Genomic DNA, 72,089 nt, shown 5'->3' with positions numbered 1-72,089 from the left:
CCAGCACTGTCAGTGCTCCCCCACACAGCCAGCACTGTCAGTGCCCCCCCACACAACCAGCACTGTCCGTGCTCCCACCACACAACCAGCATTGTCAGTGCTCCCCCCATAGAGCCAGCACTGTCAGTGCTCCCCCCACACAGCCAGCACTGTCAGTGCTTCCACCACACAGACAGCACTGTCAGTGCTCCCCCACACAGCCAGCACTGTCAGTGATCCCAACACACAGCCAGCACTGTCAGTGCTCCCACCACACAGCCAGCACTGTCACTGCTCCCTCCACACAGCCAGCACTGTCAGTGCTCCCCCCACACAGCCAGCACTGTCAGAGATCCCCCCACACAGCCAGCACTGTCAGTGCTCCCACCACACAGCCAGCACTGTCAGTGATCCCACCACACAGCCAGCACTGTCAGTGATCCCACCACACAGCCAGCACTGTCAGTGCTCCCACCACACAGCCAGCACTGTCAGTGCTCCCGCCATAAGGCCAGCACTGTCAGTGCTCCCGCCACAAGGCCAGCACAGTCAGTGCTCCCCCCACAGCCAGCACGGCCAGTGCCCCCCTCACAGCCAGCACTGTCAGTGCTCCCCCACACAGCCAGCACTGTCAGTGCTCCCCCACACAGCCAGCACTGTCAGTGCTCCCCACACAGCCAGCACTGTCAGTGCTCCCACCACACAGCCAGCACTGTCAGTGCTCCCACCACAGAGACAGCACTGTCAGTGCTCCCACCACACAGCCAGCGCTGTCAGTGCTCCCACCACACAGCCAGCGCTGTCAGTGCTCCCACCACAGAGCCAGCACTGTCAGTGCTCCCCCACACAGCCAGCACTGTCAGTGCTCCCACCTCACAGCCAGCGCTGTCAGTGCTCCCACCACACAGCCAGCACTGTCAGTGCTCCCACCACAGAGCCAGCACTGTCAATGCACCCAACACACAGCCAGCACTGTCAGTGCTCCCCCCACACAGCCAGCACTGTCAGTGCTCCAACCACACAGCCAGCACTGTCAGTGCTCCCCCCACACAGACAGCACTGTCAGTGCTCCCCCACACAGCCAGCACTGTCAGTGCTCCCCATCACAGCCAGCACTGTCAGTGCTCCCTAGACACAGCCAGCACTGTCAGTGCCCCCCACACAGCCAGCACTGGCAGTGCTCCCACCACACTGCCAGCACTGTCAGTGCTCCCCCACACAGCCAGCACTGTCAGTGCTCCCCACACAGCCAGCACTGTCAGTGCTCCCCCACGCAGCCAGCACTGTCAGTGCTCCCCACACAGCCAGCACTGTCAGTGCTCCCCACACAGCCAGCACTGTCAATGCTCCCCCCACACAGCAAGAACTGTCAGTGCTCCCACCACACAGCCAGCACTGTCAGTGCTCCCACCACACATCCAGCACTGTCAGTGCTCCCACCACACAGCTAGCACTGTCAGTGCTCCTCCCACACAGTCAGCACTGTCAGTGCTCCCCCAAACACAGCCAGCACTGTCAGTGCTCCCACCACACAGCCAGCACTGTCTTTGCTCCCCCACACAGCCAGCACTGTCAGTGCTCCCCCACACAGCCAGCTCTGGAAGTGCTCCCCCCACACAGCCAACACTGTCAGTGCTCCCACCACACAGCCAGCACTGTCAGTGCTCCCACCACACAACCAGCACTGTCAATGCTCCCCCCACACAGCCAGCACTGGCATTGCTCCCCCACACAGCCAGCACTGGCAGTGCTCCCACAAACAGCCAGCACTGTCAGTGCTCCCCCCACACAGCCAGCACTGTCAGTGCTCTCCTCACACTGCCAGCAGTGTCAGTGCTCCCCCCAAACAGCCAGCACTGTCATTGCTCCCACCACACAGCCGGCACTGTCAGTGCTCCCCCCACACAGCCAGCACCGTCTGTGCTCCCACCACACAGCCAGCACTGTCAGTGCTCCCCACACAGCCAGCACTGTCAGTGCTCCCCCCACACAGCAAGCACTGTCAGTGCTCCCCCACACAGCCAGCACTGTCTGTGCTCCCCCACACAGCCAGCACTGTCAGTGCTCCCCCCACACAGCAAGCACTGTCAATGCTCCCCCCACACAGCCAGCACTGGCATTGCTCCCCCCACACAGCTAGCACTGTCAGTGCTCCCACCACACAGCCAGCACTGTCAGTGCTCCCACCACACAGCCAGCACTGTCAGTGCTCCCCCCACACAGCCAGCACTGCCAGTGCTCCTCCCACACAGCTAGCACTGTCAGTGCTCCCACCACACAGCCAGCACTGTCAGTGCTCCCACCACACAACCAGCACTGTCAATGCTCCCCCCACACAGCCAGCACTGGCATTGCTCCCCCCACACAGCTAGCACTGTCAGTGCTCCCACCACACAGCCAGCACTGTCAGTGCTCCCACCACACAGCCAGCACTGTCAGTGCTCCCCCACACAGCCAGCACTGTCAGTGCTCCTCCCACACAGCTAGCACTGTCAGTGCTCCCAGCACACAGCCAGCACTGTCAGTGCTCCCACCACACAGCCAGCACTGTCAGTGCTCCCCCCACACAGCCAGCACTGTCAGTGCTCTCCCCACACTGCCAGCAGTGTCAGTGCTCCCCCCACACAGCCAGCACTGTCAGTGCTCTCCTCACACTGCCAGCAGTGTCAGTGCTCCCCCCACACAGCCAGCACTGTCATTGCTCCCACCACACAGCCGGCACTGTCAGTGCTCCCCCCACACAGCCAGCACCGTCTGTGCTCCCACCACACAGCCAGCACTGTCAGTGCTCCCCACACAGCCAGCACTGTCAGTGCTCCCCCCACACAGCAAGCACTGTCAGTGCCCCCCACACAGCCAGCACTGGCAGTGCTCCCACCACACTGCCAGCACTGTCAGTGCTCCCCCACACAGCCAGCACTGTCAGTGCTCCCCACACAGCCAGCACTGTCAGTGCTCCCCCACGCAGCCAGCACTGTCAGTGCTCCCCACACAGCCAGCACTGTCAGTGCTCCCCACACAGCCAGCACTGTCAATGCTCCCCCCACACAGCAAGAACTGTCAGTGCTCCCACCACACAGCCAGCACTGTCAGTGCTCCCACCACACATCCAGCACTGTCAGTGCTCCCACCACACAGCTAGCACTGTCAGTGCTCCTCCCACACAGTCAGCACTGTCAGTGCTCCCCCAAACACAGCCAGCACTGTCAGTGCTCCCACCACACAGCCAGCACTGTCTTTGCTCCCCCACACAGCCAGCACTGTCAGTGCTCCCCCACACAGCCAGCTCTGGAAGTGCTCCCCCCACACAGCCAACACTGTCAGTGCTCCCACCACACAGCCAGCACTGTCAGTGCTCCCACCACACAACCAGCACTGTCAATGCTCCCCCCACACAGCCAGCACTGGCATTGCTCCCCCACACAGCCAGCACTGGCAGTGCTCCCACAAACAGCCAGCACTGTCAGTGCTCCCCCCACACAGCCAGCACTGTCAGTGCTCTCCTCACACTGCCAGCAGTGTCAGTGCTCCCCCCAAACAGCCAGCACTGTCATTGCTCCCACCACACAGCCGGCACTGTCAGTGCTCCCCCCACACAGCCAGCACCGTCTGTGCTCCCACCACACAGCCAGCACTGTCAGTGCTCCCCACACAGCCAGCACTGTCAGTGCTCCCCCCACACAGCAAGCACTGTCAGTGCTCCCCCACACAGCCAGCACTGTCTGTGCTCCCCCACACAGCCAGCACTGTCAGTGCTCCCCCCACACAGCAAGCACTGTCAATGCTCCCCCCACACAGCCAGCACTGGCATTGCTCCCCCCACACAGCTAGCACTGTCAGTGCTCCCACCACACAGCCAGCACTGTCAGTGCTCCCACCACACAGCCAGCACTGTCAGTGCTCCCCCCACACAGCCAGCACTGCCAGTGCTCCTCCCACACAGCTAGCACTGTCAGTGCTCCCACCACACAGCCAGCACTGTCAGTGCTCCCACCACACAACCAGCACTGTCAATGCTCCCCCCACACAGCCAGCACTGGCATTGCTCCCCCCACACAGCTAGCACTGTCAGTGCTCCCACCACACAGCCAGCACTGTCAGTGCTCCCACCACACAGCCAGCACTGTCAGTGCTCCCCCACACAGCCAGCACTGTCAGTGCTCCTCCCACACAGCTAGCACTGTCAGTGCTCCCAGCACACAGCCAGCACTGTCAGTGCTCCCACCACACAGCCAGCACTGTCAGTGCTCCCCCCACACAGCCAGCACTGTCAGTGCTCTCCCCACACTGCCAGCAGTGTCAGTGCTCCCCCCACACAGCCAGCACTGTCAGTGCTCTCCTCACACTGCCAGCAGTGTCAGTGCTCCCCCCACACAGCCAGCACTGTCATTGCTCCCACCACACAGCCGGCACTGTCAGTGCTCCCCCCACACAGCCAGCACCGTCTGTGCTCCCACCACACAGCCAGCACTGTCAGTGCTCCCCACACAGCCAGCACTGTCAGTGCTCCCCCCACACAGCAAGCACTGTCAGTGCTCCCCCCACACAGCCAGCACTGTCTGTGCTCCCCCACACAGCCAGCACTGTCAGTGCTCCCCCACACAGCCAGCACTGTCAGTGCTCCCCCACACAGCCAGCCCTGCCAGTGCTCCCACCACACAGCCAGCACTGTCAGTGCTCCGCCCACACAGCCAGCACTGTCAGTGCTCCCCCACACAGCCTTCACTGTCAGTGCTCCCACCACACAGACAACATTGTCAGTGCTCCCCCCACACAGCCAGCCGTGTCAGTGCTCCCTCCACACAGCCAGCACTGTCAGTGCTCCCATCACACAGGCTGCCGTGTCAGTGCTCCCTCCACACAGCCAGCACTGTCAGTGCTCCCACCACACAGCCAGCACTGTTAGTTCTCCCACCACACAGCCAGCACTGTCAGTGCTCCCCCACACAGCCAGCACTCAGTGCTCCCACCACACAGCCAGCAGTGTCAGTGCTCCCCTACACAGGCAGCACTGTCAGTGTTCCCCCCAATCAGCTAGCACTGTCAGTGCTCCCACCACACAGCCAGCACTGTCAGTGCTCCCACCACACAGCCAGCATGCCAGTGCTCCCACCACACAGCCAGCACTGTCCGTGCTCGCCCCACACAGCCAGCACTGTCAGTGCTCCCTTCACACAGCCAGCACTGTCAGTGCTCCTCCCACACAGCTAGCACTGTCAGTGCTCCCAGCACACAGCCAGCACTGTCATTGCTCCCCCCACACAGCCAGCACTGTCAGTGCTCTCCCCACACTGCCAGCAGTTTCAGTGCTCCCCCCACACAGCCAGCACTGTCAGTGCTCTCCTCACACTGCCAGCAGTGTCAGTGCTCCCCCCACACAGCCAGCACTGTCATTGCTCCCACCACACAGCCGGCACTGTCAGTGCACCCCCCACACAGCCAGGACCGTCTGTGCTCCCACCACACAGCCAGCACTGTCAGTGCTCCCCACACAGCCAGCACTTTCAGTGCTCCCCCCACACAGCAAGCACTTTCAGTGCTCCCCCCACACAGCCAGCACTGTCTGTGCTCCCCCACACAGCCAGCACTGTCAGTGCTCCCCCACACAGCCAGCACTGTCAGTGCTCCCCCACACAGCCAGCACTGTCAGTGCACCCCCACACAGCCAGCACTGTCAGTGCTCCCCACACAGCCTTCACTGTCAGTGCTCCCACCACACAGACAACATTGTCAGTGCTCCCCCCACACAGCCAGCCGTGTCAGTGCTCCCTCCACACAGCCAGCACTGTCAGTGCTCCCCCACACAGCCAGCACTGTCAGTGCTCCCCCACACAAAGCCAGCACTGTGAGTGCTCCCCCCACACAGCCAGCACTGTCAGTGCTCCCACCACACAGCCAGCACGGTCAGTGCTCCCCCCACACAGCCAGCACTGTCAGTGCTCCCCACACAGCCAGCACTGTCAGTGCTCCCCCCACACAGCAAGCACTGTCAGTGCTCCCCCACACAGCCAGCACTGTCTGTGCTCCCCCACACAGCCAGCACTGTCAGTGCTCCCCGAAACAGCCAGCACTGTCAGTGCTCCCCACACAGCCAGCCCTGCCAGTGCTCCCACCACACAGCCAGCACTGTCAGTGCTCCGCCCACACAGCCAGCACTGTCAGTGCTCCCCCACACAGCCTTCGCTGTCAGTGCTCCCACCACACAGCCAGCCGTGTCAGTGCTCCCTCCACACAGCCAGCACTGTAAGTGCTCCCATCACACAGGCTGCCGTGCCAGTGCTCCCTCCACACAGCCAGCACTGTCAGTGCTCCCACCACACAGCCAGCACTGTTAGTTCTCCCACCACACAGCCAGCACTGTCAGTGCTCCCCCACACAGCCAGCACTCAGTGCTCCCACCACACAGCCAGCAGTGTCAGTGCTCCCCTACACAGGCAGCACTGTCAGTACTCCCACCACACAGCCAGCCCTTTCAGTGCTCCCACAACACAGCCAGCACTGACAGTGCTCCCACCACACAGCCAGCACTGTCAGTGCTCCCACATCACAGCCAGCATTGTCAGTGCTCCCACCACACAGCCAGTCCTGTCAGTGCTCCCACCACACAGCCAGCACTGTCATTGCTCCCCCACACAGCCAGCACTGTCAGTGCTCCCCCACACAGCCAGCTCTGTAAGTGCTCCCCCCACACAGCCAACACTGTCAGTGCTCCCACCACACAGCCAGCACTGTCAGTGCTCCCACCACACAACCAGCACTGTCAATGCTCCCCCCACACAGCCAGCACTGGCATTGCTCCCCCACACAGCCAGCACTGGCAGTGCTCCCCACAAACAGCCAGCACTGTCAGTGATCCCCCCACACAGCCAGCACTCTCCGTGCTACCCCCACACAGCCAGCACTGTCAGTGCTTCCACCACACAGCCAGCACTGTCCGCGCTTGCCCCACACAGCCAGCACTGTCAGTGCTCCTCCCACACAGCTAGCACTGTCAGTGCTCCCACCACACAGCCAGCACTGTCAGTGCTCCCACCACACAGCCAGCACTGTCAGTGCTCCCCCCCACACAGCCAGCACTGTCAGTGCTCTCCCCACACTGCCAGTAGTGTCAGTGCTCCCCCCACACAGCCAGCACTGTCAGTGCTCTCCTCATACTGCCAGCAGTGTCAGTGCTCCCCCCCACACAGCCAGCACTGTCATTGCTCCCACCACACAGCCGGCACTATCAGTGCTCCCCCCACACAGGCATTACCGCATGTGCTCCCACCACACAGCCAGCCCTGTCAGTGCTCCCCACACAGCCAGCACTTTCAGTGCTCCCCCCACACAGCAAGCACTGTCAGTGCTCCCCCCACACAGCCAGCACTGTCTGTGCTCCCCCACACAGCCAGCACTGTCAGTGCTCCACCACACAGCCAGCACTGTCATTGCTCCCCCACACAGCCAGCACTGTCAGTGCACCCCCACACAGCCAGCACTGTCAGTGCTCCCACCACACAGACAACATTGTCAGTGCTCCCCCCACACAGCCAGCCGTGTCAGTGCTCCCTCCACACAGCCAGCACTGTCAGTGCTCCCCACACAGCCAGCACTGTCAGTGCTCCCCCCACACAAAGCCAGCACTGTGAGTGCTCCCCCCACACAGCCAGCACTGTCAGTGCTCCCACCACACAGCCAGTACGGTCAGTGCTCCCCCCACACAGCCAGCACTGTCAGTGCTCCCACCACACAGCCAGCACTGTCAGTGCTCCCCCCACACAGCCAGCACTGTCAGTGCTCCCCCCACACAGCCAGCACTGTCAGTGCTCAACCCACACAGACAGCACTACCAGTGCTCCCCCCACACAGCCAGCACTGTCAGTGCTCCCACCACACAGCCAGCACTGTGAGTGCTCCCGCACACACAGCCAGCACTGTCAGTGCTCCCCCCACACAGCCAGCACTGTGACTGCTCCCCCGACACAGCCAACACTGTCAGTGCTCCCCCACACAGCCAGCACTGTCAGTGCTCCCACCACACAGCCAGCACTGTCACTGCTCCCACCACGCAGCCAGCACTGTCACTGCTCCCACCACGCAGCCAGCACTGTCAGTGCTCCCCCACACAGCCAGCACTGTCAGTGCTCCCCCACACAGCCAGCACTGTCAGTGCCCCCCCCACACAACCAGCACTGTCCGTGCTCCCGCCACACAACCAGCATTGTCAGTGCTCCCCCCATAGAGCCAGCACTGTCAGTGCTCCCCCCACACAGCCAGCACTGTCAGTGCTTCCACCACACAGACAGCACTGTCAGTGCTCCCCCACACAGCCAGCACTGTCAGTGATCCCAACACACAGCCAGCACTGCCAGTGCTCCCACCACACAGCCAGCACTGTCACTGCTCCCTCCACACAGCCAGCACTGTCAGTGCTGCCCCCACACAGCCAGCACTCTCAGAGATCCCCCCACACAGCCAGCACTGTCAGTGCTCCCACCACACAGCCAGCACTGTCAGTGATCCCACCACACAGCCAGCACTGTCAGTGATCCCACCACACAGCCAGCACTGTCAGTGCTCCCACCACACAGCCAGCACTGTCAGTGCTCCCGCCATAAGGCCAGCACTGTCAGTGCTCCCGCTACAAGGCCAGCACTGTCAGTGCTCCCCCCACAGCCAGCACGGCCAGTGCCCCCCCCCACAGCCAGCACTGTCAGTGCTCCCCCACACAGCCAGCACTGTCAGTGCTCCCCCACACAGCCAGCACTGTCAGTGCTCCCCACACAGCCAGCACTGTCAGTGCTCCCACCACACAGCCAGCACTGTCAGTGCTCCCACCACAGAGACAGCACTGTCAGTGCTCCCACCACACAGCCAGCGCTGTCAGTGCTCCCACCACACAGCCAGCGCTGTCAGTGCTCCCACCACACAGCCAGCACTGTCAGTGCTCCCCCACACAGCCAGCACTGTCAGTGCTCCCACCTCACAGCCAGCGCTGTCAGTGCTCCCACCACACAGCCAGCACTGTCAGTGCTCCCACCACAGAGCCAGCACTGTCAATGCACCCAACACACAGCCAGCACTGTCAGTGCTCCCCCACACAGCCAGCACTGTCAGTGCTCCAACCACACAGCCAGCATTGTCAGTGCTCCCCCCACACAGACAGCACTGTCAGTGCTCCCCCACACAGCCAGCACTGTCAGTGCTCCCCAACACAGCCAGCACTGTCAGTGCTCCCTAGACACAGCCAGCACTGTCAGTGCCCCCCACACAGCCAGCACTGTCAGTGCTCCCACCACACTGCCAGCACTGTCAGTGCTCCCCCACACAGCCAGCACTGTCAGTGCTCCCCACACAGCCAGCACTGTCAGTGCTCCCCCACACAGCCAGCACTGTCAGTGCTCCCCACACAGCCAGCACTGTCAGTGCTCCCCACACAGCCAGCACTGTCAATGCTCCCCCCACACAGCAAGCACTGTCAGTGCTCCCAACACACAGCCAGCACTGTCAGTGCTCCCACCACACATCCAGCACTGTCAGTGCTCCCACCACACAGCTAGCACTGTCAGTGCTCCTCCCACACAGTCAGCACTGTCAGTTCTCCCCCAAACACAGCCAGCACTGTCAGTGCCCCCACCACACAGCCAGCACTGTCAGTGCTCCTCCCACACAGCCAGCACTGTCAGTGCTTCCACCACACAGCCAGCACTGTCAGTGCTCCTCCCACACAGCCAGCACTGTCAGTGCTCCCACCACACAGCCAGCACTATCAGTGCTCCTCCCACACAGCTAGCACTGTTAGTGCTTCCACCACACAGCCAGCACTGTCAGTGCTCCTCCACACAGCTAGCAGTGTCAGTGCTTCCACCACACAGCCAGCACTGTCAGTGCTCCCACCACACAGCCAGCACTGTCAGTGCTCCCACCACACAGCCAGCGCTGTCAGTGCTCCCACCACACAGCCAGCGCTGACAGTCCTCCCACCACACAGCCAGCACTGTCAGTGCTCCCCCACACAGCCAGCACTGTCAGTGCTCCCACCAAACAGCCAGCGCTGTCAGTGTTCCACCACACAGCCAGCACTGTCAGTGCTCCCACCACACAGCCAGCACTGTCAATGCACCCACCACACAGCCAGCACTGTCAGTGCTCCCCCCACACAGCCAGCACTGTTTTTGCTCCCCCCACACAGCCAGCACTGTCAGTGCTCCCCCCACACAGACAGCACTGTCAGTGCTCCCCCACACAGCCAGCACTGTCAGTGCTCCCCAACACAGCCAGGACTGTCAGTGCTCCCCCACACAGCCAGCACTGTCAGTGCTCCCCACACAGCCAGCACTGTCAGTGCTCCCCACACAGCCAGCTCTGTCAGTGCTCCCACCACACATCCAGTACTGTCAGTGCTCCTCCCACACAGCCAGCACTGTCAGTGCTCCCCCCACACAGCCAGCACTGTCAGTGCTCCCCCCACACAGACAGCACTACCAGTGCTCCCCCCACACAGCCAGCACTGTCAGTGCTCCCACCACACAGCCAGCACTGTGAGTGCTCCCGCACACACAGCCAGCACTGTCAGTGCTCCCCCCACACAGCCAGCACTGTGACTGCTCCCCCGACACAGCCAGCAATGTCAGTGCTCACCCACACAGCCAGCACTGTCAGTGCTCCCACCACACAGCCAGCACTGTCACTGCTCCCACCACGCATCCAGCACTGTCACTGCTCCCACCACGCAGCCAGCACTGAGAGTGCTCCCCCACACAGCCAGCACTGTCAGTGCTCCCCCACACAGCCAGCACTGTCAGTGCCCCCCCACACAACCAGCACTGTCCGTGCTCCCGCCACACAATCAGCATTGTCAGTGCTCCCCCATATAGCCAGCACTGTCAGTGCTCCCCCCACACAGCCAGCACTGTCAGTGCTTCCACCACACAGCCAGCACTGTCAGTGCTCCCCCACACAGCCAGCACTGTCAGTGATCCCAACACACAGCCAGCACTGCCAGTGCTCCCACCACACAGCCAGCACTGTCAGTGCTCCCTCCACACAGCCAGCACTGTCAGTGCTCCCCCCACACAGCCAGCACTGTCAGAGATCCCCCCACACAGCCAGCACTGTCAGTGCTCCCACCACACAGCCAGCACTGTCAGTGATCCCACCACACAGCCAGCACTGTCAGTGATCCCACCACACAGCCAGCACTGTCAGTGCTCCCACCACACAGCCAGCACTGTCAGTGCTCCCGCCATAAGGCCAGCACTGTCAGTGCTCTCGCTACAAGGCCAGCACTGTCAGTGCTCCCCCCATAGCCAGCACGGCCAGTGCCCCCCTCACAGCCAGCACTGTCAGTGCTCCCCCACACAGCCAGCACTGTCAGTGCTCCCCCACACAGCCAGGACTGTCAGTGCTCCCCACACAGCCAGCACTGTCAGTGCTCCCACCACACAGCCAGCACTGTCAGTGCTCCCACCACAGAGACAGCACTGTCAGCGCTCCCCACACAGTCAGCACTGTCAGTGCTCCCACCACACAGCCAGCACTGTCAGTGCTCCCACCACACAGCCAGCACTGTCAGTGCTCCCACCACAGAGCCAGCACTGTCAATGCACCCAACACACAGCCAGCACTGTCAGTGCTCCCCCCACACAGCCAGCACTGTCAGTGCTCCACCCACACAGCCAGCACTGTCAGTGCTCCCCCCACACAGACAGCACTGTCAGTGCCCCCCACACAGCCAGCACTGTCAGCGCTCCCACCACACTGCCAGCACTGTCAGTGCTCCCCCACACAGCCAGCACTGTCAGTGCTCCCCACACAGCCAGCACTGTCAGTGCTCCCCCACACAGCCAGCACTGTCAGTGCTCCCCACACAGCCAGCTCTGTCAGTGCTCCCACCACACAGCCAGCACTGTCAGTGCTCCCCCCACTCAGCCAGCACTGTCAGTGCTCCCCCCACACAGCCAGCACTGTCAGTGCTCCCCCACACAGACAGCGCTACCAGTGCTCCCCCCACACAGCCAGCACTGTCAGTGCTCCCACCACACAGCCAGCACTGTGAGTGCTCCCGCACACACAGCCAGCACTGTCAGTGCTCCCCCCACACAGCCAGCACTGTGACTGCTCCCCCGACACAGCCAGCAATGTCAGTGCTCCCCCACACAGCCAGCACTGTCAGTGCTCCCACCACACAGCCAGCACTGTCACTGCTCCCACCACGCAGCCAGCACTGTCACTGCTCCCACCACGCAGCCAGCACTGACAGTGCTCCCCCACACAGCCAGCACTGTCAGTGCCCCCCCACACAACCAGCACTGTCCGTGCTCCCGCCACACAACCAGCATTGTCAGTGCTCCCCCCATATAGCCAGCACTGTCAGTGCTCCCCCCACACAGCCAGCACTGTCAGTGCTTCCACCACACAGCCAGCACTGTCAGTGCTCCCCCACACAGCCAGCACTGTCAGTGATCCCAACACACAGCCAGCACTGCCAGTGCTCCCACCACACAGCCAGCACTGTCAGTGCTCCCACCACACAGCCAGCACTGTCAGTGCTCCCCCCACACAGCCAGCACTGTCAGAGATCCCCCCACACAGCCAGCACTGTCAGTGCTCCCACCACACAGCCAGCACTGTCAGTAATCCCACCACACAGCCAGCACTGTCAGTGCTCCCACCACACAGCCAGCACTGTCCGTGCTCGCCCCACACAGCCAGCACTGTCAGTGCTCCCTTCACACAGCCAGCACTGTCAGTGCTCCTCCCACACAGCTAGCACTGTCAGTGCTCCCAGCACACAGCCAGCACTGTCATTGCTCCCCCCACACAGCCAGCACTGTCAGTGCTCTCCCCACACTGCCAGCAGTTTCAGTGCTCCCCCCACACAGCCAGCACTGTCAGTGCTCTCCTCACACTGCCAGCAGTGTCAGTGCTCCCCCCACACAGCCAGCACTGTCATTGCTCCCACCACACAGCCGGCACTGTCAGTGCACCCCCCACACAGCCAGGACCGTCTGTGCTCCCACCACACAGCCAGCACTGTCAGTGCTCCCCACACAGCCAGCACTTTCAGTGCTCCCCCCACACAGCAAGCACTTTCAGTGCTCCCCCCACACAGCCAGCACTGTCTGTGCTCCCCCACACAGCCAGCACTGTCAGTGCTCCCCCACACAGCCAGCACTGTCAGTGCTCCCCCACACAGCCAGCACTGTCAGTGCACCCCCACACAGCCAGCACTGTCAGTGCTCCCCCACACAGCCTTCACTGTCAGTGCTCCCACCACACAGACAACATTGTCAGTGCTCCCCCCACACAGCCAGCCGTGTCAGTGCTCCCTCCACACAGCCAGCACTGTCAGTGCTCCCCCACACAGCCAGCACTGTCAGTGCTCCCCCACACAAAGCCAGCACTGTGAGTGCTCCCCCCACACAGCCAGCACTGTCAGTGCTCCCACCACACAGCCAGCACGGTCAGTGCTCCCCCCACACAGCCAGCACTGTCAGTGCTCCCCACACAGCCAGCACTGTCAGTGCTCCCCCCACACAGCAAGCACTGTCAGTGCTCCCCCACACAGCCAGCACTGTCTGTGCTCCCCCACACAGCCAGCACTGTCAGTGCTCCCCGACACAGCCAGCACTGTCAGTGCTCCCCACACAGCCAGCCCTGCCAGTGCTCCCACCACACAGCCAGCACTGTCAGTGCTCCGCCCACACAGCCAGCACTGTCAGTGCTCCCCCACACAGCCTTCGCTGTCAGTGCTCCCACCACACAGCCAGCCGTGTCAGTGCTCCCTCCACACAGCCAGCACTGTAAGTGCTCCCATCACACAGGCTGCCGTGCCAGTGCTCCCTCCACACAGCCAGCACTGTCAGTGCTCCCACCACACAGCCAGCACTGTTAGTTCTCCCACCACACAGCCAGCACTGTCAGTGCTCCCCCACACAGCCAGCACTCAGTGCTCCCACCACACAGCCAGCAGTGTCAGTGCTCCCCTACACAGGCAGCACTGTCAGTACTCCCACCACACAGCCAGCCCTTTCAGTGCTCCCACAACACAGCCAGCACTGACAGTGCTCCCACCACACAGCCAGCACTGTCAGTGCTCCCACATCACAGCCAGCATTGTCAGTGCTCCCACCACACAGCCAGTCCTGTCAGTGCTCCCACCACACAGCCAGCACTGTCATTGCTCCCCCACACAGCCAGCACTGTCAGTGCTCCCCCACACAGCCAGCTCTGTAAGTGCTACCCCCACACAGCCAACACTGTCAGTGCTCCCACCACACAGCCAGCACTGTCAGTGCTCCCACCACACAACCAGCACTGTCAATGCTCCCCCCACACAGCCAGCACTGGCATTGCTCCCCCACACAGCCAGCACTGGCAGTGCTCCCCACAAACAGCCAGCACTGTCAGTGATCCCCCCACACAGCCAGCACTCTCCGTGCTACCCCCACACAGCCAGCACTGTCAGTGCTTCCACCACACAGCCAGCACTGTCCGCGCTTGCCCCACACAGCCAGCACTGTCAGTGCTCCTCCCACACAGCTAGCACTGTCAGTGCTCCCACCACACAGCCAGCACTGTCAGTGCTCCCACCACACAGCCAGCACTGTCAGTGCTCCCCCCACACAGCCAGTCCTGTCAGTGCTCCCACCACACAGCCAGCACTGTCATTGCTCCCCCACACAGCCAGCACTGTCAGTGCTCCCCCACACAGCCAGCTCTGTAAGTGCTCCCCCCACACAGCCAACACTGTCAGTGCTCCCACCACACAGCCAGCACTGTCAGTGCTCCCACCACACAACCAGCACTGTCAATGCTCCCCCCACACAGCCAGCACTGGCATTGCTCCCCCACACAGCCAGCACTGGCAGTGCTCCCCACAAACAGCCAGCACTGTCAGTGATCCCCCCACACAGCCAGCACTCTCCGTGCTACCCCCACACAGCCAGCACTGTCAGTGCTTCCACCACACAGCCAGCACTGTCCGCGCTTGCCCCACACAGCCAGCACTGTCAGTGCTCCTCCCACACAGCTAGCACTGTCAGTGCTCCCACCACACAGCCAGCACTGTCAGTGCTCCCACCACACAGCCAGCACTGTCAGTGCTCCCCCCACACAGCCAGCACTGTCAGTGCTCTCCCCACACTGCCAGTAGTGTCAGTGCTCCCCCCACACAGCCAGCACTGTCAGTGCTCTCCTCATACTGCCAGCAGTGTCAGTGCTCCCCCCCACACAGCCAGCACTGTCATTGCTCCCACCACACAGCCGGCAATGTCAGTGCTCCCCCCACACAGGCATTACCGCATGTGCTCCCACCACACAGCCAGCACTGTCAGTGCACCCCCACACAGCCAGCACTGTGAGTGCTCCCACCACACAGACAACATTGTCAGTGCTCCCCCCACACAGCCAGCCGTGTCAGTGCTCCCTCCACACAGCCAGCACTGTCAGTGCTCCCCACACAGCCAGCACTGTCAGTGCTCCCCCCACACAAAGCCAGCACTGTGAGTGCTCCCCCCACACAGCCAGCACTGTCAGTGCTCCCACCACACAGCCAGCACGGTCAGTGCTCCCCCCACACAGCCAGCACTGTCAGTGCTCCCACCACACAGCCAGCACTGTCAGTGCTCCCCCCACACAGCCAGCACTGTCAGTGCTCCCCCCACACAGCCAGCACTGTCAGTGCTCAACCCACACAGACAGCACTACCAGTGCTCCCCCCACACAGCCAGCACTGTCAGTGCTCCCACCACACAGCCAGCACTGTGAGTGCTCCCGCACACACAGCCAGCACTGTCAGTGCTCCCCCCACACAGCCAGCACTGTGACTGCTCCCCCGACACAGCCAACACTGTCAGTGCTCCCCCACACAGCCAGCACTGTCAGTGCTCCCACCACACAGCCAGCACTGTCACTGCTCCCACCACGCAGCCAGCACTGTCACTGCTCCCACCACGCAGCCAGCACTGTCAGTGCTCCCCCACACAGCCAGCACTGTCAGTGCTCCCCCACACAGCCAGCACTGTCAGTGCCCCCCCCACACAACCAGCACTGTCCGTGCTCCCGCCACACAACCAGCATTGTCAGTGCTCCCCCCATAGAGCCAGCACTGTCAGTGCTCCCCCCACACAGCCAGCACTGTCAGTGCTTCCACCACACAGACAGCACTGTCAGTGCTCCCCCACACAGCCAGCACTGTCAGTGATCCCAACACACAGCCAGCACTGCCAGTGCTCCCACCACACAGCCAGCACTGTCACTGCTCCCTCCACACAGCCAGCACTGTCAGTGCTGCCCCCACACAGCCAGCACTCTCAGAGATCCCCCCACACAGCCAGCACTGTCAGTGCTCCCACCACACAGCCAGCACTGTCAGTGATCCCACCACACAGCCAGCACTGTCAGTGATCCCACCACACAGCCAGCACTGTCAGTGCTCCCACCACACAGCCAGCACTGTCAGTGCTCCCGCCATAAGGCCAGCACTGTCAGTGCTCCCGCTACAAGGCCAGCACTGTCAGTGCTCCCCCCACAGCCAGCACGGCCAGTGCCCCCCCCCACAGCCAGCACTGTCAGTGCTCCCCCACACAGCCAGCACTGTCAGTGCTCCCCCACACAGCCAGCACTATCAGTGCTCCCCACACAGCCAGCACTGTCAGTGCTCCCACCACACAGCCAGCACTGTCAGTGCTCCCACCACAGAGACAGCACTGTCAGTGCTCCCACCACACAGCCAGCGCTGTCAGTGCTCCCACCACACAGCCAGCGCTGTCAGTGCTCCCACCACACAGCCAGCACTGTCAGTGCTCCCCCACACAGCCAGCACTGTCAGTGCTCCCACCACACAGCCAGCGCTGTCAGTGCTCCCACCACACAGCCAGCACTGTCAGTGCTCCCACCACAGAGCCAGCACTGTCAATGCACCCAACACACAGCCAGCACTGTCAGTGCTCCCCCCACACAGCCAGCACTGTCAGTGCTCCAACCACACAGCCAGCATTGTCAGTGCTCCCCCCACACAGACAGCACTGTCAGTGCTCCCCCACACAGCCAGCACTGTCAGTGCTCCCCAACACAGCCAGCACTGTCAGTGCTCCCTAGACACAGCCAGCACTGTCAGTGCCCCCCACACAGCCAGCACTGTCAGTGCTCCCACCACACTGCCAGCACTGTCAGTGCTCCCCCACACAGCCAGCACTGTCAGTGCTCCCCACACAGCCAGCACTGTCAGTGCTCCCCCACACAGCCAGCACTGTCAGTGCTCCCCACACAGCCAGCACTGTCAGTGCTCCCCACACAGCCAGCACTGTCAATGCTCCCCCCACACAGCAAGCACTGTCAGTGCTCCCAACACACAGCCAGCACTGTCAGTGCTCCCACCACACATCCAGCACTGTCAGTGCTCCCACCACACAGCTAGCACTGTCAGTGCTCCTCCCACACAGTCAGCACTGTCAGTTCTCCCCCAAACACAGCCAGCACTGTCAGTGCTCCCACCACACAGCCAGCACTGTCAGTGCTCCTCCCACACAGCCAGCACTGTCAGTGCTTCCACCACACAGCCAGCACTGTCAGTGCTCCTCCCACACAGCCAGCACTGTCAGTGCTCCCACCACACAGCCAGCACTATCAGTGCTCCTCCCACACAGCTAGCACTGTTAGTGCTTCCACCACACAGCCAGCACTGTCAGTGCTCCTCCACACAGCTAGCAGTGTCAGTGCTTCCACCACACAGCCAGCACTGTCAGTGCTCCCACCACACAGCCAGCACTGTCAGTGCTCCCACCACACAGCCAGCGCTGTCAGTGCTCCCACCACACAGCCAGCGCTGACAGTCCTCCCACCACACAGCCAGCACTGTCAGTGCTCCCCCACACAGCCAGCACTGTCAGTGCTCCCACCAAACAGCCAGCGCTGTCAGTGTTCCACCACACAGCCAGCACTGTCAGTGCTCCCACCACACAGCCAGCACTGTCAATGCACCCACCACACAGCCAGCACTGTCAGTGCTCCCCCCACACAGCCAGCACTGTTTTTGCTCCCCCCACACAGCCAGCACTGTCAGTGCTCCCCCCACACAGACAGCACTGTCAGTGCTCCCCCACACAGCCAGCACTGTCAGTGCTCCCCAACACAGCCAGGACTGTCAGTGCTCCCCCACACAGCCAGCACTGTCAGTGCTCCCCACACAGCCAGCACTGTCAGTGCTCCCCACACAGCCAGCTCTGTCAGTGCTCCCACCACACATGCAGTACTGTCAGTGCTCCTCCCACACAGCCAGCACTGTCAGTGCTCCCCCCACACAGCCAGCACTGTCAGTGCTCCCCCCACACAGACAGCACTACCAGTGCTCCCCCCACACAGCCAGCACTGTCAGTGCTCCCACCACACAGCCAGCACTGTGAGTGCTCCCGCACACACAGCCAGCACTGTCAGTGCTCCCCCCACACAGCCAGCACTGTGACTGCTCCCCCGACACAGCCAGCAATGTCAGTGCTCACCCACACAGCCAGCACTGTCAGTGCTCCCACCACACAGCCAGCACTGTCACTGCTCCCACCACGCATCCAGCACTGTCACTGCTCCCACCACGCAGCCAGCACTGAGAGTGCTCCCCCACACAGCCAGCACTGTCAGTGCTCCCCCACACAGCCAGCACTGTCAGTGCCCCCCCACACAACCAGCACTGTCCGTGCTCCCGCCACACAATCAGCATTGTCAGTGCTCCCCCATATAGCCAGCACTGTCAGTGCTCCCCCCACACAGCCAGCACTGTCAGTGCTTCCACCACACAGCCAGCACTGTCAGTGCTCCCCCACACAGCCAGCACTGTCAGTGATCCCAACACACAGCCAGCACTGCCAGTGCTCCCACCACACAGCCAGCACTGTCAGTGCTCCCTCCACACAGCCAGCACTGTCAGTGCTCCCCCCACACAGCCAGCACTGTCAGAGATCCCCCCACACAGCCAGCACTGTCAGTGCTCCCACCACACAGCCAGCACTGTCAGTGATCCCACCACACAGCCAGCACTGTCAGTGATCCCACCACACAGCCAGCACTGTCAGTGCTCCCACCACACAGCCAGCACTGTCAGTGCTCCCGCCATAAGGCCAGCACTGTCAGTGCTCTCGCTACAAGGCCAGCACTGTCAGTGCTCCCCCCATAGCCAGCACGGCCAGTGCCCCCCTCACAGCCAGCACTGTCAGTGCTCCCCCACACAGCCAGCACTGTCAGTGCTCCCCCACACAGCCAGGACTGTCAGTGCTCCCCACACAGCCAGCACTGTCAGTGCTCCCACCACACAGCCAGCACTGTCAGTGCTCCCACCACAGAGACAGCACTGTCAGCGCTCCCCACACAGTCAGCACTGTCAGTGCTCCCACCACACAGCCAGCACTGTCAGTGCTCCCACCACACAGCCAGCACTGTCAGTGCTCCCACCACAGAGCCAGCACTGTCAATGCACCCAACACACAGCCAGCACTGTCAGTGCTCCCCCCACACAGCCAGCACTGTCAGTGCTCCACCCACACAGCCAGCACTGTCAGTGCTCCCCCCACACAGACAGCACTGTCAGTGCCCCCCACACAGCCAGCACTGTCAGCGCTCCCACCACACTGCCAGCACTGTCAGTGCTCCCCCACACAGCCAGCATTTTCAGTGCTCCCCACACAGCCAGCACTGTCAGTGCTCCCCCACACAGCCAGCACTGTCAGTGCTCCCCACACAGCCAGCTCTGTCAGTGCTCCCACCACACAGCCAGCACTGTCAGTGCTCCCCCCACTCAGCCAGCACTGTCAGTGCTCCCCCCACACAGCCAGCACTGTCAGTGCTCCCCCACACAGACAGCGCTACCAGTGCTCCCCCCACACAGCCAGCACTGTCAGTGCTCCCACCACACAGCCAGCACTGTGAGTGCTCCCGCACACACAGCCAGCACTGTCAGTGCTCCCCCCACACAGCCAGCACTGTGACTGCTCCCCCGACACAGCCAGCAATGTCAGTGCTCCCCCACACAGCCAGCACTGTCAGTGCTCCCACCACACAGCCAGCACTGTCACTGCTCCCACCACGCAGCCAGCACTGTCACTGCTCCCACCACGCAGCCAGCACTGACAGTGCTCCCCCACACAGCCAGCACTGTCAGTGCCCCCCCACACAACCAGCACTGTCCGTGCTCCCGCCACACAACCAGCATTGTCAGTGCTCCCCCCATATAGCCAGCACTGTCAGTGCTCCCCCCACACAGCCAGCACTGTCAGTGCTTCCACCACACAGCCAGCACTGTCAGTGCTCCCCCACACAGCCAGCACTGTCAGTGATCCCAACACACAGCCAGCACTGCCAGTGCTCCCACCACACAGCCAGCACTGTCAGTGCTCCCTCCACACAGCCAGCACTGTCAGTGCTCCCCCCACACAGCCAGCACTGTCAGAGATCCCCCCACACAGCCAGCACTGTCAGTGCTCCCACCACACAGCCAGCACTGTCAGTAATCCCACCACACAGCCAGCACTGTCAGTGATCCCACCACACAGCCAGCACTGTCAGTGCTCCCACCACACAGCCAGCACTGTCAGTGCTCCCGCCATAAGGCCAGCACTGTCAGTGCTCCCGCCACAAGGCCAGCACTGTCAGTGCTCCCCCCACAGCCAGCACGGCCAGTGCCCCCCTCACAGCCAGCACTGTCAGTGCTCCCCCACACAGCCAGCACTGTCAGTGCTCCCCCACACAGCCAGCATTGTCAGTGCTCCCCACACAGCCAGCACTGTCAGTGCTCCCATCACACAGCCAGCACTGTCAGTGCTCCCACCACAGAGACAGCACTGTCAGTGCTCCCCACACAGTCAGCACTGTGAGTGCTCCCACCACACAGCCAGCACTGTCAGTGCTCCCACCACACAGCCAGCACTGTCAGTGCTCCCACCACACAGCCAGCGCTGTCAGTGCTCCCACCACACAGCCAGCGCTGTCAGTGCCCCCACCACACAGCCAGCACTGTCAGTGCTCCCCCACACAGCTAGCACTGTCAGTGCCCCCACCACACAGCCAGCGCTGTCAGTGCTCCCACCACACAGCCAGCACTGTCAGTGCTCCCACCACAGAGCCAGCACTGTCAATGCACCCAACACACAGCCAGCACTGTCAGTGCTCCCCGCACACAGCCAGCACTGTCAGTGCTCCACCCACACAGCCAGCACTGTCAGTGCTCCCCCCACACAGACAGCACTGTCAGTGCTCCCCCACACAGCCAGCACTGTCAGTGCTCCCCCAACACAGCCAGCACTGTCAGTGCTCCCTAGACACAGCCAGCACTGTCAGTGCCCCCCACACAGCCAGCACTGTCAGTGCTCCCACCACACTGCCAGCACTGTCAGTGCTCCCCCACACAGCCAGCACTGTCAGTGCTCCCCACACAGCCAGCACTGTCAGTGCTCCCCCACACAGCCAGCACTGTCAGTGCTCCCCACACAGCCAGCACTGTCAGTGCTCCCCACACAGCCAGCACTGTCAATGCTCCCCCCACACAGCCAGCACTGTCAGTGGTCCTCCCACACAGCCAGCACTGTCAGTGCTCCCACCACACAGCCAGCACTATCAGTGCTCCTCCCACACAGCTAGCACTGTTAGTGCTTCCACCACACAGCCAGCACTGTCAGTGCTCCTCCACACAGCTAGCAGTGTCAGTGCTTCCACCACACAGCCAGCACTGTCAGTGCTCCCACCACACAGCCAGCACTGTCAGTGCTCCCACCACACAGCCAGCGCTGTCAGTGCTCCCACCACACAGCCAGCGCTGACAGTGCTCCCACCACACAGCCAGCACTGTCAGTGCTCCCCCACACAGCCAGCACTGTCAGTGCTCCCACCAAACAGCCAGCGCTGTCAGTGTTCCACCACACAGCCAGCACTGTCAGTGCTCCCACCACACAGCCAGCACTGTCAATGCACCCACCACACAGCCAGCACTGTCAGTGCTCCCCCCACACAGCCAGCACTGTTTTTGCTCCCCCCACACAGCCAGCACTGTCAGTGCTCCCCCCACACAGACAGCACTGTCAGTGCTCCCCCACACAGCCAGCACTGTCAGTGCTCCCCAACACAGCCAGGACTGTCAGTGCTCCCCCACACAGCCAGCACTGTCAGTGCTCCCCACACAGCCAGCACTGTCAGTGCTCCCCACACAGCCAGCTCTGTCAGTGCTCCCACCACACATCCAGTACTGTCAGTGCTCCCCCCACACAGCCAGCACTGTCAGTGCTCCCCCCACACAGCCAGCACTGTCAGTGCTCCCCCACACAGACAGCACTACCAGTGCTCCCCCCACACAGCCAGCACTGTCAGTGGTCCCACCACACAGCCAGCACTGTGAGTGCTCCCGCACACACAGCCAGCACTGTCAGTGCTCCCCCCACACAGCCAGCACTGTGACTGCTCCCCCGACACAGCCAGCAATGTCAGTGCTCACCCACACAGCCAGCACTGTCAGTGCTCCCACCACACAGCCAGCACTGTCACTGCTCCCACCACGCATCCAGCACTGTCACTGCTCCCACCACGCAGCCAGCACTGAGAGTGCTCCCCCACACAGCCAGCACTGTCAGTGCTCCCCCACACAGCCAGCACTGTCAGTGCCCCCCCACACAACCAGCACTGTCCGTGCTCCCGCCACACAATCAGCATCGTCAGTGCTCCCCCATATAGCCAGCACTGTCAGTGCTCCCCCCACACAGCCAGCACTGTCAGTGCTTCCACCACACAGCCAGCACTGTCAGTGCTCCCCCACACAGCCAGCACTGTCAGTGATCCCAACACACAGCCAGCACTGCCAGTGCTCCCACCACACAGCCAGCACTGTCAGTGCTCCCTCCACACAGCCAGCACTGTCAGTGCTCCCCCCACACAGCCAGCACTGTCAGAGATCCCCCCACACAGCCAGCACTGTCAGTGCTCCCACCACACAGCCAGCACTGTCAGTGATCCCACCACACAGCCAGCACTGTCAGTGATCCCACCACACAGCCAGCACTGTCAGTGCTCCCACCACACAGCCAGCACTGTCAGTGCTCCCGCCATAAGGCCAGCACTGTCAGTGCTCTCGCTACAAGGCCAGCACTGTCAGTGCTCCCCCCATAGCCAGCACGGCCAGTGCCCCCCTCACAGCCAGCACTGTCAGTGCTCCCCCACACAGCCAGCACTGTCAGTGCTCCCCCACACAGCCAGCACTGTCAGTGCTCCCCACACAGCCAGCACTGTCAGTGCTCCCACCACACAGCCAGCACTGTCAGTGCTCCCACCACAGAGACAGCACTGTCAGCGCTCCCCACACAGTCAGCACTGTCAGTGCTCCCACCACACAGCCAGCACTGTCAGTGCTCCCACCACACAGCCAGCACTGTCAGTGCTCCCACCACAGAGCCAGCACTGTCAATGCACCCAACACACAGCCAGCACTGTCAGTGCTCCCCCCACACAGCCAGCACTGTCAGTGCTCCACCCACACAGCCAGCACTGTCAGTGCTCCCCCCACACAGACAGCACTGTCAGTGCCCCCCACACAGCCAGCACTGTCAGCGCTCCCACCACACTGCCAGCACTGTCAGTGCTCCCCCACACAGCCAGCACTGTCAGTGCTCCCCACACAGCCAGCACTGTCAGTGCTCCCCACACAGCCAGCACTGTCAGTGCTCCCCACACAGCCAGCTCTGTCAGTGCTCCCACCACACAGCCAGCACTGTCAGTGCTCCCCCCACTCAGCCAGCACTGTCAGTGCTCCCCCCACACAGCCAGCACTGTCAGTGCTCCCCCACACAGACAGCGCTACCAGTGCTCCCCCCACACAGCCAGCACTGTCAGTGCTCCCACCACACAGCCAGCACTGTGAGTGCTCCCGCACACACAGCCAGCACTGTCAGTGCTCCCCCCACACAGCCAGCACTGTGACTGCTCCCCCGACACAGCCAGCAATGTCAGTGCTCCCCCACACAGCCAGCACTGTCAGTGCTCCCACCACACAGCCAGCACTGTCACTGCTCCCACCACGCAGCCAGCACTGTCACTGCTCCCACCACGCAGCCAGCACTGACAGTGCTCCCCCACACAGCCAGCACTGTCAGTGCCCCCCACACAACCAGCACTGTCCGTGCTCCCGCCACACAACCAGCATTGTCAGTGCTCCCCCCATATAGCCAGCACTGTCAGTGCTCCCCCCACACAGCCAGCACTGTCAGTGCTTCCACCACACAGCCAGCACTGTCAGTGCTCCCCCACACAGCCAGCACTGTCAGTGATCCCAACACACAGCCAGCACTGCCAGTGCTCCCACCACACAGCCAGCACTGTCAGTGCTCCCTCCACACAGCCAGCACTGTCAGTGCTCCCCCCACACAGCCAGCACTGTCAGAGATCCCCCCACACAGCCAGCACTGTCAGTGCTCCCACCACACAGCCAGCACTGTCAGTAATCCCACCACACAGCCAGCACTGTCAGTGATCCCACCACACAGCCAGCACTGTCAGTGCTCCCACCACACAGCCAGCACTGTCAGTGCTCCCGCCATAAGGCCAGCACTGTCAGTGCTCCCGCCACAAGGCCAGCACTGTCAGTGCTCCCCCCACAGCCAGCACGGCCAGTGCCCCCCTCACAGCCAGCACTGTCAGTGCTCCCCCACACAGCCAGCACTGTCAGTGCTCCCCCACACAGCCAGCACTGTCAGTGCTCCCCACACAGCCAGCACTGTCAGTGCTCCCATCACACAGCCAGCACTGTCAGTGCTCCCACCACAGAGACAGCACTGTCAGTGCTCCCCACACAGTCAGCACTGTGAGTGCTCCCACCACACAGCCAGCACTGTCAGTGCTCCCACCACACAGCCAGCACTGTCAGTGCTCCCACCACACAGCCAGCGCTGTCAGTGCTCCCACCACACAGCCAGCGCTGTCAGTGCCCCCACCACACAGCCAGCACTGTCAGTGCTCCCCCACACAGCTAGCACTGTCAGTGCCCCCACCACACAGCCAGCGCTGTCAGTGCTCCCACCACACAGCCAGCACTGTCAGTGCTCCCACCACAGAGCCAGCACTGTCAATGCACCCAACACACAGCCAGCACTGTCAGTGCTCCCCGCACACAGCCAGCACTGTCAGTGCTCCACCCACACAGCCAGCACTGTCAGTGCTCCCCCCACACAGACAGCACTGTCAGTGCTCCCCCACACAGCCCGCACTGTCAGTGCTCCCCCAACTCAGCCAGCACTGTCAGTGCTCCCTAGACACAGCCAGCACTGTCAGTGCCCCCCACACAGCCAGCACTGTCAGTGCTCCCACCACACTGCCAGCACTGTCAGTGCTCCCCAACACAGCCAGCACTGTCAGTGCTCCCCACACAGCCAGCACTGTCAGTGCTCCCCCACACAGCCAGCACTGTCAGTGCTCCCCACACAGCCAGCACTGTCAGTGCTCCCCACACAGCCAGCACTGTCAATGCTCCCCCCACACAGCAAGCACTGTCAGTGCTCCCACCACACAGCCAGCACTGTCAGTGCTCCCACCACACAGCCAGCACTGTCAGTGCTCCCACCACACAGCCAGCACTGTCAATGCACCCACCACACAGCCAGCACTGTCAGTGCTCCCCCCACACAGCCAGCACTGTTTTTGCTCCCCCCACACAGCCAGCACTGTCAGTGCTCCCCCCACACAGACAGCACTGTCAGTGCTCCCCCACACAGCCAGCACTGTCAGTGCTCCCCAACACAGCCAGGACTGTCAGTGCTCCCCCACACAGCCAGCACTGTCAGTGCTCCCCACACAGCCAGCACTGTCAGTGCTCCCCACACAGCCAGCTCTGTCAGTGCTCCCACCACACATCCAGTACTGTCAGTGCTCCCCCCACACAGCCAGCACTGTCAGTGCTCCCCCCACACAGCCAGCACTGTCAGTGCTCCCCCACACAGACAGCACTACCAGTGCTCCCCCCACACAGCCAGCACTGTCAGTGGTCCCACCACACAGCCAGCACTGTGAGTGCTCCCGCACACACAGCCAGCACTGTCAGTGCTCCCCCCACACAGCCAGCACTGTGACTGCTCCCCCGACACAGCCAGCAATGTCAGTGCTCACCCACACAGCCAGCACTGTCAGTGCTCCCACCACACAGCCAGCACTGTCACTGCTCCCACCACGCATCCAGCACTGTCACTGCTCCCACCACGCAGCCAGCACTGAGAGTGCTCCCCCACACAGCCAGCACTGTCAGTGCTCCCCCACACAGCCAGCACTGTCAGTGCCCCCCCACACAACCAGCACTGTCCGTGCTCCCGCCACACAATCAGCATCGTCAGTGCTCCCCCATATAGCCAGCACTGTCAGTGCTCCCCCCACACAGCCAGCACTGTCAGTGCTTCCACCACACAGCCAGCACTGTCAGAGCTCCCCCACACAGCCAGCACTGTCAGTGATCCCAACACACAGCCAGCACTGCCAGTGCTCCCACCACACAGCCAGCACTGTCAGTGCTCCCTCCACACAGCCAGCACTGTCAGTGCTCCCCCCACACAGCCAGCACTGTCAGAGATCCCCCCACACAGCCAGCACTGTCAGTGCTCCCACCACACAGCCAGCACTGTCAGTGATCCCACCACACAGCCAGCACTGTCAGTGATCCCACCACACAGCCAGCACTGTCAGTGCTCCCACCACACAGCCAGCACTGTCAGTGCTCCCGCCATAAGGCCAGCACTGTCAGTGCTCTCGCTACAAGGCCAGCACTGTCAGTGCTCCCCCCATAGCCAGCACGGCCAGTGCCCCCCTCACAGCCAGCACTGTCAGTGCTCCCCCACACAGCCAGCACTGTCAGTGCTCCCCCACACAGCCAGCACTGTCAGTGCTCCCCACACAGCCAGCACTGTCAGTGCTCCCACCACACAGCCAGCACTGTCAGTGCTCCCACCACAGAGACAGCACTGTCAGCGCTCCCCACACAGTCAGCACTGTCAGTGCTCCCACCACACAGCCAGCACTGTCAGTGCTCCCACCACACAGCCAGCACTGTCAGTGCTCCCACCACAGAGCCAGCACTGTCAATGCACCCAACACACAGCCAGCACTGTCAGTGCTCCCCCCACACAGCCAGCACTGTCAGTGCTCCACCCACACAGCCAGCACTGTCAGTGCTCCCCCCACACAGACAGCACTGTCAGTGCCCCCCACACAGCCAGCACTGTCAGCGCTCCCACCACACTGCCAGCACTGTCAGTGCTCCCCCACACAGCCAGCACTGTCAGTGCTCCCCACACAGCCAGCACTGTCAGTGCTCCCCACACAGCCAGCACTGTCAGTGCTCCCCACACAGCCAGCTCTGTCAGTGCTCCCACCACACAGCCAGCACTGTCAGTGCTCCCCCCACTCAGCCAGCACTGTCAGTGCTCCCCCCACACAGCCAGCACTGTCAGTGCTCCCCCACACAGACAGCGCTACCAGTGCTCCCCCCACACAGCCAGCACTGTCAGTGCTCCCACCACACAGCCAGCACTGTGAGTGCTCCCGCACACACAGCCAGCACTGTCAGTGCTCCCCCCACACAGCCAGCACTGTGACTGCTCCCCCGACACAGCCAGCAATGTCAGTGCTCCCCCACACAGCCAGCACTGTCAGTGCTCCCACCACACAGCCAGCACTGTCACTGCTCCCACCACGCAGCCAGCACTGTCACTGCTCCCACCACGCAGCCAGCACTGACAGTGCTCCCCCACACAGCCAGCACTGTCAGTGCCCCCCACACAACCAGCACTGTCCGTGCTCCCGCCACACAACCAGCATTGTCAGTGCTCCCCCCATATAGCCAGCACTGTCAGTGCTCCCCCCACACAGCCAGCACTGTCAGTGCTTCCACCACACAGCCAGCACTGTCAGTGCTCCCCCACACAGCCAGCACTGTCAGTGATCCCAACACACAGCCAGCACTGCCAGTGCTCCCACCACACAGCCAGCACTGTCAGTGCTCCCTCCACACAGCCAGCACTGTCAGTGCTCCCCCCACACAGCCAGCACTGTCAGAGATCCCCCCACACAGCCAGCACTGTCAGTGCTCCCACCACACAGCCAGCACTGTCAGTAATCCCACCACACAGCCAGCACTGTCAGTGATCCCACCACACAGCCAGCACTGTCAGTGCTCCCACCACACAGCCAGCACTGTCAGTGCTCCCGCCATAAGGCCAGCACTGTCAGTGCTCCCGCCACAAGGCCAGCACTGTCAGTGCTCCCCCCACAGCCAGCACGGCCAGTGCCCCCCTCACAGCCAGCACTGTCAGTGCTCCCCCACACAGCCAGCACTGTCAGTGCTCCCCCACACAGCCAGCACTGTCAGTGCTCCCCACACAGCCAGCACTGTCAGTGCTCCCATCACACAGCCAGCACTGTCAGTGCTCCCACCACAGAGACAGCACTGTCAGTGCTCCCCACACAGTCAGCACTGTGAGTGCTCCCACCACACAGCCAGCACTGTCAGTGCTCCCACCACACAGCCAGCACTGTCAGTGCTCCCACCACACAGCCAGCGCTGTCAGTGCTCCCACCACACAGCCAGCGCTGTCAGTGCCCCCACCACACAGCCAGCACTGTCAGTGCTCCCCCACACAGCTAGCACTGTCAGTGCCCCCACCACACAGCCAGCGCTGTCAGTGCTCCCACCACACAGCCAGCACTGTCAGTGCTCCCACCACAGAGCCAGCACTGTCAATGCACCCAACACACAGCCAGCACTGTCAGTGCTCCCCGCACACAGCCAGCACTGTCAGTGCTCCACCCACACAGCCAGCACTGTCAGTGCTCCCCCCACACAGACAGCACTGTCAGTGCTCCCCCACACAGCCCGCACTGTCAGTGCTCCCCCAACTCAGCCAGCACTGTCAGTGCTCCCTAGACACAGCCAGCACTGTCAGTGCCCCCCACACAGCCAGCACTGTCAGTGCTCCCACCACACTGCCAGCACTGTCAGTGCTCCCCAACACAGCCAGCACTGTCAGTGCTCCCCACACAGCCAGCACTGTCAGTGCTCCCCCACACAGCCAGCACTGTCAGTGCTCCCCACACAGCCAGCACTGTCAGTGCTCCCCACACAGCCAGCACTGTCAATGCTCCCCCCACACAGCAAGCACTGTCAGTGCTCCCACCACACAGCCAGCACTGTCAGTGCTCCCACCACACAGCCAGCACTGTCAGTGCTCCCACCACACAGCCAGCACTGTCAGTGCTCCTCCCACACAGTCAGCACTGTCAGTGCTCCCCCACACACAGCCAGCACTGTCAGTGCTCCCACCACACAGCCAGCACTGTCAGTGCTCCTCCCACACAGCCAGCACTGTCAGTGCTTCCACCACACAGCCAGCACTGTCAGTGCTCCTCCCACACAGCCAGCACTGTCAGTGCTCCCACCACACAGCCAGCACTGTCAGTGCTCCTCCACACAGCTAGCACTGTCAGTGCTTCCTCCACACAGCCAGCACTGTCAGTGCTCCCACCACACAGCCAGCACTGTCAGTGCTCCCACCACACAGCCAGCGCTGTCAGTGCTCCCACCACACAGCCAGCGCTGTCAGTGCTCCCACCACACAGCCAGCACTGTCAGTGCTCCCCCACAATGCCAGCACTGTCAGTGCTCCCACCAAACAGCCAGCGCTGTCAGTGCTCCCACCACACAGCCAGCACTGTCAGTGCTCCCACCAAACAGCCAGCGCTGTCAGTGCTCCCCCCACACAGCCAGCACTGTTTTTGCTCCCCCCACACAGCCAGCACTGTCAGTGCTCCCCCCACACAGACAGCACTGTCAGTGCTCCACCACACAGCCAGCACTGTCAGTGCTCCCCAACACAGCCAGGCCTGTCAGTGCTCCCTAGACACAGCCAGCACTGTCAGTGCTCCCACCACACAGCCAGCACTGTCAGTGCTCCCACAACACATCCAGCACTGTCAGTGCTCCCCACACAGCCAGCTCTGTCAATGCTCCCCCCACACAGCCAGCACTGTCAGTGCTCCCGCCACACAGCCAGGACTGTCAGTGCTTCCCCACACAGCCAGCACTGTCAGTGCTCCCCACACAGCCAGCTCTGTCAATGCTCCCCCCACACAGCCAGCACTGTCAGTGCTCCCGCCACACAGCCAGGACTGTCAGTGCTCCCACCACACAGCCAGCACTGTCAGTGCTCCCACCACGCAACCAGCACTGTCAGTGCTCCCCCCACACAGCCAGCACTGTCAGTGCTCCTCCCACACAGCCAGCACTGTTAGTGCTCCCCCACACAGCCAGCACTGTCAGTGCTCCCACCACACAGCCAGCACTGTCATTGCTCCCACCACACAGCCGGCACTGTCAGTGCTCCCCCCACACAGCCAGCACCGTCTGTGCTCCCACCACACATCCAGCACTGTCAGTGCTCCCCACACAGCCAGCACTGTCCGTGCTCCCCCCACACAGCAAGCACTGTCAGTGCTCCCCCCACACAGCCAGCACTGTCTGTGCTCCCCCACACAGCCAGCACTGTCAGTGCTCCCCCACACAGCCAGCACTGTCAGTGCTCCCCCACACAGCCAGCACTGTCAGTGCACCCCCACACAGCCAGCACTGTCAGTGCTCCCCCACACAGCCTTCACTGTCAGTGCTCCCACCACCCAGACAACATTGTCAGTGCTCCCCCCACACAGCCAGCACTGTCAGTGCTCCCCCACACAGCCAGCACTGTCAGTGCTCCCCCCACACAGCCAGCACTGTGAGTGCTCCCTCCACAGAGCCAGCACTGTCAGTGCTCCCACCACACAGCCAGCACGGTCAGTGCTCCCCCCACACAGCCAGCACTGTCAGTGCTCCCACCACACAGCCAGCACTGTCAGTGCTCCCCCCACACAGCCAGCACTGTCAGTGCTCCCCCCACACAGCCAGCACTGTCAGTGCTCCCCCCCACACAGACAGCACTACCAGTGCTCCTCCCACACAGCCAGCACTGTCAGTGCTCCCACCACACAGCCAGCACTGTGAGTGCTCCCGCACACACAGCCAGCACTGTCAGTGCTCCCCCCCACACAGCCAGCACTGTGACTGCTCCCCCGACACAGCCAGCACTGTCAGTGCTCCCACCACACAGCCAGCACTGTCACTGCTCCCACCACGCAGCCAGCACTGTCACTGCTCCCACCACGCAGCCAGCACTGTCAGTGCTCCCCCACACAGCCAGCACTGTCAGTGCTCCCCCACACAGCCAGCACTGTCAGTGCCCCCCCACACAACCAGCACTGTCCGTGCTCCCGCCACACAACCAGCATTGTCAGTGCTCCCCCACACAGCCAGCACTGTCAGTGCCCCCCCACACAGCCAGCACTGTCAGTGCTCCCCAACACAGCCAGCAATGTCAGTGCTCCCCCACACAGCCAGCACTGTCAGTGCCCCCCCCCCCCACACAGCCAGCACTGTCAGTGCTCCCACCACACTGCCAGCACTGTCAGTGCTCCCCCACACAGCCAGCACTGTCAGTGCTCCCCACACAGCCAGGACTGTCAGTGCTCTCCCACACAGCCAGCATCCCCACACAGCCAGCACTGTCAGTGCTCCCCACACAGCCAGCTCTGTCAATGCTCCCCCCACACAGCCAGCACTGTCAGTGCTCCCACCACACAGCCAGCGCTGTCAGTGCTCCAACCACACAGCCAGCACTGGCAGTGCTCCCACAACACAGCCAGCACTGTCAGTGCTCCCCCACACAGCCAGAATTGTCAGTGCTCCCACACACACAGCCAGCACTGTCAGTGCTCCCACCACACAGCCAGCACTGTCAGTGCTCCTCCCACACAGCTAGCACTGTCAGTGCTTCCACCACAGAGCCAGCACTGTCAGTGCTCCCCACACAGCCAGCACTGTCAGTGCTCCCCCCACACAGCCTGCACTCTCAGTGCTCCCCCACACAGCCAGCACTGTCAGTGCTCACCCACACAGTCAGCACTGTCAGTGCTCCCATACACAGACAGCACTGTCAGTGCTCCCACCACACAGCCAGCACTGTCAGTGCTCCCACCACACAGCGAGCACTGTCAGTGCTCCCCCACACAGCCAGCACTGTCAGTGCATCCACCACACAGCCAGCACTGTCAGTGCTACCCCACACAGCCAGCACTGTCAGTGCTCCTCCCACACAGCCAGCACTGTCAGTGCTTCCACCACACAGCCAGCACTGTCAGTGCTTCCACCAAACAGCCAGCACTGTCAGTGCTACCCCACACAGCCAGCACTGTCAGTGCTCCCCCCACACAGCCAGCACTGTCAGTGCTTCCACCACACAGCCAGCACTGTCAGTGCTCCCCCTCACAACCAGCACTGTTAGTGCTCCCCCACACAGCCAGCACTGTCAGTGCTCCCCCCACACAGCCAGCACTGTCTGTGCTCCCCCCACACAGCCAGCACTGTCAGTGCTTCCACCACACAGCCAGCACTGTCAGTGCTCCCCCACACAGCCAACACTGTCAGTGCTCCCCCCACACAGTCAGCACTGTCAGTGCTTCCACCACACAGCCAGCACTGTCAGTTCTCCCCCACACAGCCAGCACTGTCAGTGCTCCCACCACACAGCCAGCACTGTCAGTGCTTCCACCACACAGCCAGCACTGTCAGTGCTCCCACCACACAGCGAGCACTGTCATTGCTCCCACCACACAGCCAGCACTGTCAGTGCTCCCCCCACACAGCCAGCACTGTCAGTGCTCCCCCCACACAGACAGCACTGCCAGTGCTCCCCCACACAGCCAGCACTGTCAGTGCTCCCCAACACAGCCAGGCCTGTCAGTGCTCCCTAGACACAGCCAGCACTGTCAGTGCCCCCCATACAGCCAACACTGTCAGTGCTCCCCACACAGCCAGCTCTGTCAATGCTCCCCCCACACAGCCAGCACTGTCAGTGCTCCCGCCACACAGCCAGCGCTGTCAGTGCTCCCACCACACAGCCAGCACTGTCAGTGCTCCCACAACACATCCAGCACTGTCAGTGCTCCCCACACAGCCAGCTCTGTCAATGCTCCCCCCACACAGCCAGCACTGTCAGTGCTCCCGCCACACAGCCAGGACTGTCAGTGCCCCCCACACAGCCAGCACTGTCAGTGCTCCCACCACACTGCCAGCACTGTCAGTGCTCCCCCACACAGCCAGCACTGTCAGTGCTCCCCACACAGCCAGCACTGTCAGTGCTCCCCCACACAGCCAGCACTGTCAGTGCTCCCCACACAGCCAGCACTGTCAGTGCTCCCCACACAGCCAGCACTGTCAATGCTCCCCCCACACAGCCAGCACTGTCAGTGGTCCTCCCACACAGCCAGCACTGTCAGTGCTCCCACCACACAGCCAGCACTATCAGTGCTCCTCCCACACAGCTAGCACTGTTAGTGCTTCCACCACACAGCCAGCACTGTCAGTGCTCCTCCACACAGCTAGCAGTGTCAGTGCTTCCACCACACAGCCAGCACTGTCAGTGCTCCCACCACACAGCCAGCACTGTCAGTGCTCCCACCACACAGCCAGCGCTGTCAGTGCTCCCACCACACAGCCAGCGCTGACAGTGCTCCCACCACACAGCCAGCACTGTCAGTGCTCCCCCACACAGCCAGCACTGTCAGTGCTCCCACCAAACAGCCAGCGCTGTCAGTGTTCCACCACACAGCCAGCACTGTCAGTGCTCCCACCACACAGCCAGCACTGTCAATGCACCCACCACACAGCCAGCACTGTCAGTGCTCCCCCCACACAGCCAGCACTGTTTTTGCTCCCCCCACACAGCCAGCACTGTCAGTGCTCCCCCCACACAGACAGCACTGTCAGTGCTCCCCCACACAGCCAGCACTGTCAGTGCTCCCCAACACAGCCAGGACTGTCAGTGCTCCCCCACACAGCCAGCACTGTCAGTGCTCCCCACACAGCCAGCACTGTCAGTGCTCCCCACACAGCCAGCTCTGTCAGTGCTCCCACCACACATCCAGTACTGTCAGTGCTCCCCCACACAGCCAGCACTGTCAGTGCTCCCCCCACACAGCCAGCACTGTCAGTGCTCCCCCACACAGACAGCACTACCAGTGCTCCCCCCACACAGCCAGCACTGTCAGTGCTCCCACCACACAGCCAGCACTGTGAGTGCTCCCGCACACACAGCCAGCACTGTCAGTGCTCCCCCCACACAGCCAGCACTGTGACTGCTCCCCCGACACAGCCAGCAATGTCAGTGCTCACCCACACAGCCAGCACTGTCAGTGCTCCCACCACACAGCCAGCACTGTCACTGCTCCCACCACGCATCCAGCACTGTCACTGCTCCCACCACGCAGCCAGCACTGAGAGTGCTCCCCCACACAGCCAGCACTGTCAGTGCTCCCCCACACAGCCAGCACTGTCAGTGCCCCCCCACACAACCAGCACTGTCCGTGCTCCCGCCACACAATCAGCATCGTCAGTGCTCCCCCATATAGCCAGCACTGTCAGTGCTCCCCCCACACAGCCAGCACTGTCAGTGCTTCCACTACACAGCCAGCACTGTCAGTGCTCCCCCACACAGCCAGCACTGTCAGTGATCCCAACACACAGCCAGCACTGCCAGTGCTCCCACCACACAGCCAGCACTGTCAGTGCTCCCTCCACACAGCCAGCACTGTCAGTGCTCCCCCCACACAGCCAGCACTGTCAGAGATCCCCCCACACAGCCAGCACTGTCAGTGCTCCCACCACACAGCCAGCACTGTCAGTGATCCCACCACACAGCCAGCACTGTCAGTGAACCCACCACACAGCCAGCACTGTCAGTGCTCCCACCACACAGCCAGCACTGTCAGTGCTCCCGCCATAAGGCCAGCACTGTCAGTGCTCTCGCTACAAGGCCAGCACTGTCAGTGCTCCCCCCATAGCCAGCACGGCCAGTGCCCCCCTCACAGCCAGCACTGTCAGTGCTCCCCCACACAGCCAGCACTGTCAGTGCTCCCCCACACAGCCAGCACTGTCAGTGCTCCCCACACAGCCAGCACTGTCAGTGCTCCCACCACACAGCCAGCACTGTCAGTGCTCCCACCACAGAGACAGCACTGTCAGCGCTCCCCACACAGTCAGCACTGTCAGTGCTCCCACCACACAGCCAGCACTGTCAGTGCTCCCACCACACAGCCAGCACTGTCAGTGCTCCCACCACAGAGCCAGCACTGTCAATGCACCCAACACACAGCCAGCACTGTCAGTGCTCCCCCCACACAGCCAGCACTGTCAGTGCTCCACCCACACAGCCAGCACTGTTAGTGCTCCCCCCACACAGACAGCACTGTCAGTGCCCCCCACACAGCCAGCACTGTCAGCGCTCCCACCACACTGCCAGCACTGTCAGTGCTCCCCCACACAGCCAGCACTGTCAGTGCTCCCCACACAGCCAGCACTGTCAGTGCTCCCCCACACAGCCAGCACTGTCAGTGCTTCCCACACAGCCAGCTCTGTCAGTGCTCCCACCACACAGCCAGCACTGTCAGTGCTCCCCCCACTCAGCCAGCACTGTCAGTGCTCCCCCCACACAGCCAGCACTGTCAGTGCTCCCCCACACAGACAGTGCTTCCAGTGCTCCCCCCACACAGCCAGCACTGTCAGTGCTCCCACCACACAGCCAGCACTGTGAGTGCTCCCGCACACACAGCCAGCACTGTCAGTGCTCCCCCCACACAGCCAGCACTGTGACTGCTCCCCCGACACAGCCAGCAATGTCAGTGCTCCCCCACACAGCCAGCACTGTCAGTGCTCCCACCACACAGCCAGCACTGTCACTGCTCCCACCACGCAGCCAGCACTGTCACTGCTCCCACCACGCAGCCAGCACTGACAGTGCTCCCCCACACAGCCAGCACTGTCAGTGCCCCCCACACAACCAGCACTGTCCGTGCTCCCGCCACACAACCAGCATTGTCAGTGCTCCCCCCATATAGCCAGCACTGTCAGTGCTCCCCCCACACAGCCAGCACTGTCAGTGCTTCCACCACACAGCCAGCACTGTCAGTGCTCCCCCACACAGCCAGCACTGTCAGTGATCCCAACACACAGCCAGCACTGCCAGTGCTCCCACCACACAGCCAGCACTGTCAGTGCTCCCTCCACACAGCCAGCACTGTCAGTGCTCCCCCCACACAGCCAGCACTGTCAGAGATCCCCCCACACAGCCAGCACTGTCAGTGCTCCCACCACACAGCCAGCACTGTCAGTAATCCCACCACACAGCCAGCACTGTCAGTGATCCCACCACACAGCCAGCACTGTCAGTGCTCCCACCACACAGCCAGCACTGTCAGTGCTCCCGCCATAAGGCCAGCACTGTCAGTGCTCCCGCCACAAGGCCAGCACTGTCAGTGCTCCCCCCACAGCCAGCACGGCCAGTGCCCCCCTCACAGCCAGCACTGTCAGTGCTCCCCCACACAGCCAGCACTGTCAGTGCTCCCCCACACAGCCAGCACTGTCAGTGCTCCCCACACAGCCAGCACTGTCAGTGCTCCCATCACACAGCCAGCACTGTCAGTGCTCCCACCACAGAGACAGCACTGTCAGTGCTCCCCACACAGTCAGCACTGTGAGTGCTCCCACCACACAGCCAGCACTGTCAGTGCTCCCACCACACAGCCAGCACTGTCAGTGCTCCCACCACACAGCCAGCGCTGTCAGTGCTCCCACCACACAGCCAGCGCTGTCAGTGCCCCCACCACACAGCCAGCACTGTCAGTGCTCCCCCACACAGCTAGCACTGTCAGTGCCCCCACCACACAGCCAGCGCTGTCAGTGCTCCCACCACACAGCCAGCACTGTCAGTGCTCCCACCACAGAGCCAGCACTGTCAATGCACCCAACACACAGCCAGCACTGTCAGTGCTCCCCGCACACAGCCAGCACTGTCAGTGCTCCACCCACACAGCCAGCACTGTCAGTGCTCCCCCCACAAAGACAGCACTGTCAGTGCTCCCCCACACAGCCCGCACTGTCAGTGCTCCCCCAACTCAGCCAGCACTGTCAGTGCTCCCTAGACACAGCCAGCACTGTCAGTGCCCCCCACACAGCCAGCACTGTCAGTGCTCCCACCACACTGCCAGCACTGTCAGTGCTACCCCACACAGCCAGCACTGTCAGTGCTCCCCACACAGCCAGCACTGTCAGTGCTCCCCCACACAGCCAGCACTGTCAGTGCTCCCCACACAGCCAGCACTGTCAGTGCTCCCCACACAGCCAGCACTGTCAATGCTCCCCCCACACAGCAAGCACTGTCAGTGCTCCCACCACACAGCCAGCACTGTCAGTGCTCCCACCACACAGCCAGCACTGTCAGTGCTCCCACCACACAGCCAGCACTGTCAGTGCTCCTCCCACACAGTCAGCACTGTCAGTGCTCCCCCACACACAGCCAGCACTGTCAGTGCTCCCACCACACAGCCAGCACTGTCAGTGCTCCTCCCACACAGCCAGCACTGTCAGTGCTTCCACCACACAGCCAGCACTGTCAGTGCTCCTCCCACACAGCCAGCACTGTCAGTGCTCCCACCACACAGCCAGCACTGTCAGTGCTCCTCCACACAGCTAGCACTGTCAGTGCTTCCACCACACAGCCAGCACTGTCAGTGCTCCCACCACACAGCCAGCACTGTCAGTGCTCCCACCACACAGCCAGCGCTGTCAGTGCTCCCACCACACAGCCAGCGCTGTCAGTGCTCCCACCACACAGCCAGCACTGTCAGTGCTCCCCCACAATGCCAGCACTGTCAGTGCTCCCACCAAACAGCCAGCGCTGTCAGTGCTCCCACCACACAGCCAGCACTGTCAGTGCTCCCACCAAACAGCCAGCGCTGTCAGTGCTCCCCCCACACAGCCAGCACTGTTTTTGCTCCCCCCACACAGCCAGCACTGTCAGTGCTCCCCCCACACAGACAGCACTGTCAGTGCTCCCCCACACAGCCAGCACTGTCAGTGCTCCCCAACACAGCCAGGCCTGTCAGTGCTCCCTAGACAGAGCCAGCACTGTCAGTGCCCCCCATACAGCCAACACTGTCAGTGCTCCCCACACAGCCAGCTCTGTCAATGCTCCCCCCACACAGCCAGCACTGTCAGTGCTCCCGCCACACAGCCAGCGCTGTCAGTGCTCCCACCACACAGCCAGCACTGTCAGTGCTCCCACAACACATCCAGCACTGTCAGTGCTCCCCACACAGCCAGCTCTGTCAATGCTCCCCCCACACAGCCAGCACTGTCAGTGCTCCCGCCACACAGCCAGGACTGTCAGTGCTTCCCCACACAGCCAGCACTGTCAGTGCTCCCCACACAGCCAGCTCTGTCAATGCTCCCCCCACACAGCCAGCACTGTCAGTGCTCCCGCCACGCAGCCAGGACTGTCAGTGCTCCCACCACACAGCCAGCACTGTCAGTGCTCCCACCACGCAACCAGCACTGTCAGTGCTCCCCCCACACAGCCAGCACTGTCAGTGCTCCTCCCACACAGCCAGCACTGTTAGTGCTCCCCCACACAGCCAGCACTGTCAGTGCTCCCACCACACAGCCAGCACTGTCATTGCTCCCACCACACAGCCGGCACTGTCAGTGCTCCCCCCACACAGCCAGCACCGTCTGTGCTCCCACCACACATCCAGCACTGTCAGTGCTCCCCACACAGCCAGCACTGTCCGTGCTCCCCCCACACAGCAAGCACTGTCAGTGCTCCCCCCACACAGCCAGCACTGTCTGTGCTCCCCCACACAGCCAGCACTGTCAGTGCTCCCCCACACAGCCAGCACTGTCAGTGCTCCCCCACACAGCCAGCACTGTCAGTGCACCCCCACACAGCCAGCACTGTCAGTGCTCCCCCACACAGCCTTCACTGTCAGTGCTCCCACCACCCAGACAACATTGTCAGTGCTCCCCCCACACAGCCAGCACTGTCAGTGCTCCCCCACACAGCCAGCACTGTCAGTGCTCCCCCCACACAGCCAGCACTGTGAGTGCTCCCTCCACAGAGCCAGCACTGTCAGTGCTCCCACCACACAGCCAGCACGGTCAGTGCTCCCCCCACACAGCCAGCACTGTCAGTGCTCCCACCACACAGCCAGCACTGTCAGTGCTCCCCCCACACAGCCAGCACTGTCAGTGCTCCCCCCACACAGACAGCACTACCAGTGCTCCTCCCACACAGCCAGCACTGTCAGTGCTCCCACCACACAGCCAGCACTGTGAGTGCTCCCGCACACACAGCCAGCACTGTCAGTGCTCCCCCCCACACAGCCAGCACTGTGACTGCTCCCCCGACACAGCCAGCACTGTCAGTGCTCCCACCACACAGCCAGCACTGTCACTGCTCCCACCACGCAGCCAGCACTGTCACTGCTCCCACCACGCAGCCAGCACTGTCAGTGCTCCCCCACACAGCCAGCACTGTCAGTGCTCCCCCACACAGCCAGCACTGTCAGTGCCCCCCCACACAACCAGCACTGTCCGTGCTCCCGCCACACAACCAGCATTGTCAGTGCTCCCCCACACAGCCAGCACTGTCAGTGCCCCCCCACACAGCCAGCACTGTCAGTGCTCCCCAACACAGCCAGCACTGTCAGTGCTCCCCCACACAGCCAGCACTGTCAGTGCCCCCCCCCCCACACAGCCAGCACTGTCAGTGCTCCCCAACACAGCCAGCCCTGTTAGTGCTCCCTAGACACAGCCAGCACTGTCAGTGCCCCCCATACAGCCAGCACTGTCAGTGCTCCCACCACACTGCCAGCACTGTCAGTGCTCCCCCACACAGCCAGCACTGTCAGTGCTCCCCACACAGCCAGGACTGTCAGTGCTCTCCCACACAGCCAGCATCCCCACACAGCCAGCACTGTCAGTGCTCCCCACACAGCCAGCTCTGTCAATGCTCCCCCCACACAGCCAGCACTGTCAGTGCTCCCACCACACAGCCAGCGCTGTCAGTGCTCCAACCACACAGCCAGCACTGTCAGTGCTCCCACAACACAGCCAGCACTGTCAGTGCTCCCCCACACAGCCAGAATTGTCAGTGCTCCCACACACACAGCCAGCACTGTCAGTGCTCCCACCACACAGCCAGCACTGTCAGTGCTCCTCCCACACAGCTAGCACTGTCAGTGCTTCCACCACAGAGCCAGCACTGTCAGTGCTCCCCACACAGCCAGCACTGTCAGTGCTCCCCCCACACAGCCTGCACTCTCAGTGCTCCCCCACACAGCCAGCACTGTCAGTGCTCACCCACACAGTCAGCACTGTCAGTGCTCCCATACACAGACAGCACTGTCAGTGCTCCCACCACACAGCCAGCACTGTCAGTGCTCCCACCACACAGCGAGCACTGTCAGTGCTCCCCCACACAGCCAGCACTGTCAGTGCATCCACCACACAGCCAGCACTGTCAGTGCTACCCCACACAGCCAGCACTGTCAGTGCTCCTCCCACACAGCCAGCACTGTCAGTGCTTCCACCACACAGCCAGCACTGTCAGTGCTTCCACCAAACAGCCAGCACTGTCAGTGCTACCCCACACAGCCAGCACTGTCAGTGCTCCCCCCACACAGCCAGCACTGTCAGTGCTTCCACCACACAGCCAGCACTGTCAGTGCTCCCCCTCACAACCAGCACTGTTAGTGCTCCCCCACACAGCCAGCACTGTCAGTGCTCCCCCCACACAGCCAGCACTGTCTGTGCTCCCCCCACACAGCCAGCACTGTCAGTGCTTCCACCACACAGCCAGCACTGTCAGTGCTCCCCCACACAGCCAACACTGTCAGTGCTCCCCCCACACAGTCAGCACTGTCAGTGCTTCCACCACACAGCCAGCACTGTCAGTTCTCCCCCACACAGCCAGCACTGTCAGTGCTCCCACCACACAGCCAGCACTGTCAGTGCTTCCACCACACAGCCAGCACTGTCAGTGCTCCCACCACACAGCGAGCACTGTCATTGCTCCCACCACACAGCCAGCACTGTCAGTGCTCCCCCCACACAGCCAGCACTGTCAGTGCTCCCCCCACACAGACAGCACTGCCAGTGCTCCCCCACACAGCCAGCACTGTCAGTGCTCCCCAACACAGCCAGGCCTGTCAGTGCTCCCTAGACACAGCCAGCACTGTCAGTGCCCCCCATACAGCCAACACTGTCAGTGCTCCCCACACAGCCAGCTCTGTCAATGCTCCCCCCACACAGCCAGCACTGTCAGTGCTCCCGCCACACAGCCAGCGCTGTCAGTGCTCCCACCACACAGCCAGCACTGTCAGTGCTCCCACAACACATCCAGCACTGTCAGTGCTCCCCACACAGCCAGCTCTGTCAATGCTCCCCCCACACAGCCAGCACTGTCAGTGCTCCCGCCACACAGCCAGGACTGTCAGTGCTTCCCCACACAGCCGGCACTGTCAGTGCTCCCCACACAGCCAGCTCTGTCAATGCTCCCCCCACACAGCCAGCACTGTCAGTGCTCCCGCCACACAGCCAGGGCTGTCAGTGCTCCCACCACACAGCCAGCACTGTCAGTGCTCCCACCACGCAACCAGCACTGTCAGTGCTCCCCCCACACAGCCAGCACTGTCAGTGCTCCTCCCACACAGCCAGCACTGTTAGTGCTCCCCCACACAGCCAGCACTGTCAGTGCTCCCACCACACAGCCAGCACTGTCATTGCTCCCACCACACAGCCGGCACTGTCAGTGCTCCCCCCACACAGCCAGCACCGTCTGTGCTCCCACCACACATCCAGCACTGTCAGTGCTCCCCACACAGCCAGCACTGTCCGTGCTCCCCCCACACAGCAAGCACTGTCATTGCTCCCACCACACAGCCGGCACTGTCAGTGCTCCCCCCACACAGCCAGCACCGTCTGTGCTCCCACCACACATCCAGCACTGTCAGTGCTCCCCACACAGCCAGCACTGTCCGTGCTCCCCCCACACAGCAAGCACTGTCAGTGCTCCCCCCACACAGCCAGCACTGTCTGTGCTCCCCCACACAGCCAGCACTGTCAGTGCTCCCCCACACAGCCAGCACTGTCAGTGCTCCCCCACACAGCCAGCACTGTCAGTGCACCCCCACACAGCCAGCACTGTCAGTGCTCCCCCACACAGCCTTCACTGTCAGTGCTCCCACCACCCAGACAACATTGTCAGTGCTCCCCCCACACAGCCAGCACTGTCAGTGCTCCCCCACACAGCCAGCACTGTCAGTGCTCCCCCCACACAGCCAGCACTGTGAGTGCTCCCTCCACAGAGCCAGCACTGTCAGTGCTCCCACCACACAGCCAGCACGGTCAGTGCTCCCCCCACACAGCCAGCACTGTCAGTGCTCCCACCACACAGCCAGCACTGTCAGTGCTCCCCCCACACAGCCAGCACTGTCAGTGCTCCCCCCACACAGCCAGCACTGTCAGTGCTCCCCCCACACAGACAGCACTACCAGTGCTCCTCCCACACAGCCAGCACTGTCAGTGCTCCCACCACACAGCCAGCACTCTGAGTGCTCCCGCACACACAGCCAGCACTGTCAGTGCTCCCCCCACACAGCCAGCACTGTGACTGCTCCCCCGACACAGCCAGCACTGTCAGTGCTCCCACCACACAGCCAGCACTGTCACTGCTCCCACCACGCAGCCAGCACTGTCACTGCTCCCACCACGCAGCCAGCACTGTCAGTGCTCCCCCACACAGCCAGCACTGTCAGTGCTCCCCCACACAGCCAGCACTGTCAGTGCCCCCCCACACAACCAGCACTGTCCGTGCTCCCGCCACACAACCAGCATTGTCAGTGCTCCCCCACACAGCCAGCACTGTCAGTGCCCCCCCACACAGCCAGCACTGTCAGTGCTCCCCAACACAGCCAGCACTGTCAGTGCTCCCCCACACAGCCAGCACTGTCAGTGCCCCCCCCCCCCACACAGCCAGCACTGTCAGTGCTCCCCAACACAGCCAGCCCTGTCAGTGCTCCCTAGACACAGCCAGCACTGTCAGTGCCCCCCATACAGCCAGCACTGTCAGTGCACCCACCACACTGCCAGCACTGTCAGTGCTCCCCCACACAGCCAGCACTGTCAGTGCTCCCCACACAGCCAGGACTGTCAGTGCTCTCCCACACAGCCAGCATCCCCACACAGCCAGCACTGTCAGTGCTCCCCACACAGCCAGCTCTGTCAATGCTCCCCCCACACAGCCAGCACTGTCAGTGCTCCCACCACACAGCCAGCGCTGTCAGTGCTCCAACCACACAGCCAGCACTGTCAGTGCTCCCACAACACAGCCAGCACTGTCAGTGCTCCCCCACACAGCCAGAATTGTCAGTGCTCCCACACACACAGACAGCACTGTCAGTGCTCCCACCACACAGCCAGCACTGTCAGTGCTCCTCCCACACAGCTAGCACTGTCAGTGCTTCCACCACAGAGCCAGCACTGTCAGTGCTCCCCACACAGCCAGCACTGTCAGTGCTCCCCCCACACAGCCTGCACTCTCAGTGCTCCCCCACACAGCCAGCACTGTCAGTGCTCACCCACACAGTCAGCACTGTCAGTGCTCCCATACACAGACAGCACTGTCAGTGCTCCCACCACACAGCCAGCACTGTCAGTGCTCCCACCACACAGCGAGCACTGTCAGTGCTCCCCCACACAGCCAGCACTGTCAGTGCATCCACCACACAGCCAGCACTGTCAGTGCTACCCCACACAGCCAGCACTGTCAGTGCTCCTCCCACACAGCCAGCACTGTCAGTGCTTCCACCACACAGCCAGCACTGTCAGTGCTTCCACCAAACAGCCAGCACTGTCAGTGCTACCCCACACAGCCAGCACTGTCAGTGCTCCCCCCACACAGCCAGCACTGTCAGTGCTTCCACCACACAGCCAGCACTGTCAGTGCTCCCCCTCACAACCAGCACTGTTAGTGCTCCCCCACACAGCCAGCACTGTCAGTGCTCCCCCCACACAGCCAGCACTGTCTGTGCTCCCCCCACACAGCCAGCACTGTCAGTGCTTCCACCACACAGCCAGCACTGTCAGTGCTCCCCCACACAGCCAACACTGTCAGTGCTCCCCCCACACAGTCAGCACTGTCAGTGCTTCCACCACACAGCCAGCACTGTCAGTTCTCCCCCACACAGCCAGCACTGTCAGTGCTCCCACCACACAGCCAGCACTGTCAGTGCTTCCACCACACAGCCAGCACTGTCAGTGCTCCCACCACCATGCGAGCACTGTCATTGCTCCCACCACACAGCCAGCACTGTCAGTGCTCCGCCCACACAGCCAGCACTGTGAGTGCTCCCCCCACAGATCCAGCACTGTCAGTGCTCCCGCCACACAACCAGCATTGTCAGTGCTCCCCCACACAGCCAGCACTGTCAGTGGCCCCCCACACAGCCAGCACTGTCAGTGCTCCCCAACACAGCCAGCACTGTCAGTGCTCCCCCACACAGCCAGCACTGTCAGTGCCCCCCCCCCCCCACAGAGCCAGCACTGTCAGTGCACCCCAACACAGCCAGCCCTGTCAGTGCTCCCTAGACACAGCCAGCACTGTCAGTGCCCCCCATACAGCCAGCACTGTCAGTGCTCCCACCACACTGCCAGCACTGTCAGTGCTCCCCCACACAGCCAGCACTGTCAGTGCTCCCCACACAGCCAGGACTGTCAGTGCTCCCCCACACAGCCAGCATCCCCACACAGCCAGCACTGTCAGTGCTCCCATACACAGACAGCACTGTCAGTGCTCCCACCACACAGCCAGCACTGTCAGTGCTCCCACCACACAGCGAGCACTGTCAGTGCTCCCCCACACAGCCAGCACTGTCAGTGCTTCCACCACACAGCCAGCACTGTCAGTGCTACCCCACACAGCCAGCACTGTCAGTGCTCCTCCCACACAGCCAGCACTGTCAGTGCTTCCACCACACAGCCAGCACTGTCAGTGCTTCCACCAAACAGCCAGCACTGTCAGTGCTACCCCACACAGCCAGCACTGTCAGTGCTCCCCCCACACAGCCAGCACTGTCAGTGCTTCCACCACACAGCCAGCACTGTCAGTGCTCCCCCTCACAACCAGCACTGTTAGTGCTCCCCCACACAGCCAGCACTGTCAGTGCTCCCCCCACACAGCCAGCACTGTCTGTGCTCCCCCCACACAGCCAGCACTGTCAGTGCTTCCACCACACAGCCAGCACTGTCAGTGCTCCCCCACACAGCCAACACTGTCAGTGCTCCCCCCACACAGTCAGCACTGTCAGTGCTTCCACCACACAGCCAGCACTGTCAGTTCTCCCCCACACAGCCAGCACTGTCAGTGCTCCCACCACACAGCCAGCACTGTCAGTGCTTCCACCACACAGCCAGCACTGTCAGTGCTCCCACCACACAGCGAGCACTGTCATTGCTCCCACCACACAGCCAGCACTGTCAGTGCTCCGCCCACACAGCCAGCACTGTGAGTGCTCCCCCCACAGATCCAGCACTGTCAGTGCTCCCGCCACACAACCAGCATTGTCAGTGCTCCCCCACACAGCCAGCACTGTCAGTGGCCCCCCACACAGCCAGCACTGTCAGTGCTCCCCAACACAGCCAGCACTGTCAGTGCTCCCCCACACAGCCAGCACTGTCAGTGCCCCCCCCCCCCCACAGAGCCAGCACTGTCAGTGCACCCCAACACAGCCAGCCCTGTCAGTGCTCCCTAGACACAGCCAGCACTGTCAGTGCCCCCCATACAGCCAGCACTGTCAGTGCTCCCACCACACTGCCAGCACTGTCAGTGCTCCCCCACACAGCCAGCACTGTCAGTGCTCCCCACACAGCCAGGACTGTCAGTGCTCCCCCACACAGCCAGCATCCCCACACAGCCAGCACTGTCAGTGCTCCCCACACAGCCAGCTCTGTCAATGCTCCCCCCACACAGCCAGCACTGTCAGTGCTCCCACCACACAGCCAGCGCTGTCAGTGCTCCCACCACACAGCCAGCACTGTCAGTGCTCCCACAACACAGCCAGCACTGTCAGTGCTCCCCCACACAGCCAGAATTGTCAGTGCTCCCACACACACAGCCAGCACTGTCAGTGCTCCCACCACACAGCCAGCACTGTCAGTGCTCCTCCCACACAGCTAGCACTGTCAGTGCTTCCACCACAGAGCCAGCACTGTCAGTGCTCCCCCACACAGCCAGCACTGTCAGTGCTCCCCACACACAGCCTGCACTCTCAGTGCTCCCCCACACAGCCAGCACTGTCAGTGCTCCCCCACACAGCCAGCACTGTCAGTGCTCCCATACACAGACAGCACTGTCAGTGCTCCCACCACACAGCCAGCACTGTCAGTGCTCCCCCACACAGACAGCACTGTCAGTGCTCCCCACACAGCCAGCACTGTCAGTGTTCCTCCCACACAGCCAGCACTGTCAGTGCTCCCCCCACACAGCCAGCACTGTCAGTGCTCCCACCACACAGCCAGCACTGTCAGTGCTCCCCCCACACAGCCAGCACTGTCAGTGCTCCTCCCACACAGCCAGCACTGTCAGTGCTCCCCCCACACAGCCAGCACTGTCAGTGCTTCCACCACACAGCCAGCACTGTCAGTGCTACCCCACACAGCAAGCACTGTCAGTGCTCCCCCCACACAGCCAGCACTGTCAGTGCTTCCACCACACAGCCAGCACTGTCAGTGCTCCCCCTCACAACCAGCACTGTTAGTGCTGCCCCACACAGCCAGCACTGTCAGTGCTCCCCCCACACAGCCAGCACTGTCTGTGCTCCCCCCACACAGCCAGCACTGTCAGTGCTTCCACCACACAGCCAGCACTGTCAGTGCTCCCCCACACAGCCAGCACTGTCAGTGCTCCCCCCACTCAGCCAGCACTGTCAGTGCTTCCACCACACAGCCAGCACTGTCAGTGCTCCCCCACGCAGCCAGCACTGTCAGTGCTCCCACCACACAGCCAGCACTGTCAGTGCTTCCACCACACAGCCAGCACTGTCAGTGCTCCCACCACACAGCGAGCACTGTCATTGCTCCCACCACACAGCCGGCACTGTCAGTGCTCCCCCCACACAGCCAGCACCGTCTGTGCTCCCACCACACAGCCAGCACTGTCAGTGCTCCCCACACTGCCAGCACTGTCCGTGCTCCCCCCACACAGCAAGCACTGTCAGTGCTCCCCCCACACAGCCAGCGCTGTCTGTGCTCCCCCACACAGCCAGCACTGTCAGTGCTCCCCCACACAGCCAGCACTGTCAGTGCTCCCCCACACAGCCAGCACTGTCAGTGCACCCCCTCACAGCCAGCACTGTCAGTGCTCCCCTACACAGCCTTCACTGTCAGTGCTCCCACCACCCAGACAACATTGTCAGTGCTCCCCCCACACAGCCAGCACTGTCAGTGCTCCCCTACACAGCCTTCACTGTCAGTGCTCCCACCACCCAGACAACAATGTCAGTGCTCCCTCCACACAGCCAGCACTGTCAGTGCTCCCCCACACAGCCAGCACTGTCAGTGCTTCCACCACACAGCCAGCACTGTCAGTGCTCCTCCCACACAGCCAGCACTGTCAGTGCTCCCACCACACAGCCAGCACTGTCAGTGCTCCCACCACACAGCCAGCACTGTCAGTGCTCCCACCACACAGCCAGCACTGTCAGTGCTCCTCCCACACTGTCAGTGCTCCCCCACACACAGCCAGCACTGTCAGTGCTCCCACCACACAGCCAGCACTGTCAGTGCTCCTCCCACACAGCCAGCACTGTCAGTGCTTCCACCACACAGCCAGCGCTGTCAGTGCTCCCACCACACAGCCAGCACTGTCAGTGCTCCCACAACACAGCCAGCACTGTCAGTGCTCCCCCAAACAGCCAGCACTGTCAGTGCACCCACACACACAGCCAGCACTGTCAGTGCTCCCACCACACAGCCAGCACTGTCAGTGCTCCTCCCACACAGACAGCACTGTCAGTGCTCCCCCCACACAGCCTGCACTCTCAGTGCTACCCCACACAGCCAGCACTGTCAGTGCTCCCCCACACAGCCAGCACTGTCAGTGCTCCCCCCACACAGCCAGCACTGTCAGTGCTTCCACCACACAGCCAGCACTGTCAGTGCTTCTCCCATACAGTCAGCACTGTCAGTGCTCCCACACACAGCCAGCACTGTCAGTGCTCCCCCACACAGACAGCACTGTCAGTGCTCCCCACACAGCCAGCACTGTCAGTGCTTCCACCACACAGCCAGCCCTGTCAGTGCACCCCCCACACAGACAGCACTGTCAGTGCTTCCCCCACACAGCCAGCACTGTCAGTGCTTCCAACACACAGCCAGCACTGTCAGTGCTCCTCCCACACAGCCAGCACTGTCAGTGCTCCCCCCACACAGCCAGCACTGTCAGTGCTCCCCACACAGCCAGCACTGTCAGTGCTCCTCCCACACAGCGAGCACTGTCAGTGCTCCCCCCACACAGCCAGCACTGTCAGTGCTCCCACACACAGCCAGCACTGTCAGTGCTCCCCCTCACAACCAGCACTGTCAGTGCTACCACACACAGCCAGCACTGTCAGTGCTTTCACCACACAGCCAGCACTGTCTGTGCTCCCCCACACAGCCAGCACTGTCAGTGCTTCCACCACACAGCCAGCACTGTCAGTGCTCCCACCACACAGCCAGCACTGTCAGTGCTCCCCCCACACAGCCAGCACTGTCAGTGCTTCCACCACACAGCCAGCACTGTCAGTGCTCCCCCACACAGCCAGCACTGTCAGTGCTCCCACCACACAGCCAGCACTGTCAGTGCTCCCCCACACAGCCAGCACTGTCAGTGCTCCCCCCACACAGCCAGCACTGTCAGTGCTTCCACCACACAGCCAGCACTGTCAGTGCTTCTCCCATACAGTCAGCACTGTCAGTGCTCCCACACACAGCCAGCACTGTCAGTGCTCCCCCACACAGACAGCACTGTCAGTGCTCCCCACACAGCCAGCACTGTCAGTGCTTCCACCACACAGCCAGCCCTGTCAGTGCACCCCCCACACAGACAGCACTGTCAGTGCTCCCCCCACACAGCCAGCACTGTCAGTGCTTCCAACACACAGCCAGCACTGTCAGTGCTCCTCCCACACAGCCAGCACTGTCAGTGCTCCCCCCACACAGCCAGCACTGTCAGTGCTCCCCACACAGCCAGCACTGTCAGTGCTCCTCCCACACAGCGAGCACTGTCAGTGCTCCCCCCACACAGCCAGCACTGTCAGTGCTCCCACACACAGCCAGCACTGTCAGTGCTCCCCCTCACAACCAGCACTGTCAGTGCTACCACACACAGCCAGCACTGTCAGTGCTTTCACCACACAGCCAGCACTGTCTGTGCTCCCCCCACACAGCCAGCACTGTCAGTGCTTCCACCACACAGCCAGCACTGTCAGTGCTCCCACCACACAGCCAGCACTGTCAGTGCTCCCCCCACACAGCCAGCACTGTCAGTGCTTCCACCACACAGCCAGCACTGTCAGTGCTCCCCCACACAGCCAGCACTGTCAGTGCTCCCACCACACAGCCAGCACTGTCAGTGCTTCCACCACACAGCCAGCACTGTCAGTGCTCCCACCACACAGCCAGCACTGTCAGTGCCCCCCACACAGCCAGTTCTGTCAGTGCTTCCACCACACAGCCAGCACTGTCAGTGCTCCTCCCACACAGTCAGCACTGTCAGTGCTCCCCCACACAGCCAGCACTGTCAGTGCTCCCACTATACAGCCAGCACTGTCAGTGCTCCTCCCACACAGCCAGCACTCTCAGTGCTACCCCCACACAGCCAGCACTGTCAGTGCTCCCCCCACACAGCCAGCACTGTCAGTGCTCCTCCCACACAGCCAGCACTGTCAGTGCTCCCACCACACAGCCAGCACTGTCAGTGCACCCCCACACAGCCAGCACTGCCAGTGCTCCCCCACACAGCCAGCACTGTCAGTGCTCCCCCACACAGCCAGCACTGTCAGTGCTCCCCCCACACAGCCAGCACTGTCAGTGCTCCCCCACACAGCCAGCACTGTCAGTGCTCCCACCACACAGCCAGCACTGTCAGTGCCCCCCACACAGCCAGTTCTGTCAGTGCTTCCACCACACAGCCAGCACTGTCAGTGCTCCTCCCACACAGTCAGCACTGTCAGTGCTCCCCCACACAGCCAGCACTGTCAGTGCTCCCACTATACAGCCAGCACTGTCAGTGCTCCTCCCACACAGCCAGCACTCTCAGTGCAACCCCCACACAGCCAGCACTGTCAGTGCTCCCCCCACACAGCCAGCGCTGTCTGTGCTCCCCCACACAGCCAGCACTGTCAGTGCTCCCCCACACAGCCAGCACTGTCAGTGCTCCCCCACACAGCCAGCACTGTCAGTGCACCCCCTCACAGCCAGCACTGTCAGTGCTCCCCTACACAGCCTTCACTGTCAGTGCTCCCACCACCCAGACAACATTGTCAGTGCTCCCCCCACACAGCCAGCACTGTCAGTGCTCCCCTACACAGCCTTCACTGTCAGTGCTCCCACCACCCAGACAACATTGTCAGTGCTCCCTCCACACAGCCAGCACTGTCAGTGCTCCCCCACACAGCCAGCACTGTCAGTGCTTCCACCACACAGCCAGCACTGTCAGTGCTCCTCCCACACAGCCAGCACTGTCAGTGCTCCCACCACACAGCCAGCACTGTCAGTGCTCCCACCACACAGCCAGCACTGTCAGTGCTCCCACCACACAGCCAGCACTGTCAGTGCTCCTCCCACACTGTCAGTGCTCCCCCACACACAGCCAGCACTGTCAGTGCTCCCACCACACAGCCAGCACTGTCAGTGCTCCTCCCACACAGCCAGCACTGTCAGTGCTTCCACCACACAGCCAGCGCTGTCAGTGCTCCCACCACACAGCCAGCACTGTCAGTGCTCCCACAACACAGCCAGCACTGTCAGTGCTCCCCCAAACAGCCAGCACTGTCAGTGCTCCCACACACACAGCCAGCACTGTCAGTGCTCCCACCACACAGCCAGCACTGTCAGTGCTCCTCCCACACAGACAGCACTGTCAGTGCTCCCCCCACACAGCCTGCACTCTCAGTGCTACCCCACACAGCCAGCACTGTCAGTGCTCCCCCACACAGCCAGCACTGTCAGTGCTCCCCCCACACAGCCAGCACTGTCAGTGCTTCCACCACACAGCCAGCACTGTCAGTGCTTCTCCCATACAGTCAGCACTGTCAGTGCTCCCACACACAGCCAGCACTGTCAGTGCTCCCCCACACAGACAGCACTGTCAGTGCTCCCCACACAGCCAGCACTGTCAGTGCTTCCACCACACAGCCAGCCCTGTCAGTGCACCCCCCACACAGACAGCACTGTCAGTGCTCCCCCCACACAGCCAGCACTGTCAGTGCTTCCAACACACAGCCAGCACTGTCAGTGCTCCTCCCACACAGCCAGCACTGTCAGTGCTCCCCCCACACAGCCAGCACTGTCAGTGCTCCCCACACAGCCAGCACTGTCAGTGCTCCTCCCACACAGCGAGCACTGTCAGTGCTCCCCCCACACAGCCAGCACTGTCAGTGCTCCCACACACAGCCAGCACTGTCAGTGCTCCCCCTCACAACCAGCACTGTCAGTGCTACCACACACAGCCAGCACTGTCAGTGCTTTCACCACACAGCCAGCACTGTCTGTGCTCCCCCCACACAGCCAGCACTGTCAGTGCTTCCACCACACAGCCAGCACTGTCAGTGCTCCCACCACACAGCCAGCACTGTCAGTGCTCCCCCCACACAGCCAGCACTGTCAGTGCTTCCACCACACAGCCAGCACTGTCAGTGCTCCCCCACACAGCCAGCACTGTCAGTGCTCCCACCACACAGCCAGCACTGTCAGTGCTTCCACCACACAGCCAGCACTGTCAGTGCTCCCACCACACAGCCAGCACTGTCAGTGCCCCCCACACAGCCAGTTCTGTCAGTGCTTCCACCACACAGCCAGCACTGTCAGTGCTCCTCCCACACAGTCAGCACTGTCAGTGCTCCCCCACACAGCCAGCACTGTCAGTGCTCCCACTATACAGCCAGCACTGTCAGTGCTCCTCCCACACAGCCAGCACTCTCAGTGCTACCCCCACACAGCCAGCACTGTCAGTGCTCCCCCCACACAGCCAGCACTGTCAGTGCTCCTCCCACACAGCCAGCACTGTCAGTGCTCCCACCACACAGCCAGCACTGTCAGTGCACCCCCACACAGCCAGCACTGCCAGTGCTCCCCCACACAGCCAGCACTGTCAGTGCTCCCACCACACAGCCAGCACTGTCAGTGCTCTCCCACACAGCCTGCACTGTCAGTGCTCCCACCACACAGCCAGCACTGCCAGTGCTTCCACCACACAGCCAGCGCTGTCAGTGCTCCACCACACAGCCAGCACTGCCAGTGCTCCGCCCACACAGCCAGCACTGTCAGTACTCCCACCACACAGCCAGGACTGTCAGTGCTCCCACCACACAGCCAGCACTGTCAGTGCACCCCCACACAGCCAGCACGGTGAGTGCTCCCGCCCACACAGCCAGAACTGTCAGTGCTCCCACCACACAGCCATCACTGTCAGTGCTCCCCCACACAGCCAGCACTGCCAGTGCTCCCACCACACAGCCAGCACTGTCAGTGCTCCCACCACACAGCCAGCATTATCAGTGCTCCTCCCACACAGCCAGCACTGTCAGTACTCCTCCACACAGCTAGCACTGTCAGTGCTTCCACCACACAGCCAGCACTGTCAGTGCTCCCACCACACAGCCAGCACTGTCAGTGCTCCCACCACACAGCCAGCGCTGTCAGTGCTCCCACCACACAGCCAGCGCTGTCAGTGCTCCCACCACACAGCCAGCACTGTCAGTGCTCCCCCCCACACTAGCACTGTCAGTGCTCCCACCAAACAGCCAGCGCTGTCAGTGCTCCCACCACACAGCCAGCACTGTTTTTGCTCCCCCCACACAGCCAGCACTGTCAGTGCTCCCACAACACAGCCAGCACTGTCAGTGCTCCCCCCACACAGACAGCACTGTCAGTGCTCCCCCACACAGCCAGCACTGTCAGTGCTCCCCAACACAGCCAGCCCTGTCAGTGCTCCCTAGACACAGCCAGCACTGTCAGTGCCCCCAAAACAGCCAGCACTGTCAGTGCTCCCCCACACAGCCAGCACTGTCAGTGCTCCCCACACAGCCAGCACTGTCAGTGCTCCCCCACACAGCCAGCACTGTCAGTGCTCCCCACACAGCCAGCACTGTCAGTGCTCCCCACACAGCCAGCTCTGTCAATGCTCCCCCCACACAGCCAGCACTGTCAGTGCTCCCACCACACAGCCAGCGCTGTCAGTGCTCCCACCACACAGCCAGCACTGTCAGTGCTCCCACAACACAGCCAGCACTGTCAGTGCTCCCCCACACAGACAGCACTGTCAGTGCTCCCCACACAGCCAGCACTGTCAGTGCTTCCACCACACAGCCAGCCCTGTCAGTGCTCCCCCCACACAGACAGCACTGTCAGTGCTCCCCCCACACAGCCAGCACTGTCAGTGCTTCCAACACACAGCCAGCACTGTCAGTGCTTCCACCACACAGCCAGCACTGTCAGTGCTCCCCACACAGCCAGCACTGTCAGTGCTCCCACCACACAGCCAGCACTGTCAGTGCTTCCACCACACAGCCAGCACTGTCAGTGCTCCCACCACACAGCCAGCACTGTCAGTGCCCCCCACACAGCCAGTTCTGTCAGTGCTTCCACCACACAGCCAGCACTGTCAGTGCTCCTCCCACACAGTCAGCACTGTCAGTGCTCCCCCACACAGCCAGCACTGTCAGTGCTCCCACCATACAGCCAGCACTGTCAGTGCTCCTCCCACACAGCCAGCACTCTCAGTGCTACCCCCACACAGCCAGCACTGTCAGTGCTCCCCCCACACAGCCAGCACTGTCAGTGCTCCCCCACACAGCCAGCACTGTCAGTGCTCCTCCCACACTGCCAGCACTGTCAGTGCTCCCACCACACAGCCAGCACTGTCAGTGCACCCCCACACAGCCAGCATTGCCAGTGCTCCCCCACACAGCCAGCACTGTCAGTGCTCCCCCACACAGCCAGCACTGTCAGTGCTCCCCCCACACAGCCAGCACTGTCAGTGCTCCCCCCACACAGCCAGCACTGCCAGTGCTCCCCCACACAAATAGCACTGTCAGTGCTCCCCACACAGCCAGCACTGTCAGCGCTCCACCCACACAGCCAGCACTGTCAGTGCTCCCACCACACAGCCTGCACTGTCAGTGCTCCCCCACACAGCCTGCACTGTCAGGGCTCCCACCACACAGCCAGCACTGTCAGTGCTTCCACCACACAGCCAGCGCTGTCAGTGCTCCACCACCCAGCCAGCACTGCCATTGCTCCGCCCACACAGCCAGCACTGTCAGTGCTCCCACCACACAGCCAGCACTGTCAGTGCTCCCACCACACAGCCAGCACTGTCAGTGCACCCCCACACAGCCAGCACTGTGAGTGCTCCCGCCCACACAGCCAGAACTGTCAGTGCTCCCACCACACAGCCATCACTGTCAGTGCTCCCCCACACAGCCAGCACTGCCAGTGCTCCCACCACACAGCCAGCACTGTCAGTGCTCCCACCACACAGCCAGCACTGTCAGCGCTCCACCAACACAGCCAGCACTGTCAGTGCTCCCACCACACAGCCTGCACTGTCAGTGCTCCCCCACACAGCCTGCACTGTCAGTGCTCCCACCACACAGCCAGCACTGCCAGTGCTTCCACCACACAGCCAGCGCTGTCAGTGCTCCACCACACAGCCAGCACTGCCAGTGCTCCGCCCACACAGCCAGCACTGTCAGTACTCCCACCACACAGCCAGGACTGTCAGTGCTCCCACCACACAGCCAGCACTGTCAGTGCACCCCCACACAGCCAGCACTGTGAGTGCTCCCGCCCATACAGCCAGAACTGTCAGTGCTCCCACCACACAGCCATCACTGTCAGTGTTCCCCCACACAGCCAGCACTGCCAGTGCTCCCACCACACAGCCAGCACTGTCAGTGCTCCCACCACACAGCCAGCACTATCAGTGCTCCTCCCACACAGCCAGCACTGTCAGTACTCCTCCACACAGCTAGCACTGTCAGTGCTTCCACCACACAGCCAGCACTGTCAGTGCTCCCACCACACAGCCAGCACTGTCAGTGCTCCCACCACACAGCCAGCGCTGTCAGTGCTCCCACCACACAGCCAGCGCTGTCAGTGCTCCCACCACACAGCCAGCACTGTCAGTGCTCCCCCCCACACTAGCACTGTCAGTGCTCCCACCAAACAGCCAGCGCTGTCAGTGCTCCCACCACACAGCCAGCACTGTTTTTGCTCCCCCCACACAGCCAGCACTGTCAGTGCTCCCCCCACACAGACAGCACTGTCAGTTCTCCCCCACACAGCCAGCACTGTCAGTGCTCCGCAACACAGCCAGCCCTGTCAGTGCTCCCTAGACACAGCCAGCACTGTCAGTGCCCCCAAAACAGCCAGCACTGTCAGTACTCCCACCACACTGCCAGCACTGTCAGTGCTCCCCCACACAGCCAGCACTGTCAGTGCTCCCCACACAGCCAGCACTGTCAGTGCTCCCCCACACAGCCAGCACTGTCAGTGCTCCCCACACAGCCAGCACTGTCAGTGCTCCCCACACAGCCAGCTCTGTCAATGCTCCCCCCACACAGCCAGCACTGTCAGTGCTCCCACCACACAGCCAGCGCTGTCAGTGCTCCCACCACACAGCCAGCACTGTCAGTGCTCCCACAACACAGCCAGCACTGTCAGTGCTCCCCCACACAGACAGCACTGTCAGTGCTCCCCACACAGCCAGCACTGTCAGTGCTTCCACCACACAGCCAGCCCTGTCAGTGCTCCCCCCACACAGACAGCACTGTCAGTGCTCCCCCCACACAGCCAGCACTGTCAGTGCTTCCAACACACAGCCAGCACTGTCAGTGCTCCTCCCACACAGCCAGCACTGTCAGTGCTCCCCCCACACAGCCAGCACTGTCAGTGCTCCCCACACAGCCAGCACTGTCAGTGCTCCTCCCACACAGCGAGCACTGTCAGTGCTCCCCCCACACAGCCAGCACTGTCAGTGCTCCCACACACAGCCAGCACTGTCAGTGCTCCCCCTCACAACCAGCACTGTCAGTGCTACCACACACAGCCAGCACTGTCAGTGCTTTTACCACACAGCCAGCACTGTCTGTGCTCCCCCCACACAGCCAGCACTGTCAGTGCTTCCACCACACAGCCAGCACGGTCAGTGCTCCCACCACACAGCCAGCACTGTCAGTGCTCCCCCCACACAGCCAGCACTGTCAGTGCTTCCACCACACAGCCAGCACTGTCAGTGCTCCCCCACACAGCCAGCACTGTCAGTGCTCCCACCACACAGCCAGCACTGTCAGTGCTTCCACCACACAGCCAGCACTGTCAGTGCTCCCACCACACAGCCAGCACTGTCAGTGCCCCCCACACAGCCAGTTCTGTCAGTGCTTCCACCACACAGCCAGCACTGTCAGTGCTCCTCCCACACAGTCAGCACTGTCAGTGCTCCCCCACACAGCCAGCACTGTCAGTGCTCCCACCATACAGCCAGCACTGTCAGTGCTCCTCCCACACAGCCAGCACTCTCAGTGCTACCCCCACACAGCCAGCACTGTCAGTGCTCCCCCACACAGCCAGCACTGTCAGTGCTCCCCCACACAGCCAGCACTGTCAGTGCTCCTCCCACACTGCCAGCACTGTCAGTGCTCCCACCACACAGCCAGCACTGTCAGTGCACCCCCACACAGCCAGCACTGCCAGTGCTCCCCCACACAGCCAGCACTGTCAGTGCTCCCCCACACAGCCAGCACTGTCAGTGCTCCCCCCACACAGCCAGCACTGTCAGTGCTCCCCCCACACAGCCAGCACTGCCAGTGCTCCCCCACACAAATAGCACTGTCATTGCTCCCCACACAGCCAGCACTGTCAGCGCTCCACCCACACAGCCAGCACTGTCAGTGCTCCCACCACACAGCCTGCACTGTCAGTGCTCCCCCACACAGCCTGCACTGTCAGTGCTCCCACCACACAGCCAGCACTGTCAGTGCTTCCACCACACAGCCAGCGCTGTCAGTGCTCCACCACCCAGCCAGCACTGCCAGTGCTCCGCCCACACAGCCAGCACTGTCAGTGCTCCCACCACACAGCCAGCACTGTCAGTGCTCCCACCACACAGCCAGCACTGTCAGTGCACCCCCACACAGCCAGCACTGTGAGTGCTCCCGCCCACACAGCCAGAACTGTCAGTGCTCCCACCACACAGCCATCACTGTCAGTGCTCCCCCACACAGCCAGCACTGCCAGTGCTCCCACCACACAGCCAGCACTGTCAGTGCTCCCACCACACAGCCAGCACTATCAGTGCTCCTCCCACACAGCCAGCACTGTCAGTACTCCTCCACACAGCTAGCACTGTCAGTGCTTCCACCACACAGCCAGCACTGTCAGTGCTCCCACCACACAGCCAGCACCGTCAGTGCTCCCACCACACAGCCAGCGCTGTCAGTGCTCCCACCACACAGCCAGCGCTGTCAGTGCTCCCACCACACAGCCAGCACTGTCAGTGCTCCCCCCCACACTAGCACTGTCAGTGCTCCCACCAAACAGCCAGCGCTGTCAGTGCTCCCACCACACAGCCAGCACTGTTTTTGCTCCCCCCACACAGCCAGCACTGTCAGTGCTCCCCCCACACAGACTGCACTGTCAGTGCTCCCCCACACAGCCAGCACTGTCAGTGCTCCCCAACACAGCCAGCCCTGTCAGTGCTCCCTAGACACAGCCAGCACTGTCAGTGCCCCCAAAACAGCCAGCACTGTCAGTACTCCCACCACACTGCCAGCACTGTCAGTGCTCCCCCACACAGCCAGCACTGTCAGTGCTCCCCACACAGCCAGCACTGTCAGTGCTCCCCCACACAGCCAGCACTGTCAGTGCTCCCCACACAGCCAGCACTGTCAGTGCTCCCCACACAGCCAGCTCTGTCAATGCTCCCCCCACACAGCCAGCACTGTCAGTGCTCCCACCACACAGCCAGCGCTGTCAGTGCTCCCACCACACAGCCAGCACTGTCAGTGCTCCCACAACACAGCCAGCACTGTCAGTGCTCCCCCACACAGCCAGCACTGTCAGTGCTCCCACACACACAGCCAGCACTGTCAGTGCTCCCACCACACAGCCAGCACTGTCAGTGCTCCTCCCACACAGCTAGCACTGTCAGTGCTTCCACCACACAGCCAGCACTGTCAGTGCTCCTCCCACACAGCCAGCACTGTCATTGCTTCCACCACACAGCCAGCACTGTCAGTGCTCCTCCCACATAGCCAGCACTGTCAGTGCTTCCACCACACAGCCAGCACTGTCAGTGCTCCTCCCACACAGTCAGCACTGTCAGTGCTCCCACACACAGCCAGCACTGTCAGTGTTCCCCCACACAGACAGCACTGTCAGTGCTCCCCACACAGCCAGCACTGTCAGTGCTTCCACCACACTGCCAGCCCTGTCAGTGCTCCCCCCACACAGACAGCACTGTCAGTGCTCCCCCACACAGCCAGCACTGTCAGTGCTCCCACCACACAGCCAGCACTGTCAGTGCCCCCACCACACAGCCAGCACTGTCAGTGCTCCCACCACACAGCCAGCACTGTCAGTGCTCCCACCACACAGCCAGCACTGTCAGTGCTCCCACCACACAGCCAGCACTGTCAGTGCTCCGACCACACAGCCAGCACTGTCAGTGCTCCCACCACACAGCCAGCACTGTCAGTGCTCCCACCACACAGCCAGCACTGCCAGTGCTCCCACCACACAGCCGGCACGGTCAGTTCTCCCCTCACATAGCCAGCACTGTCTGTGCTCCCCACGCACCAGACCCAGCTCCTGATTGGCTCATAGGCTGTCAGTCAGCGGCTGGAGCTGCTGATTGGATGAGAGGCTGTAAGTCAGCGGCTGGAGCTCCTGATTGGCTGAGAGACTGTCAGTCAGCGGCTGGAGCTGCTGATTGGCTGAGAGACTGTCTGTCAGCGGCTGGAGCTCCTGATTGGCTGAGAGACTGTCAGTCAGCGGCTGGAGCTCCTGATAGGCTGAGTGGCTGTGAGTCAGCGGCTGGAGCTCCTGATTGGCTGAGAGGCTGACAGTCAGCGGTTCGAGCTCCTGATTGGCTGAGAGACTGCCAGTCAGCGGCTGGAGCTCCTGATTGGCTGAGAGACTGTCAGTCAGCGGTTGGAGCTCCTGATTGGCTGAGAGGCTGTCAGTCAGCGGCTGGAGCTCCTGATTGGCTGAGAGGCTGTCAGTCAGCGGCTGGAGCTCCTGATTGGCTGAGAGGCTATTACTCAGCGGCTGGAGGTCCTGATTGGCTGAGGGGTTTTCAGTCCGTTTTATTTTCTCATTAATTTAATAATTGATGTAACCGGATGTAACCGGCAGCGGTGCGCAGGGGCCTTCTGGGAGGTGAGTAGTGTATTTAAAACCACTTACCTTTACAGGAGCAGCCCTTTGGATTTCGGCGGCAGCGGTGCGCAGGGGCCTTCTTGGAGGTGAGTAGTGAGTTTAAAACCACTTACCTTTACAGGAGCAGCCCTTTGGATTTCGGCGGCAGCGGTGCGCAGGGGCCTTCTTGGAGGTGAGTAGTGAGTTTAAAACCACTTACCTTTACAGGAGCAGCCCTTTGGATTTCGGCGGGAACCGGAAGTTCGACCTCTGGCAAGTTTCCCCCCCCCCCCCCCAACCAATAAATTCTGGTGGAGAGGAAACCCGAGACACTACACGTGTAGTGTCTCCCACCCACCCTCCTCCTCTAACCTAATAATAAGACCCATTGGTGTAAGGTAAGTGCCATATTATATTATTATATTATTAGCATTGTGCAGGTCAAGGATTGGAGGTGGAGGAGCAGTCTCTGTCAGCGAGAGAACCTGAGAACATCTCAGAAGGTAAGCAAGTGATTTTTACTTTTATACCTTTTTTTCAAATTGTGTGTGTCGGGGGGAAACTGAAGTGACATCACAGAAAAGCTGTGACCTGAGTGGCTGGTTGGGATTCTAACCTAAATTTTTTTGAGTATTTGGGAACTAATTAAACATAATAACTTAATTATAATTTAGAGGATATCTAAGCCAGAGATCGGAGAATATTATAGTTAGCTATCGCATTTCTATTAGAAATCTAGTGCTAGGAAACAGATAGTTGACAGTAACTTTGAAATTTTAAAAAAAGTATTTAAAAAAAAAAAGACAAATTTTAATTAATTGACGCAATGTCAGTTAGAGGGGTGCTGTGCTCTGACTGTGAGATGTGGCAGGTCCGGGAGGCTTCCAGCGTCCCGGATGGCTTCATCTGCAGAAAGTGCACCCAACTGCAGCTCCTCACAGACCGCATGGTTCGGTTGGAGCAGCAATTGGATGCACTTAGGAGCATGCAGGTGGCGGAAAGCGTCATAGATCGCAGTTATGTAAGTGTGGTCACACCCAAGGTGCAGGCAGAGAAATGGGTGACCACCAGAAAGGGCAGGCAGTCAGTGCAGGAATCCCCTGTGGTTGTCCCCCTCTCGAACAGATATACCCCTTTGGATACTGTCGGGGGGGATAGCCTATCAGGGGAAAACAGCAGCAGCCAGAGCAGTGGCACCACGGCTGGCTCTGATGTTCAGAAGGGAGGGTCAAAGCGCAGAAGAGTAATAGTTATAGGGGACTCTATAGTCAGGGGCACAGATAGGCGCTTCTGTGGACGTGAAAGAGACTCCAGGATGGTATGTTGCCTCCCTGGTGCCAGGGTCCAGGATGTCTCCGAACGGGTAGAGGGAATCCTGAAGGGGGAGTGCAAACAGGCAGAGGTCGTTGTACATATTGGTACTAACGACATAGGCAGGAAGGGGCATGAGGTCCTGCAGCAGGAGTTCAGGGAGCTAGGCAGAAAGTTAAAAGACAGGACCTCGAGGGTTGTAATCTCGGGATTACTCCCTGTGCCACGTGCCAGTGAGGCTAGAAATAGGAAGATAGAGCAGACAAACACGTGGCTAAACAGCTGGTGTAGGAGGGAGGGCTTCTGTTATCTGGACCACTGGGAGCTCTTCCGGGGCAGGTGTGACCTGTATAAGATGGACGGGTTGCATCTAAACCGGAGAGGCATAAATATCCTGGCCGCGAGGTTTGCTAGTGTCACACGGGAGGGTTTAAACTAGTATGGCAGGGGGGTGGGCACGGGAGCAATAGGTCAGAAGGTGAGAGCATTGAGGGAGAACTAGGGAATAGGGACAGTGTGGCTCTGAGGCAGCGCAGACGGGGAGAAGTTGCTGAACACAGCGGGTCTGGTGGCCTGAAGTGCATATGTTTTAATGCAAGGAGCATTACGGGTAAGGCAGATGAACTTAGAGCTTGGATTACTACTTGGAACTATGATGTTGTTGCCATTACAGAGACCTGGTTGAGGGAAGGGCAGGATTGGCAGCTAAACGTTCCAGGATTTAGATGTTTCAGGCGGGATAGAGGGGGATGTAAAAGGGGAGGCGGAGTTGCGCTACTTGTTCAGGAGAGTATCACAGCTATACAGCGAGAGGACACCTCAGAGGGCACTGAGGCTATATGGGTAGAGATCAGGAATAAGAAGGGTGCAGTCACAATGTTGGGGGTATACTACAGGCCTCCCAACAGCCAGCGGGAGATAGAGGAGCAGATAGGTAGACAGATTTTGGAAAAGAGTAAAAACAACAGGGTTGTGGTGATGGGAGACTTCAACTTCCCCAATATTGACTGGGACTCACTTAGTGCCAGGGGCTTAGACGGGGCAGAGTTTGTAAGGAGCATCCAGGAGGGCTTCTTAAAACAATATGTAAACAGTCCAACTAGGGAAGGGGCGGTACTGGACCTGGTATTGGGGAATGAGCCCGGCCAGGTGGTAGATGTTTCAGTAGGGGAGCATTTCGGTAACAGTGACCACAATTCAGTAAGTTTTAAAGTACTGGTGGACAAGGATAAGAGTGGTCCGAGGATGAATGTGCTAAATTGGGGGAAGGCTAATTATAACAATATTAGGCGGGAACTGAAGAACATAGATTGGGGGCGGATGTTTGAGGGCAAATCAACATCTGACATGTGGGAGGCTTTCAAGTGTCAGTTGAAAGGAATACAGGACAGGCATGTTCCTGTGAGGAAGAAAGATAAATACGGCAATTTTCGGGAACCTTGGATGACGAGTGATATTGTAGGCCTCGTCAAAAAGAAAAAGGAGGCATTTGTCAGGGCTAAAAGGCTGGGAACAGACGAAGCCTGTGTGGCATATAAGGAAAGTAGGAAGGAACTTAAGCAAGGAGTCAGGAGGGCTAGAAGGGGTCATGAAAAGTCATTGGCAAATAGGGTTAAGGAAAATCCCAAGGCTTTTTACACTTACATAAAAAGCAAGAGGGTAGCCAGGGAAAGGGTTGGCCCACTGAAGGATAGGCAAGGGAATCTATGTGTGGAGCCAGAGGAAATGGGCGAGGTACTAAATGAATACTTTGCATCAGTATTCACCAAAGAGAAGGAATTGGTAGATGTTGAGTCTGGAGAAGGGGGTGTAGATAGCCTGGGTCACATTGTGATCCAAAAAGACGAGGTGTTGGGTGTCTTAAAAAATATTAAGGTAGATAGGTCCCCAGGGCCGGATGGGATCTACCCCAGAATACTGAAGGAGGCTGGAGAGGAAATTGCTGAGGCCTTGACAGAAATCTTTGGATCCTCGCTGTCTTCAGGGGATGTCCCGGAGGACTGGAGAATAGCCAATGTTGTTCCTCTGTTTAAGAAGGGTGGCAGGGATAATCCCGGGAACTACAGGCCGGTGAGCCTTACTTCAGTGGTAGGGAAATTACTGGAGAGAATTCTTCGAGACAGGATCTACTCCCATTTGGAAGCAAATGGACGTATTAGTGAGAGGCAGCACGGTTTTGTGAAGGGGAGGTCGTGTCTCACTAACTTGATAGAGTTTTTCGAGGAGGTCACTAAGATGATTGATGCAGGTAGGGCAGTAGATGTTGTCTATATGGACTTCAGTAAGGCCTTTGACAAGGTCCCTCATGGTAGACTAGTACAAAAGGTGAAGTCACACGGGATCAGGGGTGAACTGGCAAGGTGGATACAGAACTGGCTAGGCCATAGAAGGCAGAGGGTAGCAATGGAGGGATGCTTTTCTAATTGGAGGGCTGTGACCAGTGGTGTTCCACAGGGATCAGTGCTGGGACCTTTGCTCTTTGTAGTATATATAAATGATTTGGAGGAAAATGTAACTGGTCTGATTAGTAAGTTTGCAGACGACACAAAGGTTGGTGGAATTGCGGATAGCGATGAGGACTGTCTGAGGATACAGCAGGATTTAGATTGTCTGGAGACTTGGGCGGAGAGATGGCAGATGGAGTTTAACCTGGACAAATGTGAGGTAATGCATTTTGGAAGGGCTAATGCAGGTAGGGAATATACAGTGAATGGTAGAACCCTCAAGAGTATTGAAAGTCAAAGAGATCTAGGAGTACAGGTCCACAGATCACTGAAAGGGGCTACACAGGTGGAGAAGGTAGTCAAGAAGGCATACGGCATGCTTGCCTTCATTGGCCGGGGCATTGAGTATAAGAATTGGCAAGTCATGTTGCAGCTTTATAGAACCTTAGTTAGGCTACACTTGGAGTATAGTGTTCAATTCTGGTCGCCACACTACCAGAAGGATGTGGAGGCTTTAGAGAGGGTGCAGAAGAGATTTACCAGAATGTTGCCTGGTATGGAGGGCATAAGCTATGAGGAGCGATTGAATAAACTCGGTTTGTTCTCACTGGAACGAAGGAGGTTGAGGGGCGACCTGATAGAGGTATACAAAATTATGAGGGGCATAGACAGAGTGGATAGTCAGAGGCTTTTCCCCAGGGTAGAGGGGTCAATTACTAGGGGGCATAGGTTTAAGGTGAGAGGGGCAAAGTTTAGAGTAGATGTACGAGGCAAGTTTTTTACGCAGAGGGTAGTGGGTGCCTGGAACTCACTACCGGAGGAGGTAGTGGAGGCAGGGACGATAGGGACATTTAAGGGGCATCTTGACAAATATATGAATAGGATGGGAATAGAAGGATACGGACCCAGGAAGTGTAGAAGATTGTAGTTTAGTCGGGCAGTATGGTCGGCACGGGTTTGGAGGGCCGAAGGGCCTGTTCCTGTGCTGTACATTTCTTTGTTCTTTGTTTGTTTGACACCCAGCACACCGCACACCACTGACAGTACACAAAGTACCACACCCCCATCAGACACCCAGCACACCACACACCACTGACAGTACACAAAGTACCACACCCCCATCAGACACCCAGCACACCGCACACCACTGACAGTACACAATGTACCACACCCCCATCACGCACCCAGCTCACCGCACACCACTGACAGTACACAATGTACCACACCCCCATCAGACACCCAGCACACCACACACCACTGACAGTACACAAAGTACCACAGCCCCATCAGACACCCAGCACACCACACACCACTGACAGTACACAATGTACCTCAGCCCCATCAGGCACCCAGCACACTGCACACCACTGACAGTACACAATGTACCACACCCCCATCAGGCACCCAGCACACCGCACACCACTGACAGTACACAATGTACCACAGTCCCATTCGGCACCCAGCACACCACACACCACTGACAGTACACAATGTACCACACCCCCATCAGGCACCCAGCACACCGCTCAACACTGACAGTACACAATGTACCACACCCCCATCAGACACCCAGCACACCACACAACACTGACAGTACATAATGTACCACAACCCCATCTGACACCCAGCACACCGCACACCACTGACAGTACACAATGTACCAAAACCCCATCAGACACCCAGCACACAGCACACCACTGACAGTACACAATGTACCACACCCCCATCAGACACCCAGCACACCACACACCACTGACAGTACACAATGTACCACACCCCCATCAGACACCCAGCACAACTCACACCACTGACAGTACACAATGTACCAAAACCCCATCAGACACACAGCACACTGCACACCACTGACAGTACACAATGTACCACACCCCGATCAGACACCCAGCACACCACACACCACTGACAGTACACAATGTACCACACCCCCATCAGGCACCCAGCACACCGCACACCACTGACAGTACATAATGTACCACACCCCCATCAGACACCCAGCACACCGCACACCACTGACAGTACACAATGTACCACACCCCCATCAGACACACAGCACACCGAACACCACTGACAGTACACAATGTAGCACACCCCCATCAGACACCCAGCACACCACACACCACTGACAGTACATAATGTACCACACCCCCATCAGACACCCAGCACACCGCACACCACTGACAGTACACAATGTACCACACCCCCATCAGGCACCCAGCTCACCGCACACCACTGACAGCACACAATGTACCACACCCCCATCAGACACCAAGCACACCGCATACCACTGACAGTACACAATGTACCACAACCCCATCTGACAACCAGCACACCGCACACCACTGACAGTACACAATGTACCACACCCCCATCAGGCACACAGCATACCACACACCTCTGACAGTACACAATGTACCACAACCCCATCTGACACCCAGCACACCGCACACCACTGACAGTACACAATGTACCACACCCCCATCAGACACCCAGCACACCACACACCTCTGACAGTACACAATGTACCACAACCCCATCTGACACCCAGCACACCGCGCACCACTGACAGTACATAATGTACCACACCCCCATCAGACACCCAGCACACCGCACACCACTGACAGTACACAATGTACCACACCCCCATCAGACACCCAGCACACCGCACACCACTGACAGTACACAATGTAACACAGCCCCATCAGACACCCTGCACAGCACACACCACTGACAGTACACAATGTACCACAGCACCATCAGACACCCAGCACACCGCACACCACTGACAGCACACAATGTACCACAGTCCCATCAGACACCCAGCACACCTCACACCACTGACAGTACACAATGTACCAAAACCCCATCAGACACCCAGCACACTGCACACCACTGACAGTACACAATGTGCCACACCCTCATCAGACACCCAGCACACCACACACCACTGACAGTACACAATGTACCACAGCACCATCAGACACCCAGCACACCGCACACCACTGACAGTACACAATGTACCACAGTACCATCAGACACCCAGCACACCACACACCACTGACAGTACACAATGTACCACAGCACCATCAGACACCCAGCACACCACACACCACTGACAGTACACAATGTACCACAGCCCCATCAGACACCCCGTACACCGCACACCACTGACAGTACAAAATGTACCACACCCCCATCAGACACCCAGCACACCACACACCACTGACAGTACACAAAGTACCACAGCCCCATCAGATACCCAGCGCACCGCACACCACTGACAGTACACAATGTGCCACACCCTCATCAGACACCCAGCACACCACACACCACTGACAGTACACAATGTACCACACCCCCATCACGCACCCAGCTCACCGCACACCACTGACAGTACACAATGTACCTCAGCCCCATCAGATACCCAGCAGACCACACACCACTGACAGTACACAATGTACCACACCCCCATCAGGCACCCAGCACACCGCACACCACTGACAGTACACAATGTACCACAGTCCCATTCGGCACCCAGCACACCACACACCACTGACAGTACACAATGTACCACACCCCCATCAGGCACCCAGCACACCGCTCAACACTGACAGTACACAATGTACCACACCCCCATCAGACACCCAGCACACCACACAACACTGACAGTACACAATGTACCACAACCCCATCTGACACCCAGCACACCGCACACCACTGACAGTACACAATGTACCAAAACCCCATCAGACACCCAGCACACAGCACACCACTGACAGTACACAATGTACCACACCCCCATCAGACACCCAGCACACCACACACCACTGACAGTACACAATGTACCACACCCCCATCAGACACCCAGCACACCTCACACAACGGACAGTACACAATGTACCACAGCCCCATCAGATACCCAGCGCACCGCACACCACTGACAGTACACAATGTGCCACACCCTCATCAGACACCCAGCACACCACACACCACTGACAGTACACAATGTACCACACCCCCATCAGACACCCAGCACACCGCACACCACTGACAGTACACAATGTACCACACCCCCATCACGCACCCAGCTCACCGCACACCACTGACAGTACACAATGTACCACACCCCCATCAGACACACAGCACACCGCACACCACTGACAGTACACAATGTACCTCAGCCCCATTAGACACCCAGCACACCGCACACCACTGACAGTACACAATGTACCACACCCCCATCAGGCACCCAGCACACCGCACACCACTGACAGTACACAATGTACCACAGTCCCATTCGGCACCCAGCACACCACACACCACTGACAGTACACAATGTACCACACCCCCATCAGACACCCAGCACCCCGCACACCACTGACAGTACACAATGTACCACACCCCCATCACGCATCCAGCTCACCGCACACCACTGACAGTACACAATGTACCACACCCCCATCAGACACCCTGCACAGCACACACCACTGACAGTACACAATGTACCACACCCCCTTCAGACACCCAGCACACCACACACCACTGACAGTACACAATGTACAACACCCCCATCAGACACCCAGCACACCACACACCACTGACAGTACACAATGTACCACACCCCCATCAGACACCCAGCAAACCGCACACCACTGATAGTACACAATGTACCACACACCCATCAGACACCCAGCACACCACACACCACTAACAGCACACAATGTATCACACCCCCATCAGGCACCCAGCACACCGCACACCACTGACAGTACACAATGTACCACACCCCCATCAGACACCCCGCACACCGCACACCACTGACAGTACACAATGTACCACAGCCCCATCAGACACCCAGCACACCGCACACCACTGCCAGTACACAATGTACCACAGCCCCATCAGACACCCAGCACACCGCACACCACTGACAGCACACAATGTACCACACCCCCATCAGACACCCCGCACACCGCACACCACTGACAGTACACAATGTACCACACCCCCATCAGACACCCAGCACACCGCACACCACTGACAGTACACAATGTACCACACCCCCATCAGAAACCCAGCACACCGCACACCACTGACAGTACACAATGTACCTCAACCCCATCAGACACGCAGCACACCGCACACCACTGACAGTACACAATGTACCTCAGCCCCATCAGGCACCCAGCACACCGCACACCACTGACAGTACACAATGTACCACAGCCCCATCAGTCACCCAGCACACCGCACACCACTAACAGTACACAATGTACCACACCCCCATCAGGTACCCAGCACACCGCACACCACTAACAGTACACAATGTACCACAGCCCCAACATTCACCCAGCATACCGCACACCACTGACAGTACACAGTGTACCACACCCCCATCAGACACCCAGCACACCGCACACCACTGACAGTACACAATGTACCACAGCCCCAACATTCACACAGCACACCGCACACCACTGACAGTACACAGTGTACCACACACCCATCAAACACCCAGCACACCGCACACCACTGACAGTACACAATGTACCACAGCACCATCAGGCACCCAGCACACCACACAACTTTGACAGTACACAAAGTACCACACCCCCATCAGACACCCAGCGCACCACACACCACTGACAGTACACAATGTACCACACCCCCATCAGACACCCAGCACACAGCACACCACTGACAGTACACAATGTACCACACCCCCATCAGACACCCAGCACACCACACACCACTGACAGTACACAATGTACCACACCCCCATCAGACACCCAGCACACCGCACACCACTGACAGTACACAATGTACCACACCCCCATCAGGCACCCAGCACACCGCACACCACTGACAGTACACAATGTACCACACCCCCATCAGGCACCCAGCACACCGCACACCACTGACAGTACACAATGTACCACACCCCATCAGGCACCCAGCACACCACACACCACTGACAGCACACAATGTACCACACCCCCATCAGACACCCAGCACACCGCACACCACTGACAGTACACAATGTACCACACCCCCATCAGGCACCCAGCACACCGCACACCACTGACAGTACACAATGTACCACACCCCCGATCGGCACCCAGCACACCACACACCACTGACAGTACACAATGTACCACACCCCCATCAGCCACACAGCACACCGCACACCACTGACAGTACACAATGTAGCACACCCCCATCAGACACCCAGCACACCACACACCACTGACAGTACACAATGTACCACACCCCCATCAGGCACCCAGCTCACTGCACACCACTGACAGCACACAATGTACCACACCCCCATCAGACACCCAGCACACCGCACACCACTGACAGTAAACAATGTACCACAACCCCATCTGACACCCAGCACACCGCACACCACTGACAGTACACAATGTACCACACCCCCATCAGGCACCCAGCACACCGCAAACCACTGACAGTACATAATGTACCACACCCCCATCAGACACCCAGCACACCGCACACCACTGACAGTACACAATGTACCACACCCCCATCAGACACCCAGCACACCGCACACCACTGACAGTACACAATGTACCACACCCCCATCAGACACCCAGCACACCACACACCACTTACAGTACACAATGTACCACACCCCCATCAGACACCCAGCACACCGCACACCACTGACATTACACAATGTACCACACCCCCATCAGACACCCAGCACACCGCACACCACTGACAGTACACAATGTACCACACCCCCATCAGACACCCAGCACACCGCACACCACTGACAGTACACAATGTACCACACCCCGATCAGACACCCAGCACACCGCACACCACTGACAGTACACAATGTACCACACCCCAATCAGACACCCAGCACACCACACACCACTGACAGTACACAATGTACCACACCCCCATCAGGCACCCAGCACACCGCACACCACTGACAGTACATAATGTACCACACCCCCATCAGACACCCAGCACACCGCACACCACTGACAGTACACAATGTACCACACCCCCATCAGACACACAGCACACCGCACACCACTGACAGTACACAATGTAGCACACCCCCATCAGACACCCAGCACACCACACACCACTGACAGTACATAATGTACCACACCCCCATCAGACACCCAGCACACCGCACACCACTGACAGTACACAATGTACCACACCCCCATCAGGCACCCAGCTCACCGCACACCACTGACAGCACACAATGTACCACACCCCCATCAGACACCAAGCACACCGCATACCACTGACAGTACACAATGTACCACAAACCCATCTGACACCCAGCACACCGCACACCACTGACAGTACACAATGTACCACACCCCCATCAGGCACACAGCACACCACACACCTCTGACAGTACACAATGTACCACAACCCCATCTGACACCCAGCACACCGCACACCACTGACAGTACACAATGTACCACACCCCCATCAGACACCCAGCACACCACACACCTCTGACAGTACACAATGTACCACAACCCCATCTGACACCCAGCACACCGCGCACCACTGACAGTACATAATGTACCACACCCCCATCAGACACGCAGCACACCGCACACCACTGACAGTACACAATGTACCACACCCCCATCAGACACCCAGCACACCGCACACCACTGACAGTACACAATGTACCACAGCCCCATCAGACACCCTGCACAGCACACACCACTGACAGTACACAATGTACCACAGCACCATCAGACACCCAGCACACCGCACACCACTGACAGCACACAATGTACCACAGTCCCATCAGACACCCAGCACACCTCACACCACTGACAGTACACAATGTACCAAAACCCCATCAGACACCCAGCGCACTGCACACCACTGACAGTACACAATATGCCACACCCTCTTCAGACACCCAGCACACCACACACCACTGACAGTACACAATGTACCACAGCACCATCAGACACCCAGCACACCGCACACCACTGACAGTACACAATGTACCACAGTACCATCAGACACCCAGCACACCACACACCACTGACAGTACACAATGTACCACAGCACCATCAGACACCCAGCACACCACACACCACTGACAGTACACAATGTACCACAGCCCCATCAGACACCCCGCACACCGCACACCACTGACAGTACACAATGTACCACACCCCCATCAGGCACCCAGCACACCGCACACCACTGACAGTACACAATGTACCATACACCCATCAGACACCCAGCACACCACACACCACTGACAGCACACAATGTACCACACCCCCATCAGGCACCCAGCACACCGCACACCACTGACAGCACACAATGTACCACACCCCCATCAGACACCCCGCACACCGCACACCACTGACAGTACACAATGTACCACACCCCCATCAGACACCCAGCACACCGCACACCACTGACAGTACTAAATTTACCACACCCCCATCAGACACCCAGCACACCACACACCACTGACAGTACACAAAGTACCACAGCCCCATCAGATACCCAGCGCACCGCACACCACTGACAGTACACAATGTGCCACACCCTCATCAGACACCCAGCACACCACACACCACTGACAGTACACAATGTACCACACCCCCATCACGCACCCAGCTCACCGCACACCACTGACAGTACACAATGTACCTCAGCCCCATCAGATACCCAGCAGACCACACACCACTGACAGTACACAATGTACCACACCCACATCAGGCACC

This window comes from Scyliorhinus torazame, chromosome 5 (genome assembly GCF_047496885.1).
Source record: "Scyliorhinus torazame isolate Kashiwa2021f chromosome 5, sScyTor2.1, whole genome shotgun sequence".
NCBI lineage: Eukaryota > Metazoa > Chordata > Chondrichthyes > Carcharhiniformes > Scyliorhinidae > Scyliorhinus > Scyliorhinus torazame.
Note: the sequence above shows the minus strand (reverse complement) of the source record.